This window comes from Geotrypetes seraphini, chromosome 3 (genome assembly GCF_902459505.1).
Source record: "Geotrypetes seraphini chromosome 3, aGeoSer1.1, whole genome shotgun sequence".
Classification (NCBI taxonomy): domain Eukaryota; kingdom Metazoa; phylum Chordata; class Amphibia; order Gymnophiona; family Dermophiidae; genus Geotrypetes; species Geotrypetes seraphini.
Window position 1 is genome coordinate 321,353,391 of NC_047086.1, and position 64,930 is coordinate 321,418,320.

The 64,930-nt window shown below is 46.6% G+C and overlaps 2 protein-coding genes across 9 annotated transcripts in view; both read right to left on the minus strand.

Moving 5' to 3' along the window:
- The window catches only part of ENTPD6 (ectonucleoside triphosphate diphosphohydrolase 6), a 115,495-nt gene extending 105,296 nt beyond the window's left edge, over window positions 1-10,199 (minus strand). Inside the window, exons 1-2 of one of the 5 annotated variants that reach the window (XR_004538750.1) lie at window positions 10,024-10,199; window positions 2,633-2,951 (exon numbers count right to left, since the gene is read on the minus strand). Coding sequence is in view for 2 of the 5 variants with exons in the window: in XM_033936990.1 (XP_033792881.1) it covers window positions 2,633-2,879 (247 nt within the window). In the remaining 3 variants the exon portion in view is untranslated. The remainder of the gene's footprint in view (window positions 1-2,632; window positions 2,952-10,023) is intronic. The other 4 variants (XM_033936990.1, XM_033936989.1, XM_033936993.1 and 1 more) reach the window with 4 other exon arrangements.
- A 20,505-nt stretch (window positions 10,200-30,704) lies between these two features.
- LOC117356813 (histone H3-like centromeric protein A) lies at window positions 30,705-45,465 on the minus strand. Of its 4 annotated transcripts, none has more exons than XM_033936532.1 (5): window positions 45,195-45,465; window positions 39,387-39,508; window positions 38,988-39,065; window positions 38,540-38,757; window positions 30,705-32,838 (listed from the first exon to the last, which is right to left on the minus strand). In XM_033936532.1, exons 1-4 carry the CDS (start codon window positions 45,343-45,345, stop codon window positions 38,623-38,625), a joined length of 486 nt encoding a protein of 161 aa, XP_033792423.1. In that variant the 5' UTR covers window positions 45,346-45,465; the 3' UTR covers window positions 30,705-32,838; window positions 38,540-38,622. The 4 variants fall into 4 exon arrangements, with proteins under 4 accessions (XP_033792423.1, XP_033792422.1, XP_033792425.1 ...); XM_033936531.1 differs by having other exon boundaries at window positions 33,433-38,757; XM_033936534.1 differs by lacking the exon at window positions 45,195-45,465 and adding an exon at window positions 44,739-44,890 and having other exon boundaries at window positions 33,433-38,757.
- Window positions 45,466-64,930: the final 19,465 nt, after the last annotated feature.

Consider the following 64,930-nt stretch of genomic DNA (forward strand, 5'->3'; position numbering starts at 1 on the left):
GGTACTGAAGGGAATAGACTTGGTAGATAAGGACAGGTTGTTCACCCTCTCCAAGGTAGGGAGAATGAGAGGGCGCGTTCTAAAATTGAAAGGGGATAGATTCCGTACGGAACATAAGGAAGTTCTTCACCCAGAGAGTGGTAGAAAACTGGAACGCTCTTCCGGAGTCTGTCATAGGGGAGAACACCCTCCAGGGATTCAAGACAAAGTTAGACAAGTTCCTGCTGAACAAGAACGTATGCAAGTAGGGCTAGTCTCAGTTAGGGTGCTGGTCTTTGACCAGAGGGCCGCCGTGTAAGCGGACTGCTGGGCACGATGGACCACTGGTCTGACCCAGCAGCAGCAATTCTTGTGTTCTTATGGCCTCGAGAGGGACCCGATGACCTCGAGGCGCCTTGAGTGGAAAACGAAAGCAAAGCCTCCCTGGAGTATTGATATCCCAGTGAATAAGCAAACTGGGACGAGACACTGGGAGAAGATGAGCCCTCAGGTTCTGCTACTGGTGCCCTAGATTGAAGAATTGGAGGCCTCGAAGAGCTAGAAGGCCTGGACTAGGAAGGCTTCTCTCTGGAGGAGGACCTGCGCCTCGATGAAGGCCACGACCGGCGATGAGAGTGCAGCCTGGAAGCAGGTCTCGTGCAAGGTCGAGGAGACTTCACCCTATGCCTCGAAATGGGCAATGCCTTATGTGAGGATATAGGGCTGGAAGCTATAGATCGAAGTCCCATAGACTCTGGATAAAGGTATCTCTAAGCACTTCCAAAGACTCGTCTCCTTGCATAGAGGGGCAAGATTCCAGCCCAGACGCTCCTTGCAAAGAGGGGCAAGATTCCAGACAGACACTCGCAGAGACTGGACTCCTTGCATAGAGTGTAAAGATTCCAGACCAGACACTCGCAAAGACTGGACTCCTTGCACAGAGTGTGTAGATTCAGCTCGAGGCACAGGCAAGGACTCGACCTCTTGTGAGACTGTTGAGTGCCCAGGCTGGACTGCAGGAAGCAGAGTTGAGGCAGGACTATATTTGGTCAGTAACTGAACAAATTCCCGCTCTAAAATGGCCTGGATGGTAGCCTGCAATTGTGAATCCGAGTCTGAAACTGGACCACTTGCTGAGGCTAAAGGCTCCAAGGACGAAGAGGAAGAATGCTTTGACTTGGAGGAATGATGTTTGGGAAGCTTGAGGACCATCGCTGGAACTGTCTGCTGAAGTATCTGACCTGAGGGAAGCTCAGGAGAAGATTTGACAGATTTACTCGAGGTCGAGGACGTTCCAAACGAGGAATGTCTGATGAGAGTCAAGGTCGATGTCGTGGAGGCTGGAGGACACCCCGTAGCAGGCCTGACCGAATTGGAGATTGAGGTTGAGGGTGTAGCAGGGGTTTCCATACCGAAAATCTTCTCCACTTGAACTCGATGACGTTTGAGGGTTCGAGGTTGAAGGGTAGCACAGCGAACGCACGACTCTGGGCAATGGTCAAGCCCCAGACACTGAAGGCACCAGCGGTGTGGATCAGTGAGGCACTACATTTCTTGAAGCCCATAACCGGCCGGGACATAGAAGGAAAGACAGCCGCCGCAAAGTTGAAGCCCACAGGCTGAGGGCGTGCGACAGGTCCCGCCAGTCACTCAACGAAAAAAATTGAATTTTTTTTTTTTTTTTTTTTAGCACAGCGACACGGTAATAAGTAAAATAAAACACGAGCTGCGGTGAAAGAAGCACAAACTAAGTTCAGCGCAGAGCATCAAAGATGGACTTCTCGGCTCCGCGGAAAACTGAGGAGACGCACCCTGTGCTGGGCGGGAAGGCATGCGCAGTGCGGTAGACTCAAAACTTCTGAGTTGCTTCAAGCAAGTCTGTTTGCGAGGCTGTCCACATTCGGGCTCCATGGATGACATCACCCACATGTGAGAATAGACTGCCTGCTTGTCCTGGGATAAATACGTTTTTTGATGGATCACTTCTGTAGTGTTGCACAGCGCGAACAAGACTCCACACGCTGGTCTGGCCCTAGGCACTGGATGCACCACTTGTGGGTGTCAGTAAGTGAAATATTGCGCTGGCACCTGCTACACTTTTTGAAGCTGGTTATCGGGCAGGACATGGAAGGAAAAACTGCCTCAGCCAAATCAAAGTCCGAGGGCAAGGCCCCACTGTCAAAAACAGCAAGAAAGAAAAAGAATAGAAGTTCTTCTTTTATTTTTATTAAGAGAAAAAAAGAAGAAAAAACGGGAATCAAAATTTTCACGGTGAGCAGGCACAAAAAAAAAAACCCAACCCGCAGGGTGTTCAAACACAACTTTGTGGCTCCGTGGAAAACAGAGGAGACACGCACCTTATGTCAGGTGGGAAGGCACTCGTGCATGCATGGTGTAGTCAGTCACGAACTTTCTAAAGTTCTTAAAATCAAATGTGCTTTTGCAGCAGTCTGTATTGGGGCTCCGTGGATGACATCACCCATACATGAGAATAAGCTGTCTGCTTGTCCTGGGATAATAGTAGTTACTGCAAATCTTCAGTACATGGTCCCCAAAACTTTGGAAGTTGTGCCTTTTCTCTTTAAAAATGGACATGAACACAAACTCACATGCATAACAGAACATCAAAAGGTCAACTAGTTATTCAACATACCTTTTGGCATCTGTTTAAATCTGAAGATATGTATTCGAGTTCCAGTGCTTCCAGCATCAAACATAATGCCATAAAATATCTCACGATTGAATTTCTTTAGTGCTGGGTAGTACAATATTCTTCCTCCATTTTCAATAATCTTTACATGTGCAATTGATTTGATGTCCTGATGCCATTTTATGTAGGCTAGGTAAGTGATTAAACATACGAAAGGAATAAAAGCTATGGCTAATTTTGACATCCTCATGGCTTCATATTAGCAAATATATCACACCTTCACAACAGGTATGATGACCATGTTGACTTCAAACCAATACAACTATAAAAAAAAAAAATAATAAAAACAGAATTTAGTTTTTGTTATATCAAAAGAAAATACATTGTAAACACACTAAACTGCAATAATTATCATGGGTCAATTTTTTAGATCTACCTAGATACTATAAAAAGCTGAACCATAAATAATTTAGCCAAAACTACAAAAAAAAAATAGAGAATATATTTTGATATAAAAATATTACTAAATAGTACACATATAAGGTCTTCATGGATGGCTTATTCTTAAATTGAAACAGTTTTCCAATATATATTAATACAAAAATTGAGAACATAGACATAAAATTTAGGAGTACGACATCCCTTACAGCTTCATTATGGTGCTTATGGTTGCAAATGGAGGACACAGAACAGGGCTTTTACTAAACTGCCGTAAATTTTGCAACCTGCATGGCTAACACCAAAATTACCAGGCCGTAAGTGCAGGGGGCGTGCCGACATTGCAGGTAACAGAGGATACTCAATCTAACACACTAAAAATAAAAAGCACAAAGCTGATGTAGTGCACTTACTCCCTCCCCCCCCTGGGGGAATGTATTTATTTATTAATTTATTGAGATTTATTAACCACTTTTATGAATTTAAAAAAAAAAAAAAAAATTTAAATTGAATCAGTTTGGGCAGACTGGATGGACCATTCGGGTCTTTATCTGCCGTCATCTACTATGTTACTATGTTACTATGAAGAGCTTCGCCCAAGGTGGTGTACAGCAGGTATAGCAACATAAAATCTTACAATTTTGTTAACAGCATAACAGCAATAAAAAGACTAAATATAGAATAAATACAATGAATGAGGCAAAGTTAAAAATCAGTACAATGAAACTTAATAAGACTACCATGAAACAGTTTCAAACATATACTGTACTTATTAACAGCACTGACATTCAAATGAGAGATATAATACATACTAAAAGGCAGACATACTACTTATGGAGCATCTAATAAGTACAAATCAGAACATTCAAATAACATAGATATGATGCTAATGCTTTTCTATAATATAGATTATCCTACAGTTGAGGGGTCAAATGCAGATATTAGATGGGGACAAGATGGGTGGTAGAGAATGCTTTGGGATAAACAGATGGGAAGTAAGTTGTTTATACAGTTAAACTAGGTATAAGGAACTGATTTAGTTAGTACGTGTGGCAAGCTAGTCCTGGTGCAGAGTGAGTGTATAGTCGATCAACCATATATTAAAGGCTTGGGTGAAGAGCCAGGCTTTCACCTGTTTCCTAGACATAGCCCCTCAGGGTGTAAATTCCAGAGTGTGGGGGCTCACTGGTGAGTATCACATTATACAATTTCTTTTTGATGAGGGCACAGCTAGTGATACTCCTTGAGAGAACCTCTGAGGTCTTGTCAGTGTTTAAAGGGCTAGCTTGTTCTTTAAGTATTCTGGCCCATTTTGTCTGAGGACATTGACAGCCAAACAGAGATTTAAATTTAGCCTTCTAAGGTACTGGTAGCCATTATAGTTTATGCAGGAAGGGTGTGATTTTGTCACACCTCTTGCAGCCCTCTATCAATCATGCTGCAGCTGATGCAAACTCTTTTTGATTAGAGCAGTAACAAGGTCATTCCAGTAATATTCCCCCACCCCACCCCCCTCACCAATCCCTTCCCTGATATTCTCTAACTGGCAGGTTTCCCATCTTCACATTCCTACTCCCAATCTGATCCCCATCAACCCCCCTCCCCTGACAACCAAGATCAGCTCTGTGGCCACAGAAAAAGTATAACCATAGGAGAAGGATGGACCTGTGAGGAGAGAATGATGCCTAGAGCCAGGAGAAGCACTGAACAGCATGGAACCCAGTGATACAGCAACAATATTGTCCCCCAATGAAGGCTAGCTAATAGCTGAAACGCTCTAAATCAGTTTGAGCGTCGAGTAGTTCATGACCCACCAACGTTGGTTCTGGCTGGGAAGCTACTAAGATAAGTGTTGCTGTTCTTCTTCAATACATGTAAACATATTCATAAACTGAATGAATTGATTTGAGGTTTGGATATTATAATTAAAATTGTTAATACATTGATAAGCTTGAATGAAATGTTTTCAGTTTTGGATATTTTGATTAAATTAATAATAATGTTTTAATTAAATAAAAGATAGGTTTATTCTCTTAGTTGATATTTTTTTAGTCAAACAAATAAATTAAAATAAATTAAATTAATAAGCAGTAATTTGGGTAGGAAGGAGGTTTGAAGTAAATGATTATACTACACAAATTCAGGATGAAGACTTGAAATAACATCCAAGTTATAAGAGGTCTCTTTACTGAGAATAATGCATCCTTTATGATACTTCAACCTCTTAATTTATGTGTTGGGGTAAGTTTGTTGTTACAAAAGGGTTTTACTCACATGATAAAAAGTGGGTTATTAGAATTTAATACATGAATTATCTTAAAAATTAGACACTAATATGTAAAAAATTAATTGAAGTAGATCTTGTATAGATTATCCTTTATATACCCACCTTTTTTCTTTGAGTCACTGTGTAACTGACAGGTCTGCCTGTTTTTTTCTTTTTTTCAATGGCACAGATATTTTGCATGTATTACACCCCACCGCTGCCAATGGCCCTAGACAATCACGCCCCCCCCCAAACAAACTTGGTGACCCTAAAACAAACAGCAGGAGGGATGCCCACTCTCTCCTGCCTGGAAAGACCTCCCCCCTCCCCTCCCCCACCCAAAGAAAAAGGCAGGAAGGATGCCCACCCTCCTGCCCTGAAGGCGCCCATCTGAATGCCCACTCCCTCCCACCCCCCCAAAAAAAGGCAAGAGGGATGCTTACTCCCTCCTGCCCGGAAACACCTCCCCCCAAAGAAAAAGGCAGGAGAGATGCCCACTCCCTCCTGCCACCGGATGCCCCCCTCCCCGGTCCCCTCTCCCATACCTTGAAGTTTGGTGCAGGAGGTACTGAAAACACCTCCTGCTCCTCTTCCTCCTACGACGACACAGCCTTAGGCCCCTCCCCGGTGCATCATGTGATACATGGGGAGGGGCCTAAGGCCTTGATTGGCTCAGATGCCTCGGGCTCCTCCCCTTCTTAAGGAAGTTCCTGATTGGCTCAGATGCCTCAGGCCCTTCCCTCATTGCGAGAGGAGCAAGTGTTTTCAGTATCTCCTGCTCCCAACTTCAAGGTATGGGGCATCCGTTGGCAGAAGAGAGTGGGCATCTCTCATGCCTTTCTCTTCAGCGGGAGGTGTTTCCGGGTAGGAGGGCGTGGGCATCCCTCCTGCCATTTTTTTGTGGGGGAGGGAGGAAGCGGGCAGACGGACGGGCGCCTTTGGGACAGGAGGGAGTGGGCACCCCTCCTGCCTTTTTCTTCAGGGTGGGGAGGTGTGCAGAAAGGTCTTTCAAGGCAGGAGGGAGTGGGCATCCCTCCTACCATCTTTTTGGGATTCGGGGGGGAGGAAGGTGGCTCAGGAGTGCTAATTTGGGGGGGGGCCTTTTTTAACAGGGCAGCTGGTGCGCAGAACATCTGTTCCATTAAAAAAAAAGCATAAGCCCCGACAGGAGGCTGTTTCCCCTGGGTTTGCATGCAAATGATTTGCATCTCCATGCAAATCATTTGCATGCAAACTTGATAGTGAATCAATCACTGCTGGAGAATCGGCCAACAGCGATTGAGTTGCTATCTTTAGTAAATCTAGCTCTAAGGCTGCACACTAAAGTTCTTATTTACACCATCCTTTAGCCCCTGTCCCCTCTCCAGGGAATCTGAAGTGGCCTGTTCCGTAGTTAGCAGCAGAGCTCCTCCTATGCTGCTGCCTGGTCAGCACCTGAATTCAAAATGGTGTTTCTACTCCCTAGTGATAGGCTTGTGGTAAGAAGGAAGGGAGAGTTTTAGTGTGCAGTCTTGTTCTATCAGGGACCAGCCTTTGACTGTGGAAGGGGGAAGGAGGATTACGGGGAGGGATGGGGGGTGAGAATGTGAAGGTGGGAGACCTGCCCAGGGAAGGGGAGATTGGGAGGGTTAGAGGACATCAAGAAAGGGATCAGGAGGCCAGGAGGTGTAGCACTGCAGCTCAGCTACTCTTACTGCCTCCTCTTGCCATACAGCGAGCGATTAGAGAAACTGGGCCTCTTCTCCCTTGAAAAGAGGAGACAGAGGGGCTATGATCAAAACATTCAAGATACTGAAGGGAATAAACTTAGTAGATAAAGACAGGTTGTTCACCCTCTCCAAGGTAGGGAGAACGAAAGGGCACTCTCTGAAGTTAAAAATGGATAGATTCCATATAAACGTAAGGAAGTTCTTCTTCACCCAGAGAGTGGTGGAAAACTGGAACGCTCTTCTGGAAGCTGTTATAGGGGAAAACACCCTCCAGGGATTCAAGACAAAGTTAGACAAGTTCCTGCTGAACCTGAACGTACGCAGGTAGGGCTGGACTCAGTTAGGGCACTGTCTTTGACCTAGGGGCCGCCACGGGAGCGGACTGCAGGGCACGATGGACCACTGGTCTGACCCAGCAGCAGCAATTCTTATGTTCTTGAAATAGTAGCAAGCATCAAACAATTGGGCCATCTAGTACACAGTAAAGACCCATATGTTAGCTGACACAGCCAACTACACCTCCTCCCACCCATGTTATGTTCAGACCTGGCCTACTCCCACACTGAGCAGCTAACTTGGGCCTAGATTCTTAAAAAAAAAAAGCGTTAAAAAACGATGGGCTATCGCAGCCGTTCTGGTGGTGAATTTAAAAATGTGAGCCACTCTCCCAAAAACACTCATGCAAATGAGGATGGCGGAGAGTGGCGAAGACTCGCTAAATTTGCATGTACCCATCACTGGTGATAGAAATGGACACATGCACAGAATAAACAGAAAAAGAAAAAAAACCTTCAAAAACATAACAGCGGGAGAGATGTTCAATCTCTCCCACTGCCAAGCGAAACCCCCCCCCCAGCAACGGAAGAGATGCCCACTCTCTCCTGCCGCCAAGCGTACCCCCACCCACAGGTGGGAGAGATGCTCATTCTCTCCCGCTGCCACACAACACCCCTTCCCCAGCCTTCGACCCCTCTCCCCTTTACCTTGAATAAGTTGGCTGACTGGAGGAATACCTACTTCTTGCAGCCAGCTGGCCCACCTCTTCAAAATGGGCCTTCCCTACCCCAGTGCATCCACTGATGCATCGGGGTGGGGCCTGGGGCTCTGAATGGCCCAAGTTGTCTAAGGCCCCTCCAATGAGAAAGGCCTTAAACAACCTGGGCCAATCAGAGCCTCAGGCCCCTTCCTGGTGCATTCGGGGAGGAGCCTGAGGCTCTGATTGGCCCAGGTTGTTTAAGGCCCTTCCTATGGGAGGGGCTTTAGACAACCTGGGCCAATCGGAGCCTCAAGCAATGGGGAGGGGGAAGGCCCATTTTGAAGAGGCGGGCTAGCTGGCCGCAGGGCGTAGGCATCCTTCTGGCCAGCCAACTAATTCAAGATAAGGCGGAGAGGAGGCAGGGAGGGGGTTGTGTGGCAGTAAGAGAGAGTGCTAGAAGGGTTTCGCTGCTGCTGGGGGTTGTTTGTGGCAGGAGAAAATGGGCATCTCTCCTGCTGCTTCCTAAGGAAGTCCCCGATTGGCTGAGATACCTCAGGCCCCTCCCAAGGGAAGAACCTGAGGCGCCTGAACCAAGCAGGGCCTTAGGCCCATCCCCGTGCATCATCGGGGAGGGTCCTAAGGTCCAATGTCATAGCAAAGAGAGGAGCAGGTGTTTTCAGTACCTCCTGTTCCCAACTTTAAGGTACAGAGCACGGGGGCCTGGAGTGGGCATATCTCCTGCCTTTTTATTTGGGGAGAGGTCTTTCCGGGCAGGACAGAGTGGGCATCCCTCCTGCCATTTTGTGTGTGGGGGGGAGGGGTTTGGGGGGGAGTGAGCAGGTGCCTGTTAGGGCTCTGCGCATGCGTCAATTGTTCACTAAGCGATTGAGTCAGTGGGTTTGCATGCAAATGATTTACACCTCTGTGCAAATCATTTGCATGCAAACTTGATAGCAATTCAAACGCTGTTGGAAAATCGGCCAACAGCAATTGAGTCGCTATCTTTAGTGATTCTAGCCCTTAATGCAGTTTAGCAAAAAGGGACCCCCTGCATACATGTGCTAAAAGTTTATCAGGATGTGTGTTCAAAACATTATATAATGTCTTAGGGAATAAAATACCAATTTGCCTCAGGTGATGAGTGATGACTCCTTCATAGACCTCACGGCACACCACCTTAGTAAGAATGTCAGCTTCATAGCTACAGTATTTGTTAGATAAGGAGAGTGGTGGGTAAACAACTGATGATCTGTCACTGCGCCTCATTTGCACGCTACATTCAACAACTTGTTAAGTTTTACTCACCACCACGCTTAAGGAATCGGAACCGCATACTGACTGGATGCGAAGCCAAACACAGCGAGCAATTTTCTGATTAAAAACCGGCTCCCATCGCATTAACGCGCATTGGAAAATTATTGCCCATTAAGAACTGCCCATCTATGAACATCGCCGAACCCGAGAGAGCCTTAGCGTAGATTTCGTCATGGATAAATTAAGTCAAAGAACAAATAGTCAACCGTTCAAGTGAGGATCCTGGTATGTTTACCCTGTTCCAACAAAGAGCCTTTTTTTTTTTCCTCAGAAAGATAAACTGTACAAAGACGTCAATAGTAATTACACAGTCACAGGTTAACACATCCGAAGCCAACACATCTCCAACGGTATTAAAACCAAAACCAACCTCCAATAGCTCCTCATAACAGAGCCTCGGATTCTCAATAGTGGCAAAGAAATCACAAAATTTCCTCTTTAGGAACGGCAAGACCCCCCAACGAACTAATACGTTTGCCCAGCTGTTTCCTCAAAGGACTCATTTATTAACAGGCTGCGCGGGTAGCGGGTTCACTTACAGCCCCACGCTGGCTGGAGCAGCCTCGCTTCCCCCACCCCCTCGGCCGCTTCTTTCATACCGCAGTAGCCCACCGAGCAAGCCTCCGCTTGCAGGCTCCCGCTCCCGCTCCCACACTCTCCTCCTTGTCCTTTAACCATCACTGGCACTTACCGCCTACGGTCCTCTCGGCTCTCCCCGCTCATTCCGCAAACCTCTTCGGCCGTTAGAAGGGCAGCTGCGAAGACTCCAGACTGCGGAAGGAGGCTCTTTCGTTGTGACGTTGACGCGACGTCAGCGGAGAATCCGTCATCGGCGGCGGAAGACGACTATAAAAGGAGGTTGCTACTAGCAGCAAGGTTTGCGTTGGGAACGCGGAAGGCAGCGAGCGCCGGGAGATGGAAGGGACCAGGGGCCAAATCGGACGTACCGTAGTGATCAGCTAGCGTTAAAACACGAGCGCTTGTCTCGTTTTAAGCATTTATAAATGACTGCATGTAGTACATTGGCTATACTAACTGCGTTGTCCAAAGCGTAACTGTATCAAGTTTATTTAAAATATTTGATATGATCGCAATATCCAAATCCTATGCGATTTACAAAAATTAAAATTGAAAAAATATAAAAAAAATCCAACAAACAGAACATTAAAAACAATTATTACATTACATTACATTAATGACTTCTATTCCGCCTGTACCTTGCAGTTCTGGGCGGATTACAAAAGAAACAGCTGGACATTTCCAGGAGAATTACAAGAAGAATGGAGAATTACAATTTAGGGTTTAGGATACAGAAAAGATGACTGGGCTATTCCAGTAGATTTACAATTTGGGGAGCTGTACAATTAGGGGATAGTGCAATTCCAGTAGATTTACAATTTGGGGAGCTGTACAATTAGGAGATAGTGCAATCCCCTTAAATGTGCAATTTGGGAAGCAGTTGATATGCTTGAGGCTTTGACGAGAAAGGATAACTGGAGATGAGGAGAGGTTTGGGGGGGAATTATATGGAGGGGAAACCATAGTTAGAGTTAAGATTTTTGATTTCTTTTCAAAAAGATTTGACGTAAAAATGCAAATGAGAGGGGGGGGGGGCTAAAAAAATTGGATTAAATACAATTCCAAAACAAATGAAAAAGGGTGGGTAAGGAGACAAAAGGTTGGGGAATGTTACCTGCTTAATTTCTACTTAACAGTGTTCCTTGTCCAAATAAATTCCAGAATGAGGTCATATGATATTAAATGGGTCAGTTAAAGGCGTCCTTAAACAACCAACTTTTTAGTAGGCCTTTAAACTTATTAAGTAATTTTTCTTCTCTTATATTGAATGGAAGCAAGTTCCAAACTTGAGGAGCTGTAACAGAAAAGATCATATCCCTCCTTGAATAAATGATTTTTAATGAGGGAATTACTAACAGAGATTTTTCTTCTGATCTTAAAGATTTTACAGGGATTTATGGTATTATAAATCTTTCTAAAAATGCTGGGGCTTTGTTTACTAATATTTTATGTGTGAGTAAAGCTATTTTGATTGCTTCAGGTTTTTAAAGTTGACAAATGTGTTTACTGCTTTTAACTTTTTTCCATAGGGACATAGTTCGAAAGTTTAGGTCTTAACTGTATAAATTGTTCTTTTTGTCCATCTATGTTTGATGTATTATTAGGATGTATTATTACCAATAGATAATTACAGATGGGAAAGCTGGATACTATAGAAACGAGACAGAAAGAAGATTGACTCATTTGAGCTTTGATGCTGGAGAAGGATTTTATGCATGCCATGGACCATCAAAAGTCCTTGTCTCATTTTTCAGACTGGACTAAAAAGAAGAAAAAAATCTGGCAATATCACTCAAAGCCCAAATGATAAAGTTACAACCGTCTTATTTTGGTCACACTGTAGGAAAAGAAAGATCATTGGAGGACATCATGTTTGGGAAGATTGAAGGAACCAGACGAAGATGACCTGCAATCGGATGGCTGGACACGTTGAAAACAACCATGGTGATGACGCTGGAGACCTTACCAAACTAGCACAAAACCAATTTCTTTTTAGATCTGTAATTCATCAAGTCACTAGGACTCAAACACAAGTCAATGACACCTAACAACATACCTTTTGATGCACCCACTAATCAAAATGTGGACAATATATGGGGTTATTGGGGATCCACATTTAAAGGGATCTGTATTTCACCTTTGTGGGGTGTTTTCTGTTTGTTCTGGTGGATTAGAAGGTAGGGTAGCCCTGTTAGTCCACTTTTAAAAGTAATAAACAGAAAGAAAACAAAAAGAAGATACATTTTTATTTGACTAAATACATTTTTTATTAACTTTTGAAGGCCAATACTATCTTCTTTGACAGTCTCACAGGGATGGGTAGTGGGGGCGTGAGAAACAGAGAGGAATGATGGCCTATCAGAGGGTGAAAAAACAGTATAATTATATGGTTTATATTAATGTTTCAGGTTTATTTAAAATTTGATTATATTGCTTATAATGGTGATGGGACTAAATCGCGCGAGACAACTGAGCGCAAGGTTGACGGCGCACCGAAGAAAAGCACTATTTTAAAGGACTCCGACGGGGGGTGTGGGGTGGGAACCCCCCCACTTTACTTAACAGACATTGTGCTGGCGTTGTGGGGGGGGGGTTTGTAACCCCCCACATTATACTTAAAACTGAACTTTTTCCCTAAAAAAACAGGCAAAAAGTTCAGTTTCAAGTATAATGAGGGGGGTTACAAACCCCCAAACCCCCCACAACGCCAGCACGATGTCTGTTAAGTAAAATAAGGGGGTTCCCCACCAACACCCCCCGGCGGAACCCTTTAAAATAGTGATTTTCTTCAGCGCGCCATCAACCTTGCGCTCAGTTGTCTGCGTGCCGTTGTCTCACGTGATTTTGTCTATGAACCCTTATAATACTTCTAAGCAATGTACACTTATAAAATAAGAATACATCTCAAATCACACAAGGACAAACATGATACGACAGGGAAAAGGGTTGAACTACAATAATTATAGTAAATAAAGGAGTCTAGGGAAGCACATAAAGGATTGACAGGGGGAATCTGATGTCTCCTGAGTTATATACTTCTTTAAAAAGAAGTATCATACATTTGATACTTAAGTGTGAAAAGCATCTTTAAATAAAAAAGACTTTAAGCTGCTCTTAAAGTGATCGAGCTTTTTTTCTTCTCTAAGATAAGAGGTTAAAGTGTTCCATAGCTGCAGAGCACAAATTGTGAATATTTCATTTCTTTAAGTATAATGACTTTTAGGGAGTGAATTACAAGTAAATTATGATCTGCAGATCGTAAAGCCTGGCTCTAAGTCCTATCTAGTGGGTATCATAATAATTTAAAATTCAAAGGTCTTATGTTCCTTCTACCTTACTGTGCCGTATACTTGGAACAAGCTACCTGAATCCTAATGGCGTGCTCCGTTTCTAGCAGTGTTCAAAGCCCAGTTAAAAGTCCACCTCTTCCAGAGTACTTTCGATTCCTAACTCCTCTCACCTTGAGTTCTGCATCCCCAACCCTATGTGTCATGTCTGTCTGTCAAGTTAGATTGTAAGCTCTTCTGAGCAGGGACTGTCTATTAGATATCAAAATGTATAGCACTGCATATACCTTTCAGCACTATATAAGTGATAAGTAGTATAGTGGCATTATAATTATTTAAAAAATTCATTTAAGTATTCTGTCTATAAAGTAATTGATGCGATGCTCTCCCACAGAGGTGTCCTCTTGGTTAGCTTTGTGGTATTTAATGTGGTGCCTGTGTATGTTGATTCTTGATTTTAGCATATGGCATCCTTCTTCATAGCGATTTTTTTTTTTTTTCAGCTAGTACCTTTTTCCCAGCTGCAATTTTTTTTTTCCAATGGCATGCTTCCACCACCTGTAGGCCCTCCCTTGGCCCAGTGGCTTAGTGAGGGAAGATGTCACCTGGTGCAGAGGCATCCATGTGGCCCCAATGCACTCATCTTTACCACTCCAACATTGCTGTGCCCTCCCCACTCCATACCTTTTCACATCTTTGCTAGCAGTGAGTAGGCTGTCATACCCACAACTTCTGCGGGCTGAACCTTCCCTCTGACATCAGTTCCTGCCCTGCAAATGGGATGAGGCTGGCCCAAGCAGCGAGTAGGACATCCTGCTTGCTGCTGCTGATTTGAAGAGGTAGCGGGGGGAGTGCTTTTCAGAGACTCATCCCATCACTGGGCAGAGAGGAATGAAGAGGAGAAGTGCCAGCACCCTTGCCCAGTCAAGGCCTGAGGTGGTTAGCCCCCACCCCTCTTACTATCCCACTATCAGGGCCTACCTTAAAAGTCCTAGTGGTCTAGTGACCTTTTGGGGCAGAAGCAATTTTTACTCACTCCTGGTCATGGTATTAAAGATTACTATTAATGGTATTAAAGATTGGTGGTATTAAAGATTACTATTAATGATCTCCTGCAGCAGTCTTGGCAGCCATTTTGATTGTAAAACTAGCATGGGCTGGGGCAAGTGGGGATCATTCCTGTCTCAATGAGGCCACTCAATCACCAGGACTTTTAAAGGTAGCTTTGGGGAGGACAGAGTTTCAATCTCTATCACATGTACTGGCAGTGGTGTACCAAGTGGGGGGCAATCTGCCCCAGGTGCAGACCATAAGGGGATTCTCTCTGGATCGGCCTCATGGTCCAGGAACTTCACTGCTCTGCCAGGCGGGCCTTCCTCTCTGCTGGGTTCTGCCTTCACGGAAGCGGGAGGAAGGCCTGACATCAGCATAGCAGCAAGTTCTTGTACAATCCCCCTTTATTCTGGGAACAGGTGGGAAGTGTTGCAAGGCGCTGTAGGAACTTTAATTAACCACAATTCAGCCCCTCCTACTGTGCTTATCTCCTGGAGCATGCTCTTTGGACACCAGTTTTGTATTCCTAGAAGCCAAGCTGTAGGAGCTCATCTTTTCTGCTCGTGTTTCATTTCTTTACATTTAGTGTATTGTTTTGATTTTCTTCGCAGGTTTGCCCTTGTGCTGTGGAAGTACCTTGCGGGGACATCCTTACGGCAGGAGATCGTAGACTTTTAAACAAAGTCCGGGGGTTACCTGCCACTGCAATAAGCCCCCCGGACAGCCTGCACGTCAAATCGGGGCTCTGGGAGCGGGAGCTAGCTCTCCCCAGGTTCGTTCGCTAGTGGGTAGAGCGCAGGCTGCGCAGTTCCATGGAGGTGCACTCGGGATCGGACTGCATACCTTCCCTGAGTGATCCAGTGATGTTGGAAGTAGCTAGCTAAGGTGGCCGGGTAGGTGAGACAGTCAGAAGACTTGAAAGCCAGTTTTCCAGCTTCCTGAGGTTTGAGATCTCCCCGCATGCTGTTTCAGTATTGCCTGCCATTTCTTGATTACAACACATAGCAGAGTGAGTAGCTGCTTGCCTGCATGGTTTAGCAATTTGGAGGTCCTAAAAATGATTTTTTGGGTGGTTTCCCTGCATGCCCTAACCCCCCTCCCTTCTAAAATTACAAAATCACTGTTTTTCCTGGGCTATTTTAGGGCAAAATCATCACCTGTGATGGCCATCTTGATCTCTGCTGTCGAACTGCCACTGTGATCAATGAGGGACCCAGGGAAAATGAAGATGTCAATCACTTCTATTTCTTCATTGTTGATCTTTATGTGGACTTGCTTGTTTGCAGTAGCAGCTTTGTAAAGGAGGGGTTAAATTACAGGACCAGAAACTCAGCCACATTAAAGCCCTTGTATTAAATACTGAAACTCAGATTGGATAATTCTTCAATATTAACTTTTAATTAGCTTATAGTAGAACAAAAGTTAAGAATTTGTGCTTTTTAAATGTTCCTTAGACAAGATTACTTTTCCCAGTGCATCTGTTAAAATATCTTTCTGAAGGGCTTCAGTTTCTGCTGATATTATTTCTAAATAGTACTATGCCTTTGTCCAAGCTTGGGGAGATGCTGACTGAAGAGGATCTTGATGAGGTTGTATCCCCTAACACTTGATTTTATTTTTTTTGTTGTTTTCAAATCATCCTCAGCTGTGTAAACTTTGAGAGCCACCCTACAGGTCTGCTTCTCTACAGCTGGTAAAATTATGATACTGATAGAGGAGTTTCATGGATAAAAGGTGTTTCTGTTCCTGGATGTATCTAGGATGGTCTGTAAACAGAAGAAAACACTTCCTACGGGCCAGTATTTTTCTTTTTGAAAAATTCCTGCAAAATGTAAGTTTCTTTTAATGGTAATAAATAAATCATAAATCACTGTGGAACCATAAGAATTGTCATACTGGGGCAGACCAAAGGTCCATCAAGCCCAGTATCATATTTCCAGCCCAGGTCACAAGAGCCTAGCTAGATCCCAAGTAGTAAAACAGATTTTATGCTGCTTATCCTAGGAATAAGCAGTGGATTTCCCCAAGCTATCTCAATAATGGCCTGTGGACTTCTCTTTAAAGAAATTATCCAAACCTTGAGAAATTGTCATATTTGAGCAAAACTACATTTGTTATTACTGAATGTTACTGTCATTTTGATGTTATATTACTCAGGTTTCTATTCCTTTTTGGGGCAGTACTGAGTGGCAGTGAATACAATGAGTAATATTAAATAAGCAGAAATGGTATCAATAAAAAAATAACAGCATTGATTTTTGTTTAAGAGAATCTAACATCAGCCTAAAGGATTCTGGAAACTATCCACCTCTGAGATAACCATCCTTCTTTTCTACAGTTTGTCACATCATATACTCGTATGTATATCACATATCCACAGTATATCACCTAAAAGAAAGAAAAAAAATCTGACCATTCAGAAATCGCCATAGATTAACCCCCTCTTTTACAAAGGTGCGCTATGCTTTTTAGTGCGTGCTAAATATTATCACGTGCTAAACGCTAATGCATGCATGTTATCCTATGGATGCGTTAGCGGTTAGCGCACGCGTTGATTCAGCGTGTGCTAAAACGCTTAGTGCACCTTTGTAAAAGAGGGCCTAAGTTTGTGATAAAAACTAGATTGGAAAAAGAGGGAATTGATGAAAAAGTGCTTAGTTTGGTTTATGTGACAAACTGTTCTTTCTGTCTGTTTGAAAACCCACACTTCATTAATATGGTTCAATCACTGAGACCAGGATACATTCCACCCAGCAGAGCAGATGTTGCAGGGAAACTGCTGGATAAAGTGTACGACAGAGCAATGTGAAAAAGGTCGAGCATAAAATGATGGGTGGAATATGTTAACAATGATCCTATTGTATGTGCTTGTATAACAACAGAAGAAGGGAATGTCTTTCTTGCAGAAACAAGTGATACGTCAATACTTACAAGAAGTAGCCGCTAAAGCTATAATAAAATGTGAACAAAAATTCAAATGTCTTTATTGTTGCAATATCAGCAAAGGCCGGCCACAGATCACACTTTTACATTCGTTCAACAATACTCCCTCCTAACCACAAAAATTGGGCAAATTCTATGTAAACATTGGCATGTTGTGCAACTAATAGATGATTCAATTGGAGAGGTACCCATTTTTGCATATAAAAGATCGAGAAATATAGGAGAATGGTTAAATCCCCTTTATAATAAATATGAGAACGTGACACCAGGCTTGCATAATATTTGCTGTGCATCTCAATGGTGCCAATATGCTATGGTGGGTGACAGTTGGAACCATCCTGTAACTGGTAGAAAATATCTAACTAAAGATATTACTGATTGCAATTTTTCCAATGTGATTTATGTCATACAGTGCCCATGCCCTAAATTGTACGTGGGACGGACTACTCGTTCCATTAAAGTTAGACTTACGGAACACAAATCCCGCGTACATACACATAATGAAACGGCTCCAATAGTTCGTCATTGGATGCTATTGAAACATACGATGAAGGATTTAAAGTGGAGGGTTATTGACATGGTAAAAATTGGGTGGGAGGGAGGAAATTATGAACGTATTTTAAATCTGAAAGAACTGCGTTGGATGTATGAGTTGAATAGCATGCAACCTAGTGGTTTAAATGAAACGAGTGACTGGATGGTGTTAGCTGAATGAGTGTTATAATGTGGGGTCGGTGGTTAGATGAAGTCTGTTTTGTTGATGTTTTTTGGTAGGGCATATAGATTTAGGCTTTGCTGAGTTTTTTGAGTATGGAGCCCTTTAATTTAGTATGATGACCCGGGACTCATTCCCGGATTGGTCTGCAGCTTTAAAATTTTCTTAGTGAGTGTATATGGATAATTTGGATGTATATTAATATGGAGTATGTTTGTTGTTTTGATTCAGTTATTGCAATAGCCCCGTCCTGAAGAAGGAATCGAAATGCGTAGATGGGAAGCAGTGCGCTATATAGCTGAACAAAAGCTAAGTTCATTCATGAAAATTAAGGATTGAAAAGCTGAAAAGTTTAAAAGAAAGAGTTTTATAATATTAGATGAAGATTGAACAAATGATAAGAATGGAAGATGTAATGCATATCAGATATTAATTAAAGATAATAAACAGAGATAAAATGTTTAAATTATATTAGGTTTTAAGGATTGATATATAATAAGAGCAGCAAAAAGCACTGATACACACAGGGTGAATTCAGTGAAGAGTGCTGCTACGCTGACCGGAATCCATCAGAGTAGAGTTCTGAGATATCCCCGGTGTGTTAATATTATTGAAGAGTTCTTTTGCAATCTTGATTATATATGGCAAGATAGATTTTTTTGAACTTGATCTGGTTTTTGAGCAGGCTCTTGAGAAGAAGGAACTTGACAGTCTTCATTAGAACAGGCCTCATCATCAGTGAGTTCAGAATCTTCCCAAAGATTCGAGTCCCGTGTCGGTGGAAAAAGACGTCGAGAACTGGGTATTGATGGCTCAAGATGTTTCATCATCTTTGAGGATTTACCCGATTTGACCAACATCATTTCAGGAGATGTGTGTGAAGAAGAACGATGTCGAACTGCATCCGACATCGAACCTGGAACCAAGCTTAAGATTTTCGTTCAGGTGCCAAGACAGTAGACACCGGTGCTGCTAGGGTCGATGCAGATAACAGAGGCTCAGATCGGACTGGCACCGGAGGAGCAGAGGTCAATGCTGACAACAAAGGCTCAGACTGGACCGGCACCGGAGGAGCTGGTGTCACCATGACAGGGAGTAAGATTTGCAACTGCTCCCGTAACTCCACTCGCAGCACTTCTTGAATTTGCTGCTTAAGAGTCTGCACCGGTACCGCTGGCTTTTTCGCCGGTACCTTTGGTGCCGCTCTGTGTTACAGAGATGAGGAGGCCGATGATGAAGCACTCGCCTCAATCGGAGCGGAGAGCTTTTTGGGTCTCTTTGAGGTCTGCAGGACTTGGCTCACTGCTGAAGTGACCTGAGGACCTGAAGGGGTGGGGGAAGGCTTCTTAGCCAGATTACCCATTGGCTGAGACACTGAGGTGAATTCCAGCGACGTCGAGTGATGTGACGTCAACTTCGATGTAGACTCTGACGTTGGAACCGGTGCCGAATCTCCCTCCATACCGGAACTGAAAAGCAAATGTTGAATTTGTTAGTTTTTGAGGGTTCTCTTTGAGGGTCCTCTTTTGAAGAGATCGGGGCTGAGAGAAGGAGTTTGGGGCAGAGAGCAGAAAAACAGGGCAGAGGGCAGGCGGAAAGGACCTGAGCAACTGGTCCTCAGTAGTCGTTTATCTTTGGATCGGTCAGCCCAGTCGGTGTCCCCCTTTTTTTTTTTTTTTTTAGTGAATCTCTACCTGCCTACATTTGAATGTCATTTCCCCTCATTTGCATGCACGGATCGGAAGATGATCGGGACAGAGGTTAGTGAATCAGGTCAGAGGGAAATCGGGTAGCAAAGGGGTCGCTAAGTGGTTGGAAGTTGATCAGTGGACTTAGTGAATCTAGCCCTAAAACGGAGGTTTAATGGAGTGTGCATGTGCTTGGGTGCAGTGGGGAAAGGGAATCCCTATATTACTGAAGCCTCAGCCTGAGTTACCAGTAAGGCTGCTTCAGACACCCAGAGTTTGTCCCTGTCCTGAGCAATGTTCCCTCTAAGGTTTGATGAGGTGTGTGCAAAAAAAAATATGCATGAGCGACAAGTTACATACTCCACAAATTTATGAGCAGGTGCGGAGGATGCATTTTTAAACAAATGTAGTTTATCCTTGTACTACTTATGTAATTTTAATCATCTATGGATATGTTTGTATGTTTATTGTTCAAATGGTTTTATTTATTTCCCCAAATTTATTTTTGTTATACGCATTGAAAATATTTGATATTGCGTTTAAATCAAAATCTCAATAAACTTGAAACGAGTGCCCGTGAGATTGTGGGAGGGTTAAATACTCAAAACTTAGAAGTTTTTGCTACGCCAGCTTTCTGGTATCTTTACATACAGTGGCGTACCTAGCATATGTAACATCCGGGGCCCATCATTTTTTGGCACCCCCCCCATCTGTAAGAAAAACATGATTTTTAGTAACAAACCACACGTCACACATGAGTACCTAGGAAAAGGCAGCATCTTACATATTGCAGTGAGCAGTACATCAATACACCCATTGTAAAACTAAACAAGCCAGACCAGCACATTGTCAATCCTAACAGAAAACCATGTCTTTTTTTTTTTTAGTTCAATAATTTTATTGAATATTATGAGAAATATACAGAAAGCAGTTCAAACACATAGAATCAGAGTAAAAACATTTGGTGTAGAAAAAATCCATATCTACAATCATTTGTATACAACCAAAATAGTGAAAGGATCCAGAGTATTGGAACTGCTAATGAAAACCATGTCTTTCAAACACACAGAACACAGAAAACACCTTCGCCTAGTATGGAATATGTCATCACAAACTAACCCCTCCCCCTTTTACAAAACTGTACTGTGGATTTTAGCCACGGTGGTAACAGCCCTGACGCTCATAGAATTCTGAGCATCAGAGCTGCTACCACCACGGCTGGCGCTAAAAAACGCTCCACAGTTTTGTAAAAGGGGGGATAAAATAGAAATACACAGTTTCAACGCTCTAGCTCAGAGATGCCCAAACTTTTTGGGCTTGCGAGCTACTTTAAAATGACCAAGTCAAAATGATCTACCAAAAATAAAATTAAAAAACACAAAGCACACTATATGCTGAGAAAATGTTAATTATCATTCCTATTCTGGGTTTTTTTCAAAGAAGTCAAGGCAGATGACTCTATGCATTGTCACCTCAGTAACAACCATACAAAAATAGACAAATATACCCCCCATCCTTTTTATTAAACCACAATAGCAGTTTTTAGCGCAGGGAACTGTGCTAAATGCCCAGCGCTGCTCTCGACGCTCATAGGCTCCCTGCGCTAAAAAACACTATTGCAATTTAGTAAAAGGGGGCCATAGTGCAAAATATAGACAGCATATATAAATTCAGACACATTTTGATCACTAAATTAAAAATAAAATCATTTTCCTACCTTTGTTTGGTAATTTCATCTGGTTGCACTTTATTCTTCTGACTGTGCATCCAATATTTCTTCCCTTCTTTCAGCCTCCTGTATGCTTCCTCTCCTCCAGACCTCATTCCCTCCCCCAACTTTTTCTTTCTTTCTCTGTCTGTCTTTCTCTGATTCTATGCCCCATTTTTTTGCTTTGTTTCTGGTTCCCTGTCCCCCCCCTTCTTTCTTTCTTCCTTCCTTCCTCCGTGCCCCATTTTTTGCTTTTTTTTCTGGCTCCCTGTCCCCCCCACCCCACCTTCTTTCTTTCTTTCTTCCTTCCTACCTCCCCCATGCCACCACCGCCGCGGAATAGGCTGCTGCTGCCGCAATCGGGAACAGGCCGAAATCTCCCTGCTTCTCTTCTGCACAGGGCCTATCAACTCTCGCCGCCCGACGTCAATTCTAACGTCAGAAAGGACGTTCCGGGCAGCCAGGCAGCGATTGGCTAGCCAGAACGTCCTCTTGACGTCAGAATTGACGTCGGGCCGCCACGAGAGTTGGTCAGCCCAGCAGGGAAGAGAAGCAGGGAGATCAAAGACACGGTGTCGGCCTGATCCCCGATGGCAGCAGTGAGAAGGGAAGGGAAGCAGGTTGGGCACCACTGCTCTAGATGAGCCGCACTCTAGGGAGAACAGAGGACCGTGAACCCTCGCACCCCCACCCCGACGTCCAATTCCTCCCCCAGCCTCCCCTTACCTTTGCGACGCGTGTGTGCGCTGTGACGAGAAACTTGTGCGCTGCGATGTAATATTTTGTGCGCCAGCGCACGCCAGCGCAGCTTAGCGGGAACACTGGTCCTGAGTCACTAAACCATTGGGAACACAGGAGGTGTACAGGATCCCTATTCTGTAATTGGGTGGGGCATGTTCCCACGCAGACTGGCCCTGAGTTAGGAAGAGAGGGCAGTACTGTTTTTTGGGGGGCCCCGACTCCCCTGCTATCTGAATCAAGGCCAAAAGTTGTCTTGAAGGGTGATCCCCGGCAGCAGCAGCCTCTTAAATTCACTGGCCCTGACTCTTCTGCTCTCTGCCGCCTTCTCTGCAGTGCGAGCATTGAATGGGGGATAGAATGAGACCAGTATAGTCCAGCGGTGTGTCATCTCCTCTAGGACCAGTGCAAAAGCTTTCTACAAAGGGTTTTCAGGAAGAAGAGCATTACTGCTCCCACGTGCTAGGAACCAGATGCCACAGCACAAGTGGTTGCGTTTTTCTTGCAAATTGGGTTTGCTCACATTTAAATCTGTTGCACAGGATAGAGGCGATCCCCAGTGGCAGCAGCTGGCCCTAACTCTCCTGCTCTTTTCTGCCTTCTCTGCAGTGCGAGCCCACAAGTTTAAAGTGGAGCAGCATGCGTAGTGCAGCCCCGCTTTAAACATGCGGGATCGCACTGCGGGGAAAGAGGCAGAGAGCAGGAGAGTCAGGGCTGAAAGGCAGGAGAAGGGCAGAGAGCAGGACGGCTTCTGCAGAGTAAAGGCAGCAAGATCGGGGGCAGCAGAGAGCAGGGCATGCAGAAAGCATGGCGGCAATGGAGCTGGAGTTGGAAAGGACACTTGCGACTGGTCCCCAGCAGTCACTTCTTGAGTTGATCGGCCAGCCCAGTCAGTTCGCAAAATTTGTTTTGTGAATCGTGTCTCTGCCTACTTTGCATGCCGTTCCCCTCAATTGCATGCGCAGATCGGAATCGGATCAGCAGAGAGGAAAGTGAATCGGGCTGGAGTAAAATCAGGTCGCAAAGCGATCGGTACATGATCAGTTTGCTTTGTGAATCTAGCCCTGTGTTTGCAAAGTTAGCAGAGCACAGAAGTGCATTTACCAAAGATTGCAGTAGCAGTTTGTGCAAAGGAGAGTACTTTTAAACTTTAGTAAAAGCCAGGGCAGGACACACCCAATCTGGAAATCAGAAAACTGCAGCAGAAGCTGCTTTGAATTGTTTTGGCCCAAGGACTAAAAGTTAAGGAGGCAGAGACCACATAAATATATGGACTCTGGGTTTGAGACTGTTGGGCAGCTGTACTACCAGAGAAACAAAAGCAACTTCTTTAGGTGACATGGACAAAAGCTGCAAGATATTGTGGTCGAGTTATTATGGTTTTTCTTTGCCTTTTGAAGAAGTTTTGATGTGTTGCATTCCAGTGCAGGACAAAGCATTCTCAGTTTTGTTTTGAAACCTTATCCCTTATTGCCTTTTCAGCATTGGCAGGGAGCACAGAGAGGAGCAGGGAGAAGACGGAGACTAGTAAGGAGAAAAGAAGTGTAGAAAAAAGCAAAAATCACCAACGGGGAGCAGAGAGAGCAGGCAGGAAGCTAGGGGCAGCGGCGAGAGTAAGCTCCGCACACCCCCACCGCGTCAACAGTCACCGCCCGAACTCCCCCATAAAAGGGGAGGAGCCAATGGCACACGGTGTGCCCAGCATCGGCAGGGAGCACAGAGAGGAGCAGGAAGAAGGAGGAGACTAGTAAGAAGAAAAGAAGTGTAGAAAAAGCAAAAACCACCAACAGGGAGCAGAGAGAGCAGGCAGGAAGGAGCAGGAAGTTAGAGGCAGCGGTGAGAGTAAGCTCTGCCCACCCCCACCGCGTCGACAGTCACCGCTCGAACTCTCCCATAAAAGGGGAGGAGCCAATGGCACACGGTGTGCCCAGCATCGGCAGGGAGCACAGAGAGGAGCAGGAAGAAGGAGGAGACTAGTAAGGAGAAAAGAAGTGTAGAAAAAAGCAAAAACCACCAACAGGGAGCAGAGAGAGCAGGCAGGAAGGAGCAGGAAGTTAGAGGCAGCGGCGAGAGTAAGCTCTGCCCACCCCCACCGCGTCGACAGTCACCGCCCGAACTCCCCCATAAAAAGGGAGGCGCCAACGGCACGCAGCTGTTCAGCGCATGGTGAAGGTGAGTGGCAAAAGCGCTTGCCTTAGTGAGAGTGCCTTTGCAAAGGGCCTCAAGAAGGGCAGAGTCACCACACCAAAGGACACCAAGGAAGGGCAATCGAGGTAAGAAAGCCAACAAATAACACAGCTAAATAGCCGAAGTACATAAAAACAAAAACAAAGCAGACACAGAGGGCACATACATAAGTAACAACAGCAGGACACCAACCAACACAGAACACCACAACACTAACCAACTCTAGACAAACACGGCGCATTAGGAGTGGATACAAGGAAAAACATATAACTAGGAAATAGAGAAGTAGCAAGCAGCAGGCACAGAAAAGAACACACACTCACACAAGCAAAAAGGAACCAGTGAAATAAAAGAGAGTACTCCAAAAAGGCGAACAGCAATGGAAGCAGAGGGAATCCAGAAGATAAGCTTTCCAGTGTTCTGCACAGACTGTCATATGTATGCGGTCGGTGTCAGGAGCTGAAAAGCTTAAAGAGGGAAGTCAGGCAACTGAAGGACAAGATACATGAACTGGAAGGACTCTACATCACAGAAGACCCACCCAGGACAGAAGAGGAATTCAAGAGAGGAAGAAGTCAGAGAACTTGAGGAATTCATTGAGGAGGCCTACTGGAGGAGGGTGGAAGAACATGAACATCAGAGGAAAGATGAAGACACACCAACATGGAAGGGAGAACAAGTGGAAGTTGATTCCAAGGAAGAAACCCACAGAGGAATCCCGCAGGAAGGAGAGGAATTACATTACATTACATTAGGGATTTCTATTCCGCCATTACCTTGTGGTTCAAGGCGGATTATGGTCTATTCGATGCCTGGAAGAAGTAGCATCTAAGCATGCCGAGGACATAGAGGACGAAGCAGCGAAGCACCCCGAGGACATAGACCTGCAACCGGAGCGAAAACTGAAGGGAAAATCCTCGATCCTAGTGGGAGACTCAATCCTCAGGCAAGTGGACAGCCATATAGCAGGTGGAAGAGAGGATCGACTGGTGACCTGCCTCCCAGGAGCGAGAACAAAGGACATCGTGGACAAAATTGGAAAGATCCTAGAAGGAGCAGACGGAAGAGACTTCAGTAATGATCCACATCAGGACAAATGATGTCAGCAGGCGGGACTACTGCAGAAGTGCACTGATAGAACAGTTCAATATTCTGGGAAGGAAGTTGAAAATGAGGACTCAGAGGATAGCATTTTCAGAGATCCTACCAGTACCGAGGGCAGATGTGAATAGGCAGACGGAACTACAGTCAATAAATGCATGGATGAGGAGATGGTGTGAGGAATAAGGGTTCCACTTCGTGAGGAACTGGACATTTTGGGACAAGAGCAAGCTCTTCAGGAGAGATGGACTGCACCTGAGCAAGGCAGGAACTAGACTTCTGGCAAACAACATCAGGAAAGGAATAGAACAGGCTTTAAACTAAGAAGAAGGGGAAAGCCGGCAGTCGACCAAGTGTCAACGATTCGGAAAAAGGTATCCCGTGAAGATACTAAGTGGGAGAAATGCTGGGAAGAAACAACGGGCAAAACACAGGAGCGGATTGAGCCAGAGGTGGAGGATAAGAGGATTATAGCACAGGAGAAGAAAATAAAGGTCGATGCACAGGGAAAGGAAGCGAAGACTAAAAATTACCAGGACTTACATTTTTTCTTCTTTCTCATCACTTTAATGTAACTTTTCCCCTTCCCTCCTTGTTAACCTCACTTTTATGTCCGTCATTGTCAAATGTCTTTAATGTTCACCCTTCCCTTTATTCTTTCTCTTTTATTAATTTTATAATCTATAAATATAATTTTACCCTGATTTTAACTTTTATTGTAAACCGGCTAGATACTTGTTGATGGTCGGTATATTAAAAACTAATAAACTTGAAACTTAATGCAAGGAGCCTAAGGAACAAATTGGGGGAACTAGAAGTCATGGCCAAAACTGAGAACCTAGACATCATTGGGGTCTCCAAAACATGGTGGAATGAAGAAAACAAATGGAACATAGCACTGCTGGGGTACAAACTCTATCGCGAGGACAGGTCAGGGCAGAAAGGAGGAGGAATAGCTCTATACATAAAAGAAAGCATACACTCGACCAGAGTGGACACAGCAGCGATGACCAACAAATTGGAATCACTATGGGTTAAAATATCAGGAAGGAAAGGGCCCGAGATAAAGATGGGCCTGTATTATTGTCCACCTGGGCAAAACAAAACTACCGATGAAGAAATGGAAGCCGAGATGAAGCGAGAATGCAAAAGCGGTAACATGATCATTTTGGGAGACTTCAACTATCCCAGGATAGACTGGAGTCTTGGAAACTCAAAATGCGCTAGGGAGACCGGATTCCTGGAGGCTATACAAGACTACTTCATGGATCAGCTTGTCAGAGAACCGACGAGAGGAAATGCCACTCTGGATCTAATCCTTAATGGGCTAAGAGGACCTGCAAAGGAAGTGGAAGTAGTGGAACCGTTGGGAAACAGCGATCACAATATGATCAAGTTCAAAGTTGAAGTAGGAATACCGAAGGGAAAGAGAACCACAGCAACAACTTTTAACTTCAAGAAAGGAAACTATGAAGCGATGAGGGTAATGGTAAGGAAGAAACTTAGGAACAGCACAAAGACATGGCATACTGTAGAGCAAGCCTGGTCTTTATTCAAGGACACAGTGAGTGAGGCGCAAAATCTGTATATCCTCAGATTCAGAAAAGGGTGCAAAAAGAGCCAAACAAAAGACCTGGCGTGGATAACTAAAGAAGTGAAGAAAGCGATAGGTGATAAGAAGAATTCATTCAAGAAATGGAAAAAGGGCAAAACCGAGAACTGGAAAGAACACAGGAAGTATCAAAAAGAATGTCACCTTGTGGTTAGAAAAGCAAAAAGAGAATATGAAGAGAGGCTAGCCAGGGAAGCACAAAATTTAAAACCGTTCTTCAGATATGTTAAAGGGAAACAGCCTGCTAGGGAGGAGGTGGGACCGCTGGATGACGGAGATAGGAAGGGAGTGGTGAAGGAGGAGAAAGAAGTGGCGGAAAGACTAAACAGGTTCTTTTCGTCAATATTTACAAAAGATGACACATCCAACATACCGGAACCTGAACAAATCTTCAAAGGAGACCAAACAGAAAAATAAACATCCATTGAAGTAAGCCTTGAGGACGTACACAGACTAGAAAAATTAAAAACTGACAAATCACCAGGCCCGGATGGAATCCACCCTAGGATATTGAAAGAACTAAAGGAGGAAATAGCAGAACTACTAAACCAGGTTTGTAATCTATCCCTGAAAACAGGCGTGATCCCGGAGGATTGGAAGATAGCCAATGTTACGCCCATCTTTAAAAAGGGATCGAGAGGTGACCCGGGGAAGTACAGACCGGTAAGTCAGACCTCGATTCTGGGGAAAATGGCGGAAGCGCTGATAAAAGATAGCATCGAGGAGCATCTAGAGAGGCATAAACTTATGATTACAAGCCAACATGGCTTCTGCAAGGGAAGATCGTGCCTGACGAACTTATTGCACTTCTTTGAAGGAATTAACAAATGGATGGACAAAGGGGGACCACATAGACATTATATACTTAGACTTCCAAAAAGCCTTTGACAAGGTACCCCCTTGAACGCCTACTTCGGAAACTGAAGAACCATGGGGTGGAAGGAGACGTACACAGATGGATCAGGAATTGGTTGGCGGGCAGGAAGCAGAGGGTAGGAGTGAAGGGCCACTACTCGGACTGGAGGAGGGTCAAGAGTGGTGTTCCGCAGGGGTCGGTGCTTGGACTGCTCCTATTCAATGTATTTATAAATGATCTAGAAACAGGAACGAAGAGCGAAGTAATAAAATTTGCAGATGACACCAAGCTATTTAATGGAGCTAGGACTAAAGAGGACTGTGAAGATTTACAAAAGGACCTGAACAAACTAGGGGAGTGGGCGATGAGATGGAAGATGAAGTTCAATGTTGAGAAATGTAAAGTCTTACACGTAGGAAACAGAAACCCGAGGTACAGCTACACGATGGGAGGGCTGTTATTGAGTGAGAGTACCCAAGAAAGGGACTTGGGGGTAACAGTGGACATGACAATGAAGCCGTCGGCACAATGTGCAGTGGCCGCTAAGAAAGCGAATAGAATACTGAGAATAATCAAGAAGGGTATTACAAGCAGAAAGAAAGAAGTTATCCTGCCGTTGTATCAGGCGATGGTGCGCTTGCATCTGGAGTACTGCGTCCAATATTGGTTGTCGTACCTAAAGAAGGATATGGCGATACTCGAGAGGGTTCAGAAGAGAACGAAATGTTTGATAAAAGGTATGGAAAACCTTTCATACGCTGAAAGATTAGAGAGACTGGGGCTATTTTCGCTGGAGAAGCGGAGACTTAGAGGGGATATGATAGAGACTTACAAGATCACGAAGGGCATAGAGAAAATGGAGAGGGACAGATTCTTCAAACTTTCGACAACTACAAGAACGAAAAGGCATTCGGAAAAATTAAAAGGGGACAGATTTAGAACCAATGCTAGGAAGTTCTTCTTCACTCAACGGGTGGTGGACACCTGGAATGTGCTTCCAGAGGGCGTGATAGGATAGGGTACGGTATTGGAGTTCAAGAAGGGATTGGACAATTTTCTGAAGAAAAAGGGGATAGAAGGGTATAGATAAAGGGTTACTATACAGGTCCTGATGGGCCGCCGCGTGAGCGGACTGCTGGGCATGATGGACCTCTGGTCTGAACCAGCAGAGGCATGGCTTATGGTCTTAAGATTATCACACCCTATCATACCCAAGTCCCGCTCCTCTTTTGCAGCCCAAATGTATAACCTTTAATTTCTTAGCATTCTTCTATGTTTCTGTAAGTCAGAAAGGTGTATAAATGTAATCTTAACTAGTGTAGGAGTGGATAATTAAGTCCTGCTACAGTATGTGCAGCCAGTAGTCTGTGTGTGCGTGACTAGCAAGTTATTTACTTTTGGAAGAGTTAATACTGTGCATTGTTGACTTGTGACATTAATTTTGCTTAACTATGATAACATACTTAAATATTAATACTGTCCCCAAGATGGGAATCAACCTGTGAAAAAATGTGTTTGGAGCACTGAAGTGAAATACTTAATAGGACTGTGCTGTTTATATGAAGCATGTAACCTTTAAAATAAACACCAGGATGATAATGTAACCAGGAAATATGTGCATAACAAAATTAACAATGCATTTAAAGCTATCAGCTTTGCCCCCTCCCCACACACATAAAAAGCAAAACCCTCAATACTGTATTGTACTGGTGAAGAAAATTTACCAGGCTGTAGTGATCAGCCCCTCAAGCCTCCTATTCATTACTGCAATTAGCAATCATTAGCCTGAAAAATGGGCCAGTCTGCTTCTTTTGAGACGTTTGCTAAAAAAAAAAAAAAATAAATCTATGAGACAAGCCAATTAGTGCCTGCATCCTGCTGTCTGGGGGGATTTCATTTAGTGACTTGGATGATTTAAGCCATCAAAATATTTTTGTTTTGTTGTCGAGAAAATAATGTTTGTTAAATGAGTGGAACCCCCCAAAGACCCATATGTTGTTGATTTCTGTGCGTCTTTCTAGGCTGCAAGGTGGCTGTAGAAAGGACAGGCTTTGTTGTATGCACATGATTCCTGGAGACTCTTGACAGTGCACAGCAGCTGGTCACAAACAGCACAGACTGTAGCCACCCGTGATGGGCGGGATAGCTTCCCTCAAATAGTTGCACACTTGAGCAAGCCTATTGTCCTCCTATAAAGCAGTTCAACTGTCCATTACCATCCACTGGACAAAAAGATACTGCCTCAGTACTGCGATGACTGCAGCACATATTGTTCAGAGCAATTAATTTGTAAATTGGCAGTTTGGAAATCATGCCATGAATGAACTGGTTACAGTGATCGATTCAAAAGGGCCTCTTTTTCAGATGAAGGAACCTAAGTAATCTAAAATCATCTTGTGAGTTTGAAAAAATTATATTTTGTAGGTAGGGATGAAAACAGAATAAAACACAACATTTCATTTCTGCTCTTGTGTAGTATTGCATTGTGGAGCATGAACATCGACAGCATTGACCAAGTAGAAGTTATTTTTTTCTTAAGAATTCAGAGCCTAAAGTCTACCAGGACAGTCAAAATACAGACAAATAAATTGTCCTACTTGGTAATTTTTTCTATGGCTTTTAGCATATATTTTCCTTTCCTTAAAAAAAGAAAGAGAGACAGTTTCTTAAAATAATGTCTGTTGTGTTTAGCAGTTTTTCCCTTGCAGTATTAATGGAGTATTGCTCACAATCTTTCACCAATATGTTGGGTCAGGCATATTGCTTCTTCCTTTTAGCTACATCCACCCACTGGCAAGGGATAAACTGCTTAGTCCTGTTTCCACTCTATTGGGAAAACAGTTCAACAGGTAAAAAAATACATGGAAAAATAATAATTCAGTACCTTCTTCCATGCAGTCTTACATAGCATAACATAACTTTATTCATCTGTACTGCCATAATTAAACAATTTCTAGGCAGTTTACACAGAAGAGGGCTGGACAATCATCGAAATACAATTAACTGAAATACAGCAATTTTCCTAAAAAATTCAGTATAAAATTTTAGTTAACAGTAATGTCCTCATTTAGGTAATAAATTTATCAAACAACTTTGACTTGATTACTTTTCGAAATGCATCATAAGACAACACAACTCCACCAGGACTGCTGCTTACTTGCTTGAAATGCAAGAGTCCTGTCCAAAAAGGTCTTATATCTGCAGCCAGTAATTTTTGGATAGGCAAATAAAATGGAATTCCTAGTTATCCTTGTTGGACTATATAACACAAAATGAGATAAAAGGTAATTTGGGTCTATATAACACAAAATGGTCTATATAACACAAAAAGGGACATAAAAGAATTAAAATTCTGATTTATCCAGCTAAGGTTATTTTTATTCAAAAGGCTTCTGCAATGAACCTTTGCATTTGAGAGCCTGCCTGCCATGAATGTAAGGGTGAGAGATACTAAAGACTGAAAAAAATGTCCAGACTGTAAAGATGCCTCATTTTTAAAGGTCCAGATAAACTCCATTAACCTAATGAGATTAGGTTCTTACCTTGCTAATATCTTTTCTAATAGATAGGTATGTCATTCTGGACAGTAGGGTATTCTTCCCATGCTTATAAGCCATGCAGAAGGAATCCATTCCAGGTTTTTAACTCCTCCTTCTCCAGAGGGTTCTGCTGCCCCCTTCAGTTTGTACCAAAGCAGGTGATAACCTTATATAGGAACACATAAGGAGGGGTATGAGAATCCCCAAATTACAAATCTGTTCTACCTTGAAAGTATAACAAACATATTGAACATTTTAACTGAATAATTGAAACACTGAAATAAACAATCAGAAACATTTATGTAGCTCAAACATTCCCCCAGTATGTTATAGCAATAGATCAGGGGTGTTCAACCTTTTGGCTTCCCTGGGCCGCATTGGCCGAAAAAAATGTTTCTGGGACTGCACAAACGCTGCAGCAAGACAAAGGAGGGAGCTGGCAAGACGGTAAACACCCGGGGGCAGCAGAGGAAAACACTGCATCGCTCTCGACCGGGGCCACACAAAATACTTCACGGGGCCGCAGGGCAGGGTTCCAGAATGACACAGTTATCTATCAGAAAAGATATTAGCAAGGTAAGAACCTAATCTCTTTTTCTAGTGCAATAGGCATGTCAATTCTGGACATCAGGGACATACAAAAGCAGTCCCAGAAATCTACAGTGGGACCTCTGCACCTCTTGTAACACTGAGGACCCAAAGATGGTATCCTCCCATGCTGCTATGTCCACTCTGTAGAAATTGGAGAAGGTATGCAGAGTGGACCAGGCCCTACAAATCTCCCCGGGTGAAATCACCCGAGCTTCTGCCCACGAAGAAGCCATGCTTCATGTGGAATGTGCTTTCAAGGAGACCGGAGAATTCTTGCCAAAGGATGAGATAGTCATCCGTATCCATCTTGAAATGGTAGCCTTAGACATTGGTCTACCACATCTAGCCTGACTAGTGAGCACAAACAGATGGTTTAACAGTCGGAACTCATTGGTGACCTCTAGATTATGTAGGAAGACTCTCATCACATCCAGCTTTCTCAAAATCCGGTCCTTCTTCTTTGACCCTATGGTCTTGAACGCTGGCAAGCGTACCTTCTGATTGATATGAAAAGCCAAAACAACCGTTGGCAAAAAGGACGGGATCATGTGCAAGGAAACTCCTTCCTCCATGAACTCCCTGCACGAAAGGGCCTGCAGCTCCAAGACTTGTCTCACTCATGTAAGAACCATGAGGAAAACAGTCTTGACAGTAATATACAACAAGGACACCTCTTGAATAGGCTCAAGGAGCTTGACTGAAGCCATGCAAAATTATGTTAAGGTTTCATGACAGAAACAGTTGTCTTAACGGTACTCTGATCCTTAGTACCCCCTTTAGGAATCTCAATGAGAAGGCAGATGAGCTTTGCATCCACAGGCTCTGAAGCATGAGGCACAACACTTGAATCCTGACACTACTGTGAGGCCTTTATCGATACCTGCTTGGAGGTCCAGGCGTTGCTGCTTTCTGCAATGTAGAAAAAATGATAAAATGTCAATGAATTCTTATAAATAGGCCAAATGTTTGCACAAAGTAACTAAAAGACTGAGCTTAAAGTATGCCTACAGGAAGGAAGGGGCCAGATGGTTAAAAGCTACAACCTCTGCACCTTGAGGTTGTGGGTTCAAACTCTAAGCTGCTCCTTGTGACAATATCTGACCAAGCTCTAAAATGTAAAATGCTAACTACCTAAAGTATATATGCTTTCTGCAATTTAGAAAAAAAGATGATAAAATATCAATGACTTCCTATAAATAGACCAAATGTTTACTCCAACCAAGTAAAAGGCAGAGATTAAAGTGTGTCTCAAATTTAGGTTACCGCTGGCTCAACCCACTACTTTAAGAATTAGTTAGGCCAGGCCAGGCCCGGCACAATTTCCTAGAGTCCTAACAGTCTTAAGTAGATATGATTTTAGCATTGTAGAGTTATGTCCTCTTTGGTGCATGGCGGCTGTAACACAGAGTTTTCCTACCCATTAAAAAAAGCTTCTTCACACTATGAAGAAACTGATGCCTAATTTACATATGCCTTGAGAAATGCAGGATCTTGAAAACTCACTTTGAGTTTAAGTATACCGAGAATCAGGGCTACCACTGACTGAGCCCATTGCTTTGAGGATGGGTATTGCCTGGCCAGATGTTACCACTTTCTGTAATGTATAAAAAAAAAATATGATAAAATATCAATTACTTCTTACAAACAGGCCAAATGTTTGCACCAAGTAACTAAAATATTGAGCTTCTCTTTCGTGCATCAATGTAAAACATCTCCCATGCCTTAGCATAAGCAATCATAGGCTTCTTGGCTCTGAGGTGAGTAACAATGACTATCTCTGAGTAACCTTTGTGCTCTTAACACCGCACGCTTACAAGCCATTCTTTAAGACTAAAGTGATCATACTGGGTCCTGAGATAGAAAATTGGGCTATACCTGCAGTCTGAGACTCTGGTCCCTCTGAAGATGAACTAGTTCCACGTACCACAGCCAGTCTGGTGCTATGAGGACCACTCTCCCTGGGTAACTTGCTATTCTGTAAAGTATTGGCCCTATCATGGGCCATGGAGGAAACAGGTACAAGAGTTTGTTCAATGGCCACGGCTGGACTAGGGCATCCAGACCTTCACTTCCAGGCTTGGATCTTTGACTGAAAAACTGGTCCACCTTTTTGTTCCTTGCTGTAGCTATCAGAATGAAAGTTGGCCAACCCCACTGAAGAACGATGGACTGGAATGCTGCTGCAGATAACATTCATTTTCCTGGGTCTAAGGTCTGCCTGCTGAGGTAATCAGCCTGGACATTGTCCATTCCTGCTACATGTGCCGCAGATATTTCCTGTAGGTGTAGTTCTGCCCACTGGAACAATAAGTGGACTTCCAGGCTCAGCTGCACACTCTTGATGCCTCCTTGGCGACTGACATATGCCACTACTATAGTATTGTCCAAGAAGACTCAGACTACCTGTCCTTCCAGACTCTTCTCCAGCTTTTGTAACACCAATTGAATGGCTTGAAGCTCCAGTCTGTTGATGGACCATTTTCTCTGGGAGGCTGACCACCACCCCTTAACTGGGTATCCATTGTAATGGCCTCCCCAGCCAAACAGGCTGGCATCCATTGTAAGAATCACCAACAAAGTCATTCTGAGGGGCATACCCCATAATAACGACTGTGGCTGGAGCCACCAACTCATACTGCAGTTGGATTCCGGAGTCCACAGGAGAGTCATTTGAAGGGAGTCCTTTTGTGGGGATCACTGAGACAGTAGAGGACAGTTCTGGAGAGGGATGCATGTGAGCCTTTGTCCAAGGGACTACATCTATAATGACTACCTTGGATCTTAGTACCTGAAGATAGTGCCAGGAAGATGGAGCTGTCTTGGCCATCAAGTCCATTATCTAAGTGCAGAGCTTCTGTATGCATGCCTCTGGAAGACAGACCCAAGCTGTACTTTTGCTAACACTCTGCATGACTTTTCTGGATGCCCAACCACGGAGTCTACAAACCAGTTAGGGGATGGGCAAACTTGAGCCTGCACCCTCACCAAATGATCTCCAGCACCCAGTGCTGGAGATCTGCTCCTAGATCTCTGCATATGCTGAGAGCTTTCCTCCTATTCTCAGGGGGAAAACTTCAGGTCTGGCATCATTGTGCCTTCTTGGAGACTGAAGAGGGAAGAGGGACAAGGACCAACGGCTTGGATTCGCCTGTGAATCTCTGTCTTGATCCTTGATAGGATCTCCGAAATGAGGCTCCTCCCGAGTACTGTTGAAAGCGCCTGGAATTATGAAAATTAGACCGCTACAAATCTCTAGAGGTTCACAGTTTGCTGTCCAGCAGAGATTTTGGACGGCAATCTACTACACTGAACATCAAATTGTCCAGACCCTTTGCGAACATCATCTGACCCTTGAAAAGGAGTCTGCTGAGAGTAACCTTGGAGGTGGAATCTCCAGCCCTTTCTCTGATCCAGAGCATTCTGCAGGTTGAAATGGAATAAGCTGAGACTTTGCTCATGATTCTAATGATGTTGTAGAGAGCATCAGTTACATAATCCACCCCTACTAGCAAAAGCTGAGGCAAAGGCTCATCCTCTGCCAGGGTGATCCCACGCATCTTGGTATGATAAGCATATGCCACAAGAAAGACTCTGCAGCTGCTTTGATCACTAAGGCCAAAGCTTCGAACTGCCTTCTTAGGACCACATCACTCAGTGATCCTATGTACCCCTTTAATACTACACCTCACTTGGCAGGGATGTGAATTCGTTTACCTGAGCAACCAAGGAATCCACCTTAGGCTGAGCGAACATCTGTTGACACTCCTATGCCATAGGATGCAGCCTAGACATTGTTTTGGCTACCTTTAAAGAGCCCTCAGGGGCATCCCAGTGCTCCGTGACTAAAACACTCATATCAGGATGCCAGGGAAAGACATGGGCTATGCTCTCACTCTGCTCATAATAGAACACTGAGTGGAGGGGGCATGCTGGGAGTCTAACTGTAACTCCTGTAGAGAGTCAGTAATGAGCTCTAATAGCACCAAAAGCTTGAACAATCAGCGTACAGTGGGATCCTCTCCTTGGTTGAAGGCCACCACTGCTTCCTGCACCTGTTTGCGACCCTGTGTCTCCAGCAGGGGAGACTCACTCTATGACAGCAAGAGAATACAGACTGATCCCTTGCCCATCAAGACCCTGTCAGAAAGTTCCTCAGGATCATGGTCATCCACTGCCAATGTTCCTGATGTGCCCTGGGAGCCCAAGCCCCCTTGCACGACCCCGGCTAACTGCCAGGCTTCATATGAGGATCCCAGCTATCCAAATAAGCTCTCCATATCAAATTAACAAATTCAGGAAAAAGACTTTACTAGGCATCACCAAGTCCCCTTTAGGTAACTCCACCTTACGTCTCTTGGGATCCACGGCTTCCATGTTTTTACACTTAGACACGCTGTTGTTCCAAGACTCCGAGAGGGATTTTCTCTTGGTAGACAGACCTTCTAGAGGTTCCTCAGCCCTAGAGACCAAAGGGTGGGGGTGGGGGGCTAAGCCCAAAACTCCCGCCTCCCCTTCATGTGCTGTGTAGCATGTGGTCCAAGGGTGCTCTACCAGCATCCATCCAGCACGAGCCTGTCATTTTTGACGTAAAACGATGCAATTTGAAGGATCTGGAATCTTTGAATAAAAAAATTAAGAAATCCAAGTTGGCTGTCACAGCAGCATTTTGAAGACATCCCCAAAACGCCTTAACTAAAAGTTTAAAAAACCTCAGAAAACAACATCTTAGAGGTGGGGGACCCTAGAGGATGTGGCAGAAACCTTTAAAAATAGTTTTTTTCAGACCCCCCCCCCCATTATAATAGCCCCAATTGTAATATCTGTGACATGTGCTCTCAAAGTGCTGCAGCCTGCCTGAGCTCCAAGAAGTAGCTGGATCTTTGAGAAGAATCCCTGCCTCAATCAGCCAATCCTCCAAATGCTGCAATCTTCTGGCTGTCAGTCAGACCAAAGTCGGACTGATCCTCAATCCCCACGGAAATGCGCACATGAAGAGAGGAGGTGAAAACGCAGCCGGCAGATGCCTAACAGCCTGACCTCAAGCCCCTGCGATTCAGCAGCTGAGTTAAGTTACTAGGGATATGGACCCCGAGCTCTACAAAGGTTTCTGCAGGCTTGTCAAACAGGTTCCCAAGGGATTAACCTGCCAGCTGCAGACCCAAGTTTACTTCTTCTCTACATAGGTAGAGCTTTTCCCTGCACTGGGGAGCTCTGGTGCACCAATAGCTGCAAAAACTGCAAAAAATACTGAAAACAAAGAAATATATAGAGCAGATCAGAAAGACACGGCTCACATGCAAAAGGAAAAACTAAAGGGGGCAGCAGAGCCCTCAGAGAAGGCGTCGTCGTTGAAAACCTTCTGCATGGCTCACGAAAACGGGGAGAATACCCTACTGTCTAAAATTACACCTATTGCACTAGAAATAAGAATTGCCATTTTGTCAAATACCTACATTATATTTCATCTTGCTGTATTTTGCACTCAGTTACTACAGAGCAGCACTAGATCACAAAGCTCAGAACATGTTTTCACTGATCAGATACAAAATAAGCCAGTTTTCATGCTGAAAATGAAAACCATACAATGACCATTTGAACCAAACAGCTTTCATCTTTATTTATAAAATTCTATACAAAGCCAGTGTAGTTAAACAATGTTATATGCTACGCTTGAATAAAATACAAAATTATAAAAATATAACGCATTTAAAAGAGAATAGGCCAAGTAAAAATTCTGTTTGAAAATGACCGAGGATGAAATATCAGAAGCAAACTCAGACTATAGGAAGGGAAGGGGAAAGAATATGCTCATGAAGCACAACTTCTGTGAACAGGTAAGGACAGAGTCAAAGCATTTATCTTGGTGGTCAGAGATTTTGAGGCACACAGATCACATGGATGGGAATCTTAAGGGGAGAGTAGATGTCACATGATCCTAGGCATTTGTGATCACGATTGTGTGATTTCTACATATAACGGGCACTTATAGATATAACAATATAGGGGCGAGGAGAGAACCTTAGGCCTTAATCAACAAGGGATTTCAACCATTGCACTCTTTAAGTAGAATATGCATAGGGAATGTGAGTGGTTCAAAATTCAGGCAGGATCTCTCGGCTCTAGTTAAAAAAGCACTATGAAATGTGATTTTCCATTATATGGGAAGGTGTCCCCACACATTGCATGGAGGCACAAGGTGACAAACATTTAAGAAATATTGTTAAATTCTCAATATCATTTTCAATAAGATGTGCAGGTTGAGCCAGTGATGAAAACTCCTGGGGAATTTTTAAAGCGCTCCATTTCACTGATAAAAGCCCCAACACAAGTGTATAAACAATTTCTACAACACGCAGCTACTGCAGAGTGGCTTTGGAACAAAGCTCAGGAAGATGCAATTTTTGCCCTGCATAGATGGTACAGGATTGCATGATTTCCAATGACAAATGTTTTATGAACAACATCCTAAACTGTGTATTCCAATGCCACTACACAGAATTCATGGATGTACTAACTTAATATAATTTTCAACCAGGAACAGTCACACACATGTGACAACTTTTGACATAGTCATTTATAAAGCAGCAGATTCACTAACAAGGCAATCCACCTGCTCCAGCTGGGTTAACTGCAGATATCCCCATGTGTAAAATAGAATATTCAGGAAGAGGGTACACCTCCTGCAGGTGAATATCAGCCAAGACCCTCACTGATGCCACGGATGCGCCGGGCCAACTGAATGTCCTGCACAAATAGTGTGACTCGCTTTGCATGGATAGTACATAAATAGGCATCTTCAAAGAGACGAGTCAAGAAGGCTTCTGCGGCCTGAGGAAAGAGGTGAAAGAAAGCATGACAGTGAAGTAAGCACCCCAGCTCTATCTCAATACTGTAAAGGCAGAAATAACTGATGGCACCAGTGAAAATATGAAGTTAACCTTTACATTTACCACCATCTGTGATCCAAAACAGGCAAACAATTCAGTGGCATGTTTGGCCCACTTGACATGGATTGAAAGCCCCTTCCACCAATCCTATTCTTGCAGCAACCCACTTACCTCCTGAAGGGCTAGCAGGGCCATAGATTGCCATTGATAGTCATAGCCCCGTGTAAAGAGGAGACAGATCTCCCGCACCTGAAAGAGATGAAATGGACCAAGGTGAGGCAGAAACAGGCTACACATAAGACAACATGCACAGGTATGGAAGTTAGTGTGCCTTCTCACATGGAAGGATAGAGTGTGTATTTGTTAATAATGTCTTTACAGAATGGATTTAATCTTTCATATCAGAAAATGAAGTTTATTGTTTTAACAGTTTTTTAAAATATTATTGTAAACTAGATTTGATGAAGAGTGGCGGTATATCAAGTTCTTTTAATAAACATATACATTGTCATTCATGGCCAAAGAAATAGCTACAACAGGGGAAAAAAAACAGAAAGCACATCTCCTTACCAGCCTGCTGAAGGGTAGTTTTCGAATAAGAAGTTCTGTGGTTTTCTGGTAATGTCGAATCTCCATTAATGCTCGAGCACCAGGTCGATATCTCCGCCTTGTTGCTCTGGGCCTCCGGGAACCTAAAAATACAAGTAAAGGATTCTTTTACATATGGGTAGCTGAATGGAATGGGATGTGCCACAGCACCATCAATATTTTAACCAACACATCACAAGAAATTAGAGAACTTGGGAGCAGGGCTGGGGATTTCTTAGGCCCCTCCAATTAAAAATGTGTTTCCCTGCCCCTGCTCTTACGTGAACTACAGAGTGCCCCTACAAGTTGGCCATCTACTTCATATGCCTTCCTAAGTCCTTCGCAGGCAGTCCATTCATGCTTTGCATCTACTAATGTGAAGCTTGCTTAGGGCTTTAGTGTGGCACAAAGCAATGTTACTTACCGTAACAGTTGTTATCCAGGGACAGCAGGCAGCTATTCTCACTAGTGGGTGACGTTATCCAACTGAGCCCCGATGCGGACATCTCACAAGCATACTTGCTTGTAGAAACTTTTAGAAGTTTCGAGTTGCCCACACCGCGCATGCGCGAGTGCCTTCCCGCCCGATGCACCGGGCGTGTCTCCTCAGTTCAGATAGCTAGCAGAGAAGCCAACCCAGGGGAGGTGGGTGGGACGTGAGAATAGCTGCCTGCTGTCCCTGGATAACAACTGTTACGGTAAGTAATATTGCTTTATCCCAGGACAAGTAGGCAGATATTCTCACTAGTGGGTGACCTCCAAGCTAACCACAATGGGATGGTGGGAGAGTTGGCAACTTAGGAGAACAAATTTTGTAACACTGTTTGGCCATACTGTCCATCCCATCTGGAGAAGATATCCAGACAATAGTGTGAGGTGAAGGTATGAACCGAGGACCAAGTGGCAGCTTTACAAATCTCCTCAATCAATGTCAATCTGAGGAAAGCTATAGAGGCTGCCATTGCTCTGACCTTATGAGCTGTGACTTTACTGTGAAGGAGTAATCCAGCCTGGGCATAGCAGAAAGAGATACAAGCCGCCATCCAGTTGGAGATGGTGCGCTTAGAGATAGGGCGTCCCAACTTGTTCAGATCGAAGGAGATGAAAAGTTGAGGAGCAGTCCTGTGAGGCTTGGTGCGTTCCAGGTAGAAAGCCAAAGCACGCTTACAGTCCATAGTGTGAAGAGCTGATTCTCCAGGATGAGAATTCGGCTTCGGGAGCATAACTAGTCGTTCTGCTCGAGGAGGGGATAGAGAGAAGCCAGGGTCAACATGCGAAACTTCTCCCTGACCAGGAACTTGTTGAGCACCCTGAGGTCCAAAATAAGACGGAACAAGGAAGTACCGGGAGTAAAAACCCCTGTTCTGTTGGTCCACAGGGACCGGCTCGACGGCACGAAGCCGGAGCAAAGCCTGAGCTTCCTGAAGAAGAAGGGTGGTCTGGGTTAAGTTGGAAGGATACTCTCTTGGAGGATGTTCCGGAGGAACATGATGGAACTGAAGAGAGTATCCCTCTCTTACGATGGAAAGGACCCAGAGGTCGGTGGTAATAGTCGTCCATCGATGGTAAAAATGATGGAGACTACCTCCGATGGGAAAAAGCGGGGAGGGCAGAACGATGGAAGTTATGCTCCCTACGAGACAGTCAAAAAGGCTGGGGAGCCTTGGGGACAGCAGAAGGTTGAGGCTTTTGTTGGGGCTTCTGCTGGTGCTGCCTCTTCACAGGCGGGCGGATGGTGGGGGCCTGCTTCGGTGGGTAGCGCCTCTGATAAATCATAGGCGGATGAGAAGGACGAGAGATAGCAGGCTTGGGCTTCTGGCGGAGAATAGACTGAAAAGATTTTTCATGTTTGGACAGCTTCTCCGTCGCCGCCTCGATGGATTCATCGAAAAGGTCCGCTCCCGCACAGGGAACGTTCGCTAGCCTGTCCTAGAGATTCGGGTCCATATCAATGGTCCGAAGCAACGCCAAGCATCTCATGGCCACCGAACAAGCAGCAGCTCTGGCCGAGAGTTCAAAAGCATCGTAAGACGATTGCATCATCTGCAAGCGGAGTTGGGACAACGACGCCAGTACCTCCGAGTATTCGAAGCGAGCCTGAGAGTCCAGATAGGGCAAAAACTTTTGAAGAATGGATAGAAAAAATTCAAAGTAGGTCGCAAAATGAAAGCTGTAATTTAGGACTCGAGAAGCCATCATCGAGTTCTGGTAGATGCGCCTGCCAAATCTGACCATGGTTTTGCCCTCCCGGCCAGGAGTGGAGGCATAGACCTGGGAGGAATGAGACCGCTTCAGGGAGGATTCAACCAATAGGGACTGGTGAGAGAGCTGCACCCCGTCGAAGCCCTTATGGTGCACCATGCGGTACCTAGCATCCAACTTCTCTGGGACCGCAGGAATGGAGTATGGAGTCTCGAAGCATCTCATGAAAGTCTGGTCCAGAAGCTTATGTAGCGGCAGACGGAGAGACTCAGCAGGAGGTTGGGGAAGATGCATCGTCTCCAAATATTCCTTAGAAAACTTGGAACCCGAATCCAGGGTGATATCCAGATCCACCGCCATCTGCCTCAGGAAGGACGAGAATGACAACTGGTCCGCCAGGGCCGGGCCTTGAGATGGGCTCGAAGAAGATGAGGCGGCCTGGTCCGCCGAGGCCGAGGACCGGCATGGGGAGAACGAATCCCCGCAGTCCTCGAGTTCTGGCATAGGAGGAGGCGAGTAATCCGGTGAAAACTCCCGAAAAGGTTGCTTACGGCGAGGCGAGGCATGTCTCGATGAATGCCTCAATGAGTGCCTCGATCGACAACCGGAGCTGTGTCGAGAAGCAGACCTCGAGCGTCGAGGCGAGCGAAGCCCAGACGAGGCAGCCACCGAGTAGATGGGACTGGAGGCTGTGGATCGAAGCAGTGGAGGCTGAGACGAAGCTCCCCAAGGCTCGAGGCTCAGCATCGAGGAGGAAGTCTCTGGTCCAGGCAAGAGAACTGCGCCATGCATCGAGGGTATCGGTTCCAAAGGTGGCATGGGCAAAGACTCTGCTCCTTGCGAGGCATGCCCCGAAGCCAGACCAGACACTCGCCAAGACTCTGCTCCCAGCAGTGAGAGTGTGCGCCGAGGAGGCACCGGCGGTGGCTCGACCTCGCGGGAGGCTTTCGCGTGCCCAGGCTGGATCTGGGAGAGAAGCGTCGGCCCAATCTTAGTAAAGAGCTCGACAAATCGCTTCTCCATCATGGCATGGAACGAAGCCGGCAAATGGGACCTCCAGCACGGACATCGCTAACTCAGCCGCCAGGGGGCTTGGGCTTAGAAGCCTTGGGCACCTTGAGCACCACTGGAGGAATGGGAGGCTGCGCTACCTGACCTGAGACAGCGGAAGGCACCGCAGCAGGCGTCGGAGTCGAAGCCGGCACGAACGAGGCAGGCTTGAGCAGACTCGAGGCTGAAGATGTTGAAGCGGAAGTCGAAGGCGTGGCGCTCTGCGATGAGGGCAGCTCCAGGGATGCCTCCATGCTAAACAACGACTCCCACAAAACACAGCGATGCTTAAAAGCACGTGCTGTAAGTGTGGAGCAAGGCCAGCACGATTTCGGAAGATGTTGAGGCCCCAGACACTGAAGACAGCGTCGATGCGGGTCCATCAACGAAATCGCGCGCTGGCACTTGACACACTTTTTAAAACCGGTAACAGGCCGGGACATAGACCGAAAAAGCTCCATATGGCCTGCCCGGTCGAACGATCGAAAGAAATATATTTTTTTAAAACAAGAAAACGCAACGTGAGCCAACGATAATGAGCCCAAAAAACTCAAAACCGCGGGCACAGAAGGCACAAGTGAAGGAACTTCGCGCAGAGAGTAGAAAGACAGACTTCTCAGCTCCGCAGAAGAGAAAGAACTGAGGAGACACGCCCGGTGCATCGGGCGGGAAGGCACTCGCATATGCGCGGTGTGGGCAACTCGAAACTTCTAAAAGTTTCTACAAGCAAGTATGCTTGTGAGATGTCCGCATTGGGGCTCCGTTGGATGACTTCACCCACTAGTGAGAATACCTGCCTGCTTGTCCTGGGATAAAAGCACATTCCTCGCTTTCCTCCACCATCTTCTCCTTATTTAAGTGAGACAGCACAGAATAATAATAATAATAGTTTATTTTTGTATACCGCCACACCATCAGTTCTTAGCAGTTTACACAGTAAATTACAAAGTATTTAAGATACAGAGTCATGATAGACACGATAGCCATGATAGAAACCTTCAAGATCCTGAAGGGTATAGAAAGGGTAGACAGGGACAGATTTTTCAGATTATGGGGAACCACAAGTACAAGGGGGCACTCGGAGAAATTAAAAGGGGACAGGTTTAGAACAAATGCCAGAAAGTTCTTCTTTACCCAGAGGGTGGTGGATACATGGAATGCGCTTCTGGAGGCTGTGATAGGCCGGAGCACGTTACAAGGCTTCAAAGAAGGTTTGGATAGGTTCCTAGAGGATAAAGGAATTGAGGGGAACAGATAGGAATAGAGGTAGGTTTAGGGATATTCTGGGACCACTGCTCGGGAGTGAACCGCTGGGCGAGATGGACCTCTGGTCTGCCTCAGCGGAGGCAACTTCTTATGTTCTTATACTAACTGACAAAGTACAACCCTAACTTATTCAAACGAAATATGCACAATACAGATTATTTATACTAAAATAGATAAGCTTCTGTAAACCTTATTCCATAAAAATAATAAAAATCCATTTATCATATTGATATCTATTAAGTATTGTACTGTTTAAATAGATAGGTCTTAAAATCTTTCCAAAATTGCTGATAAGTGAGGGCTGGAGTAATAAGAGCATTCAAGCACATATTCATTACTCCTACTTGAAACACCAGAGTCCTATTTAAAAATTTCTTAAAATGGCACGCTTGCAGGAAAAGCAGATTGATCATAACCATGATCATTTCCCTCAAAGTACAGGCAGTCCCCAAGTTAGACACCCGACTTAACTATGACTTGTACTTAAGAATGCAGTTGTAGCTTCATCCGATTTCATTGAGCAGTATTTCCAGTTGCATAGACTCCTACACGTCTCCTATAGCAGATTCAGGAATGAAACATGGCCACATTAAGAACAGTGTGTGGTTGTGCATGCTGTACCCTAGAGGGAACACTGGTAGGGACAGTTGGCCCTTTTATCAGCTGGGAGCAGAGGCAAGCAGCAAGAATTTTAAAATCTACAAGTTTTGAGTTACATACAAGTCTGACTTAAGAACAGCTTTAAAAACATAACTTGTTCTTAACCTGGGGACTGCCTGTACATCTTTTCCACCTGTGGGTACTTAAGTTCATTACCAGGTTCCTGCTCATTCTGGGGCCCAACTCCCATCTCCATGCAACAGTGAAGTCACAACCCTGCTGATGAGATCACATGGTACAGACCTCCATAGTCATCAATGTCATGTAAGAAGATAATTTCCTGTTCCTTCATGATTTTCACACCCTTCTCCCCACCCTTTACCATTCAAATAACACAGGCTATCCCTCAAGGTTATCCATAAATCTTAACATCAATACTGCTCTGTTCATACTTTATTACATTAGTGCAAGCCTATGGGTCTCAGCCATTAGTGCTGTACTTATGTTTTATGTGCATCAGTGTGATATCTGCATGAGGCTCTGAAGAAGCTCTTCAACTATTAGTGCTGTGCATATGCATTCCTTATGTGAATCAGTGTGACACTTGCGGGGGGGGGGGGGGAGGCTCTAATTTTGCACACTCCCTTCCCAGTGGCACCCTCTCCTCCTTACTCGGGCGTCCCGCTGGAGCCGGCGGAGGACTCCTGGCTACAGTCACTCTCCTAGGGGTGCGGGTCTTCCTCCTGCTGGCACTAGGCCCCGGGTTCCCACTCGTGCTAGGGCCCGAATCACGGCTCGTACTAGGGCCCGATTCCCGTCGCATGACTTCACCAAACCGCGTCCAAGTATATTTTAAACGACGACAGCACTCTTATGCCTTCATTTACACCGCGCCTGCGCGCACAGGGCTCTCACTCATTCCTAATCATCAAACAACCTAGTTCAAACTACCCGCACGTTCTGCCTCCCTTCTCAAACGTCACTTCCTTCCCTATTTTATGTGTGGGGTGGGTATTTTTTGTTTGTTTGTTAGGTATGGGTTTTCACCACGTGCCCCTTCCTCCAGACGTTGCTAGGCCAAGACTTGAGGGACACATTGAGAAGCGATCGAGGGTTGGTTTATGCTCATGATTCAAGTTCAACAAGTTATATTTCGTTTGATTATGTTTGTAGGTCTTACAAGCCTTCACCTCCAACGTCAAAATCTAATATAGAACCCTTACACGCACATGCGCAGTTGAAATGGCGTGATCCCTGCCGCTGTGATTTGTGCTTCCGTCGCCGTTTTCCATTTGCGGCACATGCGCGGGGAGGGAGCCTGTGGCAGTTTGATTTGCAGCGCGTAAGAGGAGCCTGCGGTGCTGATTTTCCCCATTGCCGAAGTCACTTCCAGCCTAGGGCAGGGAAGGCTTCAACTCGCTGCTCCTGCTTGCTTCGGGCCTTCCTTGCTGCCGGGTCCTACTCCTGCCTTCGCGCAAAAAGAAAGTAGGTGGGAACTGGCAGCGAAAAGGACCGAAGCAAAGAGTTGTAAATGCTGCGCTGCCAGGGCCGGATTCATCAATAGGTCCAAGAGGCATGTGCCTAGGGCCCAGAACTGTGAGAGGGCCCACTGAAGGAGGGCAAAAAGAGAGCCCCCCCCTGGTTTGATTTTTTTTTTCAAACAGCGATTATTGGCAACAGCCCCTCCCCCCGTGCGGCAATCAAGATCGGCAATGGGCCCCTCCGGCACTCAAGATCGGCAATGCCCCCCCCCCTCCCCTCTGGCACTCAAGATCAGCTACGGGCCTTCTCACCCTGGCATCAACAGCACTTCAGATCGGCAACGCGGTGCTCAGCCCAAAACTCCCTCTGACACAGCTTCCTGTTTCCACTCAGGAAGATCGAGTCAGAGGGAAGCTTTGGACTGAGCATCGCGTTGCTGATTTGAAGTGCTGTTGATGCTGGCGGGGACCCGTTGCTGATCTTGAGTGTCATCGCGGGGGGGGGGGGCTGTTGCCGATCATGAGTGTCATCACGGGGACGATCTTTGTTGCCAGAATCAGAAAGATGAGAGGAAGGGAGAGAGATGGGCCTGAGGTGGATGGAGAGAAGGGGACAGATGATGGAAGTGGGGAAAAGGGAGAGCAAGAAGAGAGCAGATGATGGAAGTGGGGGAAAGAGAGAGAAGAGGCAGATGATGGAAGTGGGGAGAAGGGAGAGCAAATGCTGAATGGAAGTGGAGAAAGAGAACACATACTGGATGGAAGGAGGGATAAAGAAAAAGGACATGCTGGATGGGGGAAGAAGATAGAGTTAGTGAGATAGTGGAGGGGTGAAGGAAAGGGGGTGAAGGCATGCTTTGGGTAGACACAGTGGAAAGAGGGAAACTAAGGACTGCATAAGAAGAAATAATTTAATTTAGACGGAGGCAGAAAATAAAGAAGGAAGACCAGAGAAGAAAAGGAAAGAGGAGAGAGAGATGCCAGAGAATGGGGAAGGAGACATAACAGATCTGAGCAGAGGAAATGAGAAGAGAGAGATGCTAAAAACCACAGGGGGGAGGGAAAGAGATGAAAGGAGAGAGATGCCAGACCAAGGGGGGGGGTCAAGAGGAGAGATGGTAGGGAGAGACAGTTTCTGCAAGGGGGAAGACAGTGGATGGAAGAAAGAGAATGACAAGATGAGGAAAGTAGAAATCACATGACAAAGGTAGAAAAAATTATATTTTTTTGCTTTAGGATAAAGTAGTATTGTAGCTGTGTTGATAAATGTTTAGAAATAGAAAATGGAAAAATACGGTGATCATTTTATTGGACTAATTTTAATACATTGTTGACTAACTTTCAGAGACCAAATTCTCCTTCCTCAAGTCAGGACATGATACTGTAACAGTAGTATACTTTACTGATCTAAGGAAAGAGGGTTTGACCTCTGAAAGCTAATTAAAAAATGTATTAGTCCAATAAAATGGTATTATCTTAATTTCCATTTTTTGTTTCATTTTTAGTTGTTAATTTGTAAAGTGATTTGTTATTTCTCTATTTTTCAAATTTACATCTGCTATCTTTATATTTTGTTCAGTATTGGGGGATATGCAGTATGCACCACTGTTTCTTCACCCTCTAAACTGTACCATTCCTTTGGTTTGTAACACAAGCTAGCATGCTGAATGCTCTGCACTGCTCCGATGATTGTCAGAACAGCGCAGAACATTCAGCCCGCCAGCCAGTGCTAAAAACCTCTTCCGTGCTTTTGTAAAAAAAATAAAAAAAAAAAAGGGAGGGGTAGTTTGAAGGTGGTTCTGTGTGTATGAAAGACATGGGGCTCCTTTTATCAAGGCGCGCTAAGGGGGTTAGTGCGGACATTTCATCATGCACTAACTCCCGCAGCAGCCTAAAATCCTAACACCTTGTCAATGGAGGCATTAGGTACTAGTGCGGCAGGCGGTTTAACGCGCAGTATTCCATGCGTTAAACCACTACCATGCCTTTGTAAAAGGACCCCATGGTTTTCTGTTAGCATTGATCAGCCTTGTTTAGCGAAATGCATCAGGCATGGTTCCTGGGAGTACCTTGAATAAACCTGATTTGAATCTCCTTATTTTCTGCCAATCTTCTTTTGTTCCACGTTGGATTGTTTGGTGGACTGCTTGCCTTGGGTTTTGTTACAAATTAACATACATGTGGAACACACTAGAGGAGATATAGATTTGGTTGTTTATACATATATATGGGTTAAAGTTGGATGACATAGAGTGAGGCAGTTGAGAGTAGTGCTGCCCGATTCAGGAAAAAAAATTTTGATTCGATTTGATTCAGCCTATTGAATTGGTTTTTTGATTCAATTTGATTTTCCTGCCCAATTGGGTGTTTTTTTCAAACATCCTAGTGGGTTTATTTTATAGCCTCTTCACCCCCTTTGCCTTCTCCTAACCACACTGGCGCTGTGATGTAAACAAAATAAAACAAAAAAAGACTTTTCTTCTCTCTGTTAAATCCTAGCTCATGTTTGCGGTCTAACACCAGCTCTGGTAGGATACACGTTTCAAATCTGACATTGTAATCACAAAATGGAAAATAAATTAGTTTTTCTACCTTTTGTTGTCTGGTCATTATTCAAATCTTGTTGGTCCCAGGCTCTAGTTGTCTTCTGATAACTTGCTTGCCAGGGTCTCCTTCTTTCTCCGTGCTAACCATCCATCTGCCATCTCTGTCCTCCCTTTCTGTTTCCCTTCCCTCCCCGGAGGTCTGGCATCTTTCTTTTTTTTGTCTCCTTCCACAAATCCACCTTTTCTTAACTACCCTTTCATCCAGCATCTCTCCCTCCTTCTCTACCACCCCAGTGTCCACCATCTCTCCCTTTCTTTTCCTAACTACCCTCCTATCCAGTATCTCTATCCCCCCCACGCCATCCCTTGTGTCCAACTTCTCTCCCTTTCTGTTCCTTCCCTCCCTAAATCCCATTGTCCATCATCTCTCTCCCTCTCCTCTATTTTTAGACCCATTATTTCTTCCCCCCCAAAGTCCAGCATATGCATGTCTCTTTGAACCCCCCTTCCCTCCCTCTCTCCCTCCATGTACTTCTACACCAGGGCCCCCCTCCCCTGAAGGTCTGTCCCTCCCTGAAGGCCTGTATCTCCCCATGAAGGCCTTTCCCCCATCCCTGAAGGCCTGTCCCCCACCTTGAAGGCCTGCCCCTCCCCTTGAAGGCCTATGCCATTATCCCTGGCCTGTCCCCGCTTTGAAGGCCTGCCCCCCCCCTTGAAGGCTTGTCCCCTCCTCCCTTGAAGGCCTGTCGCTCCCCCCTTAAAGGCCTGTCGCCCCCCCCTTAAAGGCCTGTCCCCCCCTGAAGGCCTATGCCACCATCCCTGCCCTGTCCCCACTTTGAAGGCCTGTCCCCCCTTGAAGGTCTGTCCCCCCTGAAGGCTTGTCCCCCCCTTAAAGGCTTTTCCCCCCTTAAAGGCCTGCATCCCCCCAAGGCCTGTTCCACCCCCCACTCCGAAGGACTGTGCACCCCCCCCCCCCGGGAAGGCCTCCGTGTTCCCTCTGGCCTTCCCACACCGTTTACCTTCTAGTTGCAGCCTGCACAGAAGATCGCGGTTATAGCGTCTTTGCAAACTGCTTTTAGCTGTTTCTTCCGCTGCGGTCTCGCCCCTCCTCTGACGTCAGAGGCAGGATCGCGGTGGAGGAAACAGCTAAAAGCAGTTTGCAAAGACGCTATAACCGCGATCTGTGCAGGCTGCAACTAGAAGGTAAACGGTGTGGGAAGGCCAGGGGGGAAGCCGGTCACCAGGGTGGGAAACTGGACGCCGGGGTGGGAACCGGACGCCGGGGGGGGGGAAGCTGGACAGCAGCACAGCAGTACTTCCCGACTGACCCTCCCTCCCTCTCTCTAAAGCAGGTGCGGCAGCGGCCGGTCAGCAAGAGCAGCGCTGCCGCTCCTGCTTTAGGGGGTGAGGGGGGAGGGTCTGAGTCGGGAAGCTGATTTTTTTTTTAATTTTAAATCGATTCAAATCGATTCACCTGAAGTGAATCAGTGAATCGATTCGAATCGTGAATCGGGCAGCACTAGTTGAGAGGAGTTGCAAACTTGGTTATTAGTATAGTCTTATGCATTTGAACACTTTTATATACGTATGGAAAGGGTTCAAAATTAAAGTCCTGGGCAAGTAGGTGGGAAAGGAAGGAAGGAGGGTTTTGTTCAGAGATGTTTGGGGTTTGCATAGAATTAAAACTGTGCACTGGTATGGTAATCTTTGTTGTTTGTTTTGAATCTATATAATAAAACCGTAGGCGGCGCATGCGCATTCTTATCGGCGTGCTTCCATGATCCGTATGTCCGTGGCCGCCAAGAGTGCAGCATGCCCCGCGCTTACTACGGCCCCACGCGCAGCCGAGTTCGGCACGGCGGTTTCCCCAGATAGGGGAAGTCGAACATCTCACTCCCGACGCGCAGCTGAGTTCGGCACGGTGGTTTCCCAAAATAGGGGAAGTCGAAAAACTCACTCCTGGCTCTCCTCGACACGGCGGTTTCACCAGATAGGGGAAGCCGAACAGCTCACTCCCGCCTCATGGTCCTGCCGCCGCTCCTGTTCACAGCGGCCTGCACGTCAACGACTCCCCCCCCCCATCCTCCCGCAACAGCCGCTACCGCTCATGTTCAAAGCGGCCTGCTGAGGTTCGCGGCCGGCTGTAGCGAACCTCTCAGGCCGCTCTCCACATGGTAGCACGTTCCCTCTGACGCGATCGCGTCAGAGGGAACATGCTACTGAGGTGGACAGCGGCCTGCGAGGTTCGCTACAGCCGGCCGCGAACCTCAGCAGGTCACTTTAAATAGGAGTGGCAGCGGTGGCAGAAACCATGGATGCACAGGCACAACTAAGCGCCAGCTCCTCCCGAACTCGCCCGAACTCACACACACACCTAATTATCCGAGGACAAGCAGGCAGCATATTCCCACGGAGCCCCGATGCGGACAGCTTTTCAAGCAAACTTGATTGAAGATTTCAAGTTTGCTAGTGCTGCACCACGCATGTGTGTGCCTTCCTGATCCACTAGAGGGCGCATCCCCTCCTCATGGTCTTCAGTTCTTAGTTTTCCGCGGAGCCAGAAAGCCCTGTCTCTCTTCTCTGCGTTCTTCTAAGTGCCTTTCTAGCACCGCGGCTTCTTTATTTTGTTAGGGAGTCGCTGTGCGTTTGTTGATTGATCGTGTATTCCTTTGTTTCAAAAAAAAAAAAAGGACTTTTTATTGGTTCCACCGGCAGGCCCTTCTTGGGCCTCAGCCATGCGGCTAGGCCTCATTTGGCTGCAGCTGTATTTTCTTCTTCCCTGGCCTCTCTCTGGGCTCACCTCGTGTGAACAGGATGGCTGGGACCCTTTTTCCTTCGTTGGAATCGGACTGAGTAGCTTCGATCCCCAGTAAGTCTTCTTTCTTTCTGTTCTTCTAGCTGCGTTACCTCGGTAATGCCACTGGCTGAGTCTCAGGCATTCCAGGCATCGTGTGCAGTCGTGCCCGCCTCTGCGAGACCTTTGGAGCGTGCCTCCTTTCATGGGAATACTCATCTCGAGGTTGCCCTTTATGGAGCGCACTGCTGCACCTTTATTACCAGTTTCATTGGTACGGTGCCGACTTCTGAACCTCGATGTGCCTCGACGTCGACTGGAGCTTCGTGCCTCGACGTCAACCGAGGCTTCGTGCCTCGACGTCGACCGAGGCTTCGTGCCTTGACGTCGACCGAGGCTTCGTGCCTCGACGTCGACTGAGGCTTGGCGCCTCGACGTCGACTGAGACTTGGCGCCTCGACGTCGACTGAGACTTGGCGCCTCACCGCCGCCTGAGGCCTTGTGCCTCGACGTAGAATACGGCTTGGTGCCTCGACGTCGTCTACGGCTTTCTGCTTCGACTTTCTGCCTCGACGTCGACTGGGGCTTGGTGTCTCGATGTCGACTGATGCTGGGTGTCTCGACGTCGACGGATGCTTTGTACCTTCGACGTCGGCTGCGGCCGTGTGCTCCGCGTCACTTGACGCTTGTGCTTCGACGTCGACTGAGGCTTGTGCCTCGACGTCGACTGAGGCTGGGGGCCTCATTGTCGGCTGGAGCTCGTGCCTCGCCGTCGACTGGAGCTTTGTGACTTGACGTCGCTTGGGGCTTTGTGCCCTTTGGTTGGCTGTGGCCTTGTGTCTCGATGTCGACTGTGGCTTGGGGCCACAACGTCGCTGGGGGCTTTATACCTCCGCAGCGGCTGAGGCTTTGGGCCTCGGCGTCGACTGCGGGTTTGCGCCCCGTTATCGACGGGGGCTTAGTGCCTTGACGTCATCTGGGGCTTTGTGCCTCTGTGTCTCCGGCTCCTGTTCAAAGGGTTCTCCACTTTCTCTTCGGTTCATTCCGGGCAGCCGTGACGGACTCTTGTAGTACGGAGTTCGGTTTCCTGGAGGAGACTCTCTCCCTGCTCCGGCTCTATTGCTCCTCCCATGCGTCATCTCGCTTGGCGCAGAGTGTGGCTGAGGATCCGAACCTCCTGGATCGTCTCGCCATTTTTACTTGCGTGAGTTCTGCGCTTCTTGAGGCCTCTCTTGCGGTGGCCACTAACCGCCTCTCAGACCGCGACCGGTCCTTCGCCTATCGGGACGCCTTCAGCTGAATCCCGTCGGCCTTGGTGGTTTGGACTCCTTCTCCGGAGGGGCCCTCCGGATACCTTTCTTGTGTTATCTCGTCCTCCTTCGCAGCAGCCGCAATAGCTGCAGCAGCGCCGGGTTATGGTCCAGCCGCCGGCTTCGGCGACTCCTGGCCGTCTTTTTGACTATTCTCGCATAGCCTCCGGGCGGCTCTCCTTCTGGGGATTCTTCCCCTCCCTTCGGGAGAGGTGTCTCCGTGTCTACGCACCGGGAGTATAGCCTCGCTTCTGTCGGTTGGGCATTCCCATCCTCCCATCTGCATCTGGTCCTGGCCCTTCGTGACCTGCACTAGTTTCTAGTCCGGGAGTGGTTCAGACTCTGCCCGCCCCAGTCTCGGGAGTCTGTCGGGGCGGACCTGGACCCAGTTTGTCTGCGCTCCTTCTTGTCTCGGCCTCAGGGGGAGGCCCTTGTTTGGTTATGCCGGATGGTGGCCCCTCTGTCCTCAGTCCGCCTCCGGTTTTTTCTGCCTCTGCCTCGGCAGGCCGCCTGTCTGCGCTTGAGTCAGCTGGTGTCTCAGCGGTCTTCGGCCTCGGCCGAGCTGATGCTGATCCTTTTGGGATCATGGGTCTCCAAGGTTCATGTCCCGATGTTCGCCTGGTTTCATCTTCGTGTTCCCCGCTGGACCCGAGCATCTCAGTGATGGCAGGATCGGGATCCCGCTTCCCAGCACATTGTGGTGCCTCCCTCCTTGACACGCTTGTTTCGTTGGTGGGCCACCTCTTCGTATCCCCGCATCAGAAGGTTCTGCCGATGGACTCCTCGGCATAGGCTTAGGGGTGCACCTCGACGGCCTTCGGACTCAGGGTCTTTGGTCCGGTGCGGACCGTCGCAGCCGCATCAATCTGCTGGAGCTCCGGGCCGTTTATAATGTGTGGTGGATTTTCGTTCTTGGTTGCAAGATTGCGGGGCCCTGGTGCGTCTCGACATCCTGGTGGCGATGTACTGTGACCAAGCCAGGGTATACAGGTTCCCTGTTACTTTGCAGGGAAGCCCTTCGTCATTGGCAGGGGGTATTACACCACTACTTCTTTCTTCAGGCGGTGTATTTCCGGGGCGAGCAGCATTGTCTGGTGGACACGTTGAGTCGCCCTTTTCGGCCGCATGAATAGTCGCTCCATTCTCAGACTCTGCGGCATGTGGTTGTTCAGTGGGGAACCCCACAGGTAGTTCTGTTCGCTTCGCCCCTCACTCACTGGTTGCCTCGATATTGCTCGAGGATGTTCTCCCGGGTTCGCATCGAGGTGGAGGCTTTCCTTCTCGATTGGATGGGCAGGTTCCTCTATGTGTTCCCTCCCTTTACTCTGATTCTCAGATCTTTGATGCACCTCCTGTCGGGCTGCGCCACCATGATCTTGCTGGCTCCTCTGTGGCCCTGACAGCTTTGGTTCTCCCTGCTCCTTCAACGTGTCAGGGAGCCTCTGCTTCTACCTATGTTCCCTTCTCTGCTGTCTCAGTGTTGAGGTTTCTGTTGCCTCCCAATCTGCAGTCTCTACACTTATCAGCTTGGTTCCTCACAACGTGCCTCCCTCCTTCTGTTTCTCTCAGTCGGTGGGGATATTCTCGAGGCTTCTCGTATGGGCTCCACTCGGCAATGCTTTTCCCAGAAATGCTCCTGCTTTGCTGCGTGGTGTGCTGAGCACTGCATGGATCCACTCTCTGCCTCCTTGCCTTCAGTGCTGGATTATCTGTTCCACTTGTCTCGGTCTGGTCTCAAATCGACATCTATCCGAGTCCACCTTTGTGCGATTGCTGCCTTTCTTCGGCCGCTGAATGGGAAGCTGCTCTCCGTCCATCCGACGGTTTCCCGCTTTCTGAAGGGTCTCTTCAAGGTTCATCCTCCGCTCAAGCCCCCTCCGGTGGTTTGGGATCTTAGGGTGGTCCTGGCTCAATTGGTGAAACCTCCGTTTGAACCCATTGATAACGCTCTTTTGATCTGTTTCACCTGGCGGGTGGTATTCCTGGTTGGTCTCACGTCTGTTCGTAGAGTCTGTGAGCTGCAACCTCTGGTTGCGGACCCGTCTTCTGCTGTTTTTTGTCAGGACACAGTGGTCCTGCGTACTCATTCCAAGTTCTTGCCCAAGAAGGTTTCGGACTTTCATCTCAATCTTCCGGTCTTTTTTCCGAAGCCCCACTCTCATCCTGGCGTGGTGGCGCTTCATACGATTGACTGTAAGAGGGCGTTGGCTTTTTATCTTCAACGCACTCAGTCTCATCGGACGGTTCCTCAATTGTTTTTGTCCTTCGGCCCTACTCGGGTGGGACGCCCAGTTTCCCAGCGCACCTCATCCAACTGGTTGGCTGCTGGTATTTCTTTTTGCTACGCTCAGGCTGGTCTCGCGCTGCATGGTCGAGTCCCGGGACATAGAATCCGAGCGATGGCGGCTTCTGTAGCTTTCCTCAGGTCAACGCCTATCGAGGAGATTTGCAAGGCTGCCACTTGGTCTTCGGTTCATTCTTTCACCTCCCACTACTGTCTGGATACTCTGTCCAGGAGCGACGGCCGGTTTGGCCAGTCGGTTTTGTGTAATCTGTTTTCTTGAATTGCCAACTTCCCTCCGTCCCTTTTTGGTTAGCTTGGAAGTCACCCACATGTGAGAATATGCTGCCTGCTTGTCCTGGGATAAAGCACAGTTACTTACCGTAACAGGTGTTATCCAGGGACAGCAGGCAGATATTCTCACAACCCGCCCGCCTCCCCAAGGTTGGCTTCTTTGCTAGCTATCTAAACTGAAGACCATGAGGAGGGGATGCGCCCTCTAGTGGATCAGGAAGGCACACACATGCGTGGTGCAGCACTAGCAAACTTGAAATCTTCAATCAAGTTTGCTTGAAAAGCTGTCCGCATCGGGGCTCCGTGGATGACGTCACCCACATGTGAGAATATCTGCCTGCTGTCCCTGGATAACACCTGTTACGGTAAGTAACTGTGCTTTGTCAGCTCATTTGAAGAGCCCGAACTCACAGCCACACCTAAACATGCAGACCGGGATCATGGGAGGATGCGCCCTGGCAAGTGGTGCACAGGGACTTGAGAGGGAGGGAAATTGGCTGGGGAGAAATACAGGCAGACAGCTTTGTGATGTTCCCAGAACAAATGTGGCAGCTCAACCCAACCTGAATGCAAGTAAAGAGGTATGTATGTTCTTCTTTGCTTCCAGAGTTGTCAAAACAAATTTCAGACACTCACAGTAGGACAGGAACACTGGACAAGGAGAGAGAGACACACAGACACCCACAGAAGGACAGAGGGCTAAAGAGACAGATTAAAAAACAAAATAAAAAACAATACAGGGGGTGCATCCCCTCGTGGTCTCCAGTTCACTTAATTAGCAAAGAAGCCAACCTCGGGGAGGTGGGCGGGTTGTGAGAATATATGCCTGCTGTCCCTGGATAACACCTGTTACGGTAAGTAACTGTGCTTTATCCCAGGACAAGCAGGCATGATATTCTCACATGTGGGTGACCTCCAAGCTGACTGAAAAGGGATGGAGGGAAGTTGGCAATTTAAGCAAATAGATTTCGTAAAACCGATTGGCCGACGCTCTCTTACAGTCAAGAGTATGGAGCGCCACCTCTCCGGGGTGAGAGTGGGGCTTGGGAAAAAACACAGGTAAGACAATGGACTGATTGAGGTGAAAATCAGACACTACTTTAGGTAAGAACTTTGGATGGGTGCGGAGTACCACCTTGTCGTGATGGAATACCGTGAAGGGTGGGTCCGCTACCAGAGCCTGTAACTCACTAACCCGCCGAGCGGACGTGAGCGCAAGCAGGAAAATTACCTTCCAAGTTAGGAATTTTGGATGGCATTTGTCTAGGGGCTCAAATGGAGGTTTCATTAGTTGAGCCAGAACCACGTTGAGGTCCCAAACCACCGGAGGGGGTTTGAGAGGAGGGTGGACATTCAGAAGACCCTTCATGAAGCGAGAGACTAAGGGATGGAGCGAGAGGGCTTTCCCTTCCAGGGGCTGATGAAAGGCCGCAATCGCACTGAGGTGTACTCGAATGAGATAGTTGAAGTAAATAGTCAAGGACCAGAGGGACGGGGACCGACACCGGGTCCTGGCTGTGGGAGGAGCACCAGGTTGAGAATCTGGTCCACTTTTGGGAGTAAACAAACCAAAACTGCAGACTTGTACACGGTGCAGGCAAATTTTATTTTGACAAATAAATCTTAACTAAAAACCTTTTACCAGACAGGGGACCCAACACGGTCCGTGTTTCGGACAACCTTCATCAGGGGTCCATGGTAATAAAGGTAAAAAGAAATATATCACAAAAAGAAGCCTGGAAAAATAGCGTTTGGTAGCACACCAGTGAATCTCTGAAATGCACTACAAGTTCGTCACAGTGACGAACTTGTAGTGCATTTCAGAGATTCACTGGTGTGCTACCAAACGCTATTTTTCCAGGCTTCTTTTTGTGATATATTTCTTTTTACCTTTATTACCATGGACCCCTGATGAAGGTTGTCCGAAACATGTTGGGTCCCCTGTCTGGTAAAAGGTTTTTAGTTAAGATTTATTTGTCAAAATAAAATTTGCCTGCACCGTGTACAAGTCTGCAGTTTTGGTTTGTTTGCTCTGGTCTGTTTTTTCACTGCAGACGGAGTTGGACCTTTGGTTCTTTTGTTGTTTTGCCACTTTTGGGAGTAGCAGGTTCTCGTCGAGGTCTTTCTAGAGGCCTCCAATATCTCCTTGACTGATTGAGACACGGGGAGAGCAGTCAGGGGGAGAGAAACCAAGCATTCAGATGAAGAGATTGAAAATTGGGATGTAACAGCGAACCCTGACCCTGTGATAGTAGAGAGGGAAACAGAGGCAGAGGCAGTGGATCTCTGACTCTGAGTTGAAGTAGAAGGGAAAACCAAGGCTGGCGTGGCCAGCGAGGAGCAATCAGGATCAGGGTGGTTTGTACTGTTTTCAGGTGGACAAGCGTCCGCAGTATCAGAGGAAACGGCGGGAACGCGTATAGGAACCTTCCCTCCCAGTCGAGGAGGAAGGCGTCGGCCTCGAGCCGGTCCGGGGAGTACATCCGGGAGCAGAAGAGAGGCAGCTTGTGGTTGTGGGGGGATGCGAATAGATCTATTTGAGGCGTCCCCCACTTTTCGAACACTTGTCGTAGGATCTGAGAGTGCAGTGACCACTCGTGTGGCTGGAGGAGGCGGCTGAGTCTGTCCGCCAGACAGTTTTGTTCTCCTTGTATGTACACCGCTCGAAGGAAGGTGTTGTTGGAGATTGCCCATTTCCAGAGGCGCAGGGCTTCCTGGCAAAGGGACCAAGACCCTGTTCCCCCTTGTTTGTTTACGTAGTACATTGCTACCTGGTTGTCGGTTCGGATGAGAACCACTCGGTCGTGGAGCAGATGTTGAAAAGCTACAGCTGCGAAATAGATGGCCCGAAGCTCTAGCACGTTGATGTGGCAGCGACGGTCTTCTGCTGACCACATCCCTTGAGTGCGTAGGCCATCCAGATGGGCTCCCCAAGCGTACTCCGACGAGTCCGTGGTGAGTATCTTGCTGTGGGGTGGGGTGAGGAAGAGCAAACCTTTGGAAAGATTTGAAGAGTTGGCCCACCAGCGGAGCGATCGTTGCAAAGAAGGCGTCACTGTCACGGGGCGGTCGATCGGGTCCCGGTCTTGACGCCATTGAGAGGCCAGGGTCCATTGAGGAATTCTCAGATGGAGGCGGGCGAAGGGTGTGACGTGGACGGTGGAGGCCATGTGGCCCAGAAGAGTCATCATCTGCCGAGCTGATACCGAGGTCAGCAGGGAAAACCTTCGACTCAGGCTTACTAATGCCTCTAGACGCGGAGGGGGGAGGAAGGAACAGAGGCGAACAGTGTCCAGCGTGGCCCCGATGAACTGTAGGGACTGGGAGGAGCGTAGTTGGGATTTTGAGAAGTTTATCTCGAACCCCAGACTTTGTAGGTAGGTAATAGTCTGTTGGGTCGCTGAGATAACTGCTTCCCTGGACAGGGCCTTGATCAGCCAGTCGTCCTGGTAGGGGAATACCTGGAGGCCCTGGGAGCGTAAGGTTGCTGCGACCACCACGAGGCACTTGGTGAAGACCCGAGGTGACGATGCTAGGCCGAAGGGAAGGACACGGTATTGTAGGTGCCAGTCCCCTACCTGAAAACGCAAGAACTTGCGGTGAGCTGGGTGCACTGGGACATGTGTGTACGCCTCCTTCAGATCGAGGGAGCAGAGCCAGTCGCCCTCGTCGATCAGGGGGTAGAGGGTCGGTAGGGAGAGCATCCGAAATTTTTCTCGTATCAGAAATTTGTTGAGGCGTCTCAAGTCTAGTATTGGGCGTAAGCCCTTCCCCCGTTGGTCGGGGGGAACCTCCTCCACTGCTCTCAGGCGAAGCAGGTCTCGAGCTTCGGAGAGGAGTAGGGGTAGCTGCGTCCGGTTGGGAGGGCAATTCCTTGGGGGGTTTTCCGGAGGAATGGTCCGAAAGTTGAGAGAGTATCCTGATGAGATCACGCCAAGGACCCATCCGTCCGACGTGACTTGTTCCCAGCGAGGGTAAAAGGCTTTGAGGCGACCCCTGATGGGAAGGAGGCTTGGGACTATGGCGGAGGGGGCCCGCCCCCTTCCGCGTATCCCGTCAAAAGGACGGGGATGGTTTGGTAGTCGCAGGCGGTTGGGACTTGGGCATGGCCCGGTGGTGGGCTTGCGGATGCCTGGGTGGAGGCCGCGAGAAGGCAGGAGTGGATTTTTGTGGGTAGCGGCGCGGAGGGGCCCTATACAGCCTGGACGCGGGCGGTTTGGGCTTTTGTCGGACGAGGGAGGCAAATGAGCGTTCGTGTTCGGAGAGGCGTTTTGTAGCTGCCTCGATAGTGTCATCGAACAGTTCTTTTCCCACGCAGGGGAGGTTAGCCAACCGGTCCTGTAAGTTGGGGTCAATGTCGACCAGGCGTAGCCAAGCTAGTTGGCGCATGGCGATAGCAAAAGCTGCCTCTCTGGAGGAGAGTTCGAAGCCATCGTAGGCTGCATGGAATAGATGGAGGCGTAGGTTGGAGAGGGATTCCAAAAGTAGGCTAAAGGCTCCTTGGCGGGAGGCCGGTAGGTCAGTCTCAAAGGCTCTCAGTAGTCCAATGAGGTGTTTGAGGTAGGATGTGAAGGTGAAAGTGTAGCTTTGCACCCTAGAGGCCATCATCGCATTTTGATATAGTCTCCTGCCGAACTTGTCTAGGGTTCGGCCTTCTCGGCCTGGGGGGACCGCCGCTGAGACCCGGGAGGGGTGAGCCTTTTTTAAGGAGGATTCTACCAACAGCGACTGGTGGGAGAGCTGTGGTTGTTCAAATCCCGGAAAGGGTACTGTACGGTACTTGGCCTCCATTTTGTGACCATATAGGGGGTCTCCAGGTTCCTGAAGAGAGCCTGTTGGAGTATCGGGTTAGGCGGTAAGCGAAGGGACTCTCTGGGTAGTGATGGCATATCCAGTTCCGCTAGGTACTCTTTAGAGTATCTGGAGTCGGACTGGAGGTCTAAATTCAAAGCGTGGCCCATGTCCTGGACAAAGCGTGAGAAGGATGGTCGGGATGTTCCCGAGGCCCCGTGGGGGGTCGGTGAACGAGACCTCCGTCGGGTGGAGAAGGAAGGGGAGGCTTCCCTCGAGTAGCGAGGTTCCTGCTCCGATCCAAGCTTCGAGACCGGGGAAGTACTGTGAAAGCGTTCTGGGGTCGTGGATCTCCGACGTCTCGAGGAGCCCCTCGGAGACGATGCTGGGGTTCGGGGTACCGATCGATGTCGAATCGGTGACCTCGACCCGGACTCCCTTGGTGAAAGCCCGAAACCTCGGATCGGAGCCCCGGTCCGAGGGGGAGTTCGGAGGATGCGTGGGTTGGAGAGTGATAACTCTGCCACCTTCAGTGGTCCCATACGAGGTGTAGGTGAACGGCTTCGTAGAGTGGGGGAACCCCGGGCCTTCTTAGAGGTACGGCGGTTCGAGGTTTCTGTTGGTTTAGCCCAACGTTTTGCCCTGTGGCGGTCTGTGGAGGGAGAGCGCCTCGGGTGCCTCGGCGAAGAGTCCGAGGAGGATGAGATGCGGCGAAGTTTGCGCACTTTTCCCCGAGGTGGCTCGACGTGAGGCTCAGGCTGGTCTGGCACATGCGGGGTCGAGGTCGAGGCAGAGGCCGGTTGTAGATGGGCCATTGCAGTGGACAGCTCCGACGAGATCATTGCTCGGAGTAAGTCCTGGAAGACGGGCACGGACAGCATCGAAGGCATGTCCCCTGCCTCGGTGCACTCCACCGGGGGCGACCTCATATCAGAGTATTCCCGTGTGGTGGAGGCACGGCCCGAAGGCTTGGAGGGCTTCGTCTGGGCTGTAAGCATGGGACTTCTGCCATGCGTCGCCGGTGTCCCCGAGGTTGGTTTCTTCGCTGGTACAGAACCTGAAGAGGGAAGAGGGGACTTACCCGGAGCCGAGGCTTTCTGTTGTCCCGAGGACTTCGGAGTCGAGTCTCGAGGCGATGCCGAGGTATTCGGGGCCGAGGTCAAGGCCGGGGCCGAGGCCGGGGCCGACCTCGAGGCCGAGGTAGAAGGTTGGTCTGGGGCGAAAAGATCCGCCATGCGGGTTTTCCTTCGACGGAGGGCCCGGTTCTGGAAAGTAGCGCACTGGGGACAGGAGTCGGTTGGATGAGCGGCCCCCAGGCAGAGGATGCACCGGCGATGCGGGTCTGTGATGGAAAGAAGCCGCTCGCACCGGGTGCACTTTTTAAAGCCGGTCAAAGGCCGGGACATAGAATCGAAAGTGGCCGCGGCTCGAGTAGCCACGCGGCCACGGGGACCCGGAAGCCTCCGGGTCGGTCAAACGAAGCAGGAATCAAGTTGAAGAAGAAAAAATTCGCGCACAGCGACTTAAACGATGAAAAAACAAGAAAAATCGCGGTGCTAGAAGGCAGTTGGGGCAGAGCCTGAAAAAACACGACTTCTAGGCTCAGCGGAAAATTTTGAACTGGAGACCACGAGGGGATGCACCCCCTAGTGGAGCAGGAAGGCACGCATGCGTGGAGCAGCAGAGCAAACTTAAATCTTCAATCAAGTTTGCTTGAAAATGCTTCCGCATCGGGGCTCCATAGATGACGTCACCCACATGTGAGAATATCATGCCTGCTTGTCCTGGGATAAATATAGTTACTACCTATACAGCACAGTGATTTTAACATTGCCAAGGGGAATGCATGCATAAAAGTTTGCTATTGATGCATATCATGATACAAGCATTCCTGGGAGCATAGGTTGGGTGAAGCTGGACTGGAATTGCACAGTTCGCAAAGATATAAAATACATGTGGGCATATCCTTGTTATCCTAGTGTGGGAGTTTTTAGAGATGCAATTATATAAAGGTACATTAGCCCATGTATTTACTTTATATTTATTTATTTAAAAAAATGTCTTACCTGCTTAAACCTAAGCGGCTTACAAATTACAATCATAATTATAAAAAGATACATACATACAAAACATAACACGGTCCAATAACCTCATAAAAATATCACTGCTCATTCACTGTGCCTTCACAGTCCAGGTGCTTTGTTATAAAATAACCACCATTTTATTCCTTCTTGTTCCTTATAGGACTTATGATGTAGCACCTGAACCATTTTGGTAGCCTTCCTTAGGAATGTCCTGGTAGTCTTAGGACTGTCCTGGTTTGTATCCTTTGGACAGCAGGACATGCGACCTCTAGAACTGGACCCAGTACTTCAGATGAGTTCTCTTCTTGTCTGTATTGAGTTATCATCACCTATTTTCTACAGATTGTACTTTTTGCTTAGCAATCTTCTAGTTCTCGATATTCATAGGAACATAAGAACATTAAGGGCCGCCATACTGGAACAAACCGCAAGTTCATCAAGCCCATTATCCTGTTTTCAAAAGTGGCCAACCCAGGTAACAAGTACCTGGCAAGATCTCATGAGTAAAATATTTTGTGCTGCTTATCCTAGGAATAAGCAGTGAATTTCCCCCAAATCCATTTTAATAATTGGTTTACGCATTTCTTTCTTAAGAAGTTATCCAATGCTTTTTTAAACCCTGCTAAGCTAACTCCAGCAACAAATTCCTGAGTTTAATTACACATTAAGTGAAGAAATATTTCATCTAATAGCATCACTAGTCCTTGTATTTTTGGAAAGAGTAAGTAAAGGACTCACATACCCACTGCACTCCACTTGGTATTTTATAGACTTCTATATCTCCCCTGAATTGCCTCTTCTCTAGGCTGAAGAGCCCTAGACGCTTTAGTCTTTGCTCATAGGGAATTTGTCCCTTCCTTTTTTTGCAATGATCATCAACCCTGTGATCATGTTTCCTAGGTCCATTACCTGTTTGATATATATCAATCCATCAAAACACAAGCAACCAACAGAGTTCAGCTGGAGAACTTGCAATGGCTTTACCAGCCTTAGAAATCTATCCTTCAGAAGAGCAGAAAGTCAGAAAAAGGGTTAAGCACTTTATGCCAATAGCTTTGTTTGTTGCATTAATCCTGAGAATTAATGGAAGATAAGCTGTAGGTTCATTTATAAGAGTATTAAAGGATAATTATGATAGAGCAAATGCAGTGGATCAAAATCCATTATGATAAACACGGTCATAACATGGAACTTGGAAAAATGGGCTGTAATCTATTAAGTAGTTCAGTACCTTGTATTGCATCTGATATTTCAGTCTATTGCCCACAAAGTCTATTTTTTTTCCTTTTTAAATCACTCCACATGTGAGCTTTACAATACTAAATTAATTTTAATAACTACCCCCCCCCCATTTACTAAATAAACTGCAATAGCGGTTATTAGCACAGGGAGCCTATGAGTTCCTATGAGCGTCGGGAGCAGGGTGGAGCATTCAGCGCAACTCCCTGCGCTAATAACCGTTATTGCGGTTTAGTAAAAGGGGGGGTTAAAACAATAACAAATTTGCAATTTTTTTTGTCGTGGCAAATTAAAAAATTCTACTGGAAATGTGTTGCATTCAGATTAGAAAAGTGGGTAAAGCTGTTTGTAAGCTCACTTAACACAGTATTTGTTCTAACACAATATTGTTAATTTTAACATAGCAAGTGCTAACTACAGAAAAAGCAATGATTAATGGGAATTAATTATCAATCTTTAATTTAGTATATTGATTAGGATGAGGGAAAGTGAAAGCTAGTAATATGTGACCAGATGCTTGAGCAACAGGGCACATGATGGAAGGATGTTGCAGATGGTAGGCATCTTAGCAGAGAAGACTCTTGCAAATCAAAGGCAGACAAGACACAAATGATGTCATTTAATAGTGCTTCGTTTAAATCCAAAAGCTGCTTCTGCAGTTATTTTTAATTGTTGCATAGTTTCCAGTTGTCTAAGATGTGTTAAATTTTTACATATTGATAACTAGCATTTTAGAGATACTGTCTGTCTAGTTGGAACAGCCTGCTTAAGGCTTAGAGAATGACACAGGGACAAAGTCTGACCCCATCCTCACAGGCTCTGTCCCCCATACCCGCCCATTCCACAGGCTGTGTCCTGCCCTGTCCCTGTGGGGTCTGTTCCCACCTCCTGCTTAACCATAGGTCCCCACCCTCATGTCATTTTTTTTCTTTTTTTTAATATTTATTTATTACTTTTAAATTTTTTCCATGAAATCTCTTGTACAGAATATTGAAAATAAGATAAATAAAATAAAATAGTTTAAACAAAACAAGATATCAATTAGGCAATACAATTCTTAATCAATAATGTTAATCCCATAATAATGGATCCATGAATTCAAGTGAGTGCTAACTTAAAACATATTATTGACAAGAAAGGCAAAACATCTGACTGCGGTAGTAGGAGTCTTCTAACTTCTTTACAATGTTGCTGCTGTTCCATTTACCCCCTTCCAAGCGTTTCGTAGAGAGGAACCCTGTTAATTGAGAAGGGTCAAAGAATACATATGTAGTGGATCTATATTTAACAATACATGGTTTTATTGGAACTTTGGTCCTCGACCTGGCAGCTTAGCTTCAACGCTAACAAATGCAAGGTCATGCACCTGGGCAACAATAATCCGTGCAGAACGTACACATTAAATGGTGAAACCTTAGCAAGGACTACAGCAGAACGGGATTTGGGGGTGATCATCAGTGAAGACATGAAAACGGCCAATCAAGTGGAGAAGGCCTCATCCAGGGCTAGGCAAATGCTGGGTTGTATCCGGAGAAGCTTTGTTAGTCGGAAGCCTGACGTCCTAATGCCCTTGTACAGAACCATGGTG

Excerpts from the sequence above, each read along its gene's own strand:
- LOC117356813 (XM_033936532.1), bottom strand. The coding sequence starts at position 45,345 with ATGCGACGGGAATCGGGCCCTAGTACGAGCCGTGATTCGGGCCCTAGC. Across the intron at positions 39,509-45,194 it reads GGCTCCAGCGGGACGCCCGA|GTTCCCGGAGGCCCAGAGCA; the intron begins GTAAGGAGGAGA and ends TTGTATTTTTAG. Across the intron at positions 38,758-38,987 it reads CCCTGCTAGCCCTTCAGGAG|GCCGCAGAAGCCTTCTTGAC; the intron begins GTAAGTGGGTTG and ends CTCTTTCCTCAG.